Raw genomic sequence first — 72089 nt, 5'->3', positions numbered from 1 at the left:
GCACTAAGGGTCCAATTGAAATTTGTCTTTGATGCAAACTCTTCCTTTGTGTCAGAGAAACCGTTTTGCTGAGCCTTTTAAAATCATTCACATATAACCACTGTTCTTGGGGAAGCCTTGACTAGAAAAACATCCAAATGCCCATAGTCTGGAATAAGATTTACACATACTCTATTCTTTCTTTCTTTTTCTCTTCTTTCTTTCTTTCTTTCTTTCTTTCTTTCTTTCTTTCTTTCTTTCTTTCTTTCTTTCTTTCTCTTTCTTTCTAAACAAAGTATTGGTTGTCTTCTTAGCTGGAAGTAGACACTGCTAGGATTATTATGATGTTCAATAATGTTTTTTGCTTCCTCTTAAAGGCCCAGAGATGGGGGGTTGGGACTCTATGTTCTAGGAGAAGAGGGTCTAAGAAAGTAACTATAGATCAGGGTACCAGTTGCGGCAGCTGTCAGGGGAAAGAAGAAAGAGAGACCAAAGGGGTTCTTTGGAAGATAGGCTATAAACTCTGACAGTGATCATTTAAAAGGATTTCCCATCCTGTATTATAAATCCCCTCTTATGCCCTACAGAGCTTCGTTAATTCTGTCAAACATGATGTCTTTGGGTTTGGGGAAGAGAGGGATAGTGGCAGTGGCCTGGAAAAGAATAATGAAATAATTGGTGGGGCATGGCTTTGGAGCAGTGGTCCCTGGTAAGATGTGACAAACAGAAGCCAGAATAGCTTTAGGCAGCACAAGGGACACTCAGAAATGTCTGAGAACAGCCTGGACTTCCTTCAGTCAGGCAGGCGGAGGACTCAGCTGGTGGTTGTTTGATTAGCCAAAGAAAGAAGGAACCTTGAAAAACTGGAGAATCTAGGGGCCTTGGGGTTACCAAGAGATGTCTTTTCTCAAAAAAAGTTGAAGGTAAGACTACAACTGGTATATGTTGCAATGTCTCTCCTGAGGAGCAAAGGGTTGCCAGTGAGGGTTCCACAGCCTTTCTGTCTTTACTCCTAGACCTAATAAAAAAACATCCTAGACCAAAAGGTCTCAGAGGTCCACGGATGCCTCAGGAAAGCCACAAGTTTAGTCAGAAGACACGAGAAGGAGGGACAAGAATTAGATGGAAAAACAGAAGAGTTCCAGAGCGGTGAGAGAATTCCTCAGGGTACTCTCCATGGCTTGAATTTATTTATTTGTATGTATATGGTTACAAGAAGCGGAGTACAGCATTAGGAATAGAGACAGTGGAAATGTAATGGCTCTGTGCGATGTCAGAGGGATAGTGGATAGAGGGAGGGGGGTTCACACAGTGTGAAGGATATAAATGATAAACGTCTAAGTTTTGCTTTGCCTTGTGCACCTGAAACTAATAAAATTAAAATAAAATAAAATAAAATAAAACGTAGCCCCCCCCCCAAAAAAAAAAAAAAAAGAACAGAGGTGATAATGGCAGGAACCTGTAACATGGCACTGGCACTGACCAAGTGTGACAGATGAATGAACCAATCAGAATGGCCAGAGCGGTGAGCCAGCAGGAAGGTGTGCCTGCTGGCCGAATGTCAGCCTGAGTCCTACAGCCTGAGACAACAGTGGTCTCCAGTCTTCCCTATATACTGGACCAGATACCATCATTCTAATCAGAGACTCTGCCTGATAATGAAAAGCATCCTGCCTGTGATGAAGAATTTTTCTGAAGGTGGACTTGTGCATGGCTGTTAAGGAATTCGACTATTTGAGAGGTCTCCTTCCCCCATATGCCCTTTTCCCTCTCCCCCCTTCTTTTCGAGGCTCAAGCCTGAGCTATTTTTCCTCTCCTCCTACTTTTTCAGTATGTTCTGCAGCATGCACTCAGCGTTTTGGAATTCTGTGGGTGGCAAGGGTTTTCTCCTCCATTTCATGTGCTCAGTGATGTGGAAAGAGAAGAAGTATGAACTCTGACACTTTCTTTTTGTGAACATTTTGATGACAGGACAAGTGATAGTCACAAATCTGAAAGCAGGTGGCAGAGGAGATCTAGAAGACACCTTATTTATTACCAGCAGCAGCTCCCCTCTCAGGTCATTCCCAAATGCTGGCATGGGCCCAACAGTTCAATTTGGAGAGACTCCTATTTTATTCAAGCCCCAAATGGAATAAGCTATGCAATGGTTCATTGCAGAAATACCCATTCTCTCCCTTCTCTAAGCCTTAGGTCTGTCCCTCTTGCACCCTAGTCATCTTTGCTATTTCTCTCTTTCATTAAATTCCTTTGAAGTGGGGGATTATTTTTCTGTCTTTGAAAGTTCCTTCTGGCAAGTGGATTTCAGAACCACAAGTGCTTTAAACTTTTCCCTCCTCTTTTGAATTAATACTGTACTCCACCTTTTTTTTTTCTTTCCATTTTTGGGGACCAACTACTGTGTTGTTTTATATTACATTTTCATTTCAGAACTGTTTGAAAATGGAACTCATGCCATGCACATGAATATTTTGCCTCCTCTTAGCTGATTTAATCAGCATGGATACCATTATTCATGCAATTGCATGAATAATTTATTTCACTGTTGTAAAAGTTTAATAAAAGTTTTCTTGTCTTTATCAAATTCCGTTACTCTTTGTTCATTTTATAGCAGCAACATAATCAGAATATAAAGCAGTTCATATCAAAAAGCAATGAATGGTATTGACTGCATTAAAATTAGTGTATATTTTATTGCCATTTTACCTATGATTATATAACATTTTATACATAAAGAAAATATAGTAGCTTCATAGATCTAAGCATGAGCAGCGTTAATCTATCAGTGCCATTTATAGATTATAAAAATTTGGAATCATATAATTACAAACTGAAATGCCCAGACTCATTGGTACTTTGCAATAGAACACATGTTTTTTGTCCATGCCTATGTGTGTGTGTGTGATCTTCTAACCCACTGTGTAATTCTACATTGTTGATGAATTCCTAATCCAGGACGACTGTTATTTCTTAAATAGAAGCACTAGAAACAAATATTTGTTCACAGTAAACACAGTTAATTTTTCTGTTAAACCTCCAAATTAGCTACTTTCACAAGATGAAATTACTCTATAGATTAAAAGTATCTTAATATTTACATGTGTTTCTCAATGCTACTGTGAAAAGACCATATAAACAAGAGCCTTCAACATTTATATCTGCATGTTAGTAAAGTCATATTATTGTCAAATTATGGATGCTGAAATTGCAAGCGTGCTCTTTTCATGTAGTCAGGTGCTGAATTCTTTTTATTTATTTATTTTTCAATTACAGTTGACATACAATATTATATTACTTTCAGGTATACAACATAGTGGTTAAACATTTATATACTTTATAAAGGGATGACCCTAATAAGTCTAGCACCGATCTGACACCCTATATAGTTATTACAATATTATTGACTATATTCCCTGTGCTATACTTTACAACTCCATGAGTATTTTTATAACTGGTAATTTGTGCTTCCTAATCCCTCTCACCTTTTTCACCCGTTCTCCCAACTCCCCTCCCTTCTGGTGACCACAATATTTTTTTCTGTATCTATGAGTTTATTTCTGTTTTGTCTGTTCATTTATTTTGTTTTTTATGATCCACATATAAGTGAAACATGGTATTCGTCTTTCTCTGTCAGACTTATTTCACTTAGCATAGTACCCTCTAGCTCCATCCATGTTGTCATGAATGGCAAGATTTCATTCTTTTATAGCCAAGTAATATTCTATCGTATATATGTAACATATTTTCTTTATCCGTTAATTTATCAATGGACACCTAAGTTGCTTCCATATCTTGGCTATTATAAACAATGCTGCAATGAATATAGGGGTGCATATATCTTTTCAAATTCATGCTCTGGATTCTTTTGGATAAATACAAGAAGTAGAAATCCTGGGTCATATGGAAGTTCTATTTTTAATTTTTTAAGTAACCTCCATACTGTTTTCCATAGTGGTTGTACCAATTTACAATTCCACCAACAGTGCATGAGGGTTCCCCTTTCTCCACATCTGCACCAACACCTGAAAGTTAGAAATTAATTCACGCTGGCTATGAAGAATCCAAGAAGGCATCTATCCAGTAAAAGATGAAAGTATTTATGACACAACTACAGAGGAAAAGGGTTCGTCACAGTCCAGAAAATGTTCATTTGCTGACACAGATCTACAATCTCTTATCTTACATTCTCAGAGCCAGGTTGCGTCTTAGAAATCAGAATTTCGGGGACTTTAGAGAGGTAATGTACTACGTATACTATGTGTCATGTAACATCACCCAGGGAGCCTAGAATAGCACCCTACAATGAAATGGTTAATGTTTCTTCACTCAAATTTATAAATGCCCATTCTGTGTGGGTTAATGTCTATAAATACTTTTGTGTCCAGTCAGATCAGCTTTCATTGGCAAATGAGTTCAGATCAGATCAGGTTTCACTGGAAATTCAGCACTTTGGTTTCTTGAGATTGCAGGTTTTTGTCTACATATCAATCAACATCTAGGAGTGCCTGCTTGGTCTGGGTCCTGTGCTAGATGCTGTGCCTACAGTCAGATATGACAAAGTCCCTTCTTCCAAGGAGCATGCAACTCTAATTGATGAAACACTGAAGCATACCAATATTTACATTCTGCACTGGATGCGAAAGAGAAAAAGAGAACATCTATAGGACACGGGGGAATCGGTGAAAACTCTTAAAGTTGTCATCTCTAATCTTATAAGAAATATTTCTCATGAATGAACATATACAAATATCTTAAACACTTCCAGAATCGTCCTTCTAGAGTTGCTTTTGGAACCAAGCCATACACGCAGCATATAATTCTAAACCTCAAAAGACCCTATGGGTAAAATTGAACTTTTACCAGAGTATTCCACAATAAGAAATAATTTTTGGATTTCAATAATTTAAAATCACAATGTTTTATGTCTTGGTCATGTTACATATAGGTTGTCCATGTGTCTTCTTTTTTTCTGGGATACAGACTGAGGATCAGTGCTTACTTGGGACACTGCTACTCTTAAAAAGTAGGAGGAAGGGAGCAATGGCAAAACGATGCAACGGCTTGCAGTGCATCTGCTCAGAACTGGCACATGACATTGCTATTCAGATTTCATTAGCCAAAGCAAGGCACGTGGTAAAACCTGATATCAGGGAGGCATAATCTTCCCTCCTGGATGGCCCATCTTGTGTCCAATAAGGAACAGGCAGCACATTTTGACATTAATATAATCTACTACATTCGGCTTCCTCATTCTGTGGTTCAGGTCCTTCACTGAGATACTAGCACAGTCTCTCTCGATGGAACAAGTGGTAAAACCAATTCCCTCAACTAGTGAGAAGGCTGTTCCTATCAAATGAGAAACGTGTCTCATGTAGAGAAAATGGGATTTTGGCATAACAGAGGTTGATGAATACATTACAGAGTAAAAGAATTAGGAGCTTAAGAGGATTTATTGGTAAAAACAAAACAATTGGGCCCTTGGCCATGGACAGAAAGGTCTATCACCATAGGTAACAGGTCAACAACAAAAACAAAACAAAAACAAAGAAAGAGACTATTCAAGCATTTCTGAAATCATATTTTAAACTGTTTCAATAATTTCGCTAAAAATTAAAATAGTTCTGTAAATAATTATTTCAAATATCTTATTTAAGAAATGAAATGTGCTACTGGATTGGATGAATGCACTGTGATCATTTACCAAGATTAAAGTTGGAAAACTGATAAACATATTTGAATAACCTAGAAACATTTGTTTTCAATCAGGTGTCCACTGGATAAAGAACAAAAAATAAAATGCAAGGATGTAAGATAGAGGATTAAGTATCTATTTACAAGATCAGCACATAATTTGAAGTAATGGCATTTTATCTGTAGAATATACAACGGTCCCTAAAAGAAATAGGAGTAGTTTTATAAAAGATAAGAAAATTAGGAAATATATTGTATGTGCTCTCTCATGCTCCCTCTCTCATTTCGTCTTCCTATGATTATAGAATTATAAGAAACTGGAGAGGTCCCAGAAAAGAGGCAGAAAAAATGATTAATGTCATCAAAATGTGTGTGTACATAAAATATTACATTATATATATATATATATATATATGTGTGTGTGTGTGTGTGTGTGTGTGTGTGTGTGTGTGTATGGCAAAAAAATGTATACACATTTTAAGAGATGTTATCTATGTATTACTTTTCAAAGTTGAATTAAGTAGCAACGTGTAGTATGACATTCGCTCAAAAGATGGCGTTAATCAAATGAATGCTACATCATTCATTGTATCACAATTTTAATACAGTTTTTTCCTGTCTTAAAATGTGTATACATTTTTTAGCACCCTCTGTAAAAATAGTAAATAAAAGTGTGAGGCTATATAAAAATATTATATTCATGTATTTATGCTTCAGGACAAAATCAAAAGAAATGGAATTTAGTTGAATTAAAAGATTTAAGATCTTGAAGAACCACTAGTCATATTTATATGCATTTGGTTATAGTAATTTCCTATAATAATCATTTGAATATTACCTGAAATTAAATAATTTATAATTCAATTTATATGATTGTGATTAAGTTACATATTTCTGATTATTAATACACAATGAATAATATCATTTCTGCTCTTGTTTGCAAACATCAAAAATAATTCTGACAAATTAAAGCAGAAAAAGAATGTATTATAAGGACATATAAAATCATGAGACCACTGCTTCCTCTCTAAAAGAAAGAACAAGGAAGATTAAGCCATAATTATAAAATTATGGTTTGGATTTTTTCCACTAGAGAGATGTAGATAAAAAGAAATATAAAAGAATTAAATTGCAGAAATGGAAGAACGCTTCCTAGGCGACAAGAAACCCAAATCCATGGGCACAGAAGGAGGAGGAACAAACCCACTATAGATATAGGGAAGGGTTTGTATCCCTTCTCTGGATTAAGTCCCTGCATCACTTATTGCTCTATGACTCTTGGCATTTATCATACACTATTTCATATGATGCATTTGAGTACATTTTACCTCCAAAATTTAAGAACCTGGAGGGCAGATTTTGTGAGACAATGACTCATAGCTGTTTTTCATTGCCTACAGGGCCCAGCATGGTAGATTTAACATGGCAATGGCTCAATAAATATCTATTAGGAGAAACAGATAAGCAATTTCAGAGGGTGTAGTGAAAATTGTTTATATAAGGGTTGAAACTCCTTTACTTTATTGGTACTAAAATAGTCTTTTACAAGCTTCACTAGGCAAGCACTGTTCTTGGTTATCTAGGATTTAGTATGCCGTGCAGCATATCCATCCCGATGATAATTTTTAAAATCCTATAGACTTTATTTAAATCTCATTTCAGTTTGTGAGACTTTAATTTTAAAAAGTTAAATAAGCAGCCATTCAACAGAAAGAGATTACCGAGATACCGCTTAATAAACAAATAAAATGTGTCTTATTTTGCTTTAATGAAAAAAATCTTATTACCTAAATATAGCTTGTATTAAGTTGTAAAAACTTATGAGCTGGTTATCTAGAAATAACTTTAATGAATATCAGGCAAATTTTTGCACTTCCCTCCGACATACATGAATTAGAGCTATAGAAAGTCATATGTCTTTAAGCTAAAAACACTTTTTTAAAAAAAATTGCTGGGAAAATGGATGTGGGATGGCAGCCTTGCAGTAGGTTAGATAACAATAACTACAGTAATAGATAAACCACCAAATCTCAGTGGTGGAACACAAGTTTATTTCTCACTCATCTAACAGTCCAATGTGGATATTTCTAGTCTAGTCTAGGGTTTTAGTCTCCTTCTATCTTGCACCTCTTCAACTTAAGGGGTTATCTAGATATCAAAAAGAGAACAACAAAAAAAACCAACTACAATTATATGTATATATATATGTATATATATATATATATATGTATATATGTGTATATATATTATATATGTGTGTATATATATACATATATATATACACATATAATATATATATATACAAGAAGCAGAGTACAGCATTAGGAATAGAAACAGTGGAAATGTAATGGCTGTATGCGATGTCAGGGGTAGTAATGGGGGCAGTGTTTATCACTGTGTGAGGGATATAAATGATAAATATCTAACTATTACACCTGAAACTAATAAAAAAAAAAGAGAGAACAAAAAAGACTATAAAGCCATCAAATCCAATCTTAATAGAAAATGAATGATCACTTCTTTTGTTTCCTTACCTAATAAGCAATAAACTAACAGCTGGACATTAACTACCAGAGCTCTAAAATTAAAGATTTGGGATAAATGGAAAATTATTAGTGGATATTACTGGCATCATAGTTCATGAGTTACTGTTTATTCATATGCATATAATTGCCTTTGCTTCTTTGCCTTGATGAAAACTTACAGCTCTACTAAGTAACCGATTTTATTTATCTTCTGTCATTTTCAAAAGCAGAACTAAGATTCTTTATTGAAATCAATTTTACATTGTGTTCTATGCAAATAGTTCCTTTCTGCTGAATTATAACTCTGACTTATTTGAATAATTCCATTTAAAACTCAGTTTTCAAAATGTAGTATATCCCATGAAAAAAGTAAATTAAGTTCACTGTGTCTTATAATGACTCACAGTCATTATTATAACACCATCATATATATAAATGAATAATGAAGTCCTATCATTTAAAGCAGGGGCGTCTGCAAACTTTATTTTAATAAAATGCCAGGTAGCAAATATTTTCTGACTTTGCTGATCATATTGTCTCTTTTGTAACTACTCAACTCTGTTGTTATAGAGAGAAAGCTCTCTACACAATACATAAATGAATGGGTGTGGCTGTGTTCCAAGAAGACTTTATTTATAGAAATGACAGTGAGCCAGGTATGGACCATGAACCATATAGGGGCAAACTCCTGATTTAAAGGAACAGAAAAATTGTGAAACAAAAACAGGCAGGAATGTAATAGGAACTGGTAGATATGAAAAAGAAAAAAACAGAAATCTTGAAATAAAAAATATGGTGATTGATATAGATCAATGGTCAAAAAAATAATTAATAATTTTTTTAAAAATTATGTAGTAAAGACCATTAAGATTCTTGTTGAATTTGGGTAGAAGATAAAATATTACATGCATTTTAGACCTTATTAGGAAAATAAGTATAATTAAGTGTGTTTAAAACATATTTAAGAATAACCATTAACATAAGAAGAATATATTTTAGAGTTTGCAACCCAGCAGAGGGGGAGAAAAGGTATAGAGTTAATAGGGCCACAAACAAACATCCTATTGTATCTAGACACATGATAGTATTGCATCTCTTTGCCCATTTGAATTCATATGTGACCAAATAACTTCTTTTGGTCAATGAAATGGAGGTGGAAGTGGCCTGTGTTACTTGTAGATGGCAATTTTAAAGTCAAGTAGGTGTTTGACATATTCTCTTTCCTCTGCCTCTCTTATAGAAGCATGTGTTAAGAAAGCCTGCCTCAGTTTGGGTTTCCGAGTGACTAAATAAGTCACTTCACAGTGATCATGTAGAATGTGTGAGAAATAACCTTGATTTGAAACCACCAAAATTTGGGGTCTGTTATTCCAGTACTCAAGCTTTTTCTGGCTGATAGGCTTTTGCAGTCAAATTGAAACCATGAAAGGGAAAAAATTAAAGGTAAAGAAAAAGGCTAGTAAACAGAAAACAATAAAATAGTAAGATTGAATATATTATAAATCACAACAAAGTTAAGTAGATTAAACTCATTTATTGAAAGAAAGATTTGGTAGTTTAAAAATTCCATGCTTCTTAAAAACACACTTTAAAACCACACACATACAAAGTGCTGTAGTTTATGTTTTCCAAGAAGCTGGGGATTAGACATGTAGGAAATTCGTTGGAGAAAATGCCTGTGGAAATGAAAGGGAAAGGTGAGGAAGGGGTGTGAGCCTTCTGTCTATGATGCAGATCTGGACCCTGTGAAGAACAGGGGAAAGGAAGGACCAAGTAGGAAGAGTCTTGGACTGCTGTGCAGTTCCAAGAAATTTTTTAACCTTCTAATCTGTAGTCCTTGAGTCAAAGTCACCTGGTTACCGAGTCCTACATGTCCCAGAAATGGGTCTGCATTAGCTTTTCCCGATATTCTCAGTCCTCAACTGGGAGTGGGCTATGGCAAGTGTGGCTTCATCCTGAATATGGTGGTGTGTCACGGAGCACCTGGTTAATTATGCTTTCTGATCAGGAGACCAAGACATGCATTTTCATGGCTACTGCAAACAGAAACTTACGTATAAAGTGATGGGAAATTTCTATCAAGCAAAACATAAACAAAAGAAAGCAGCATAAGATGTTGACATCAGATAAAATAGTTAAAGGCTAAAAGCATTTAAAGGTATAAAGAAAGAAACTAAAATAGTAATGAAAGGAACCCATGGGGGGTTTGCCCCGTGTCAACTTAGCTAAACTGGAACTAGGCTTCCCAGAATTTCCTTCCCTAGATATTTCCAGTTTAGGGTTGGCCTCAGTAGAAATTTGCATGAAATTTGGAGGGCAGAAGTTAAGTAGTAGCCACTTTTGTGCTCTTCAGCTCAGCAGTTGCAGCACCCAGGGCAGGCCCTGGGCCCAGGGCTCCTCTGACTCCTCCTGAATCACCTCCAGAAGCTTCTCAGACATCTACACCAGTGTACACAGTTCTGTGACAAAGGGCACCAGCTTCTCCTGCAGGTCACCTATGTCATCGAAGGGCAAGGCTTGAAGGCAATGAGATACAGACATGGGTTCCACTTGTCCTCTGGGTTTCTAGCCTGTCCTCACAGGTTCTGGTTTACCCTTGCTCTGCCCACTTCATGTCCATTTTCCTTCTTAGCTTTTGCCAGTTTTCTGCAGGCCCAGCACTAGACGAGAAGCAGCACCGACAGTGTAACCAGAGGCCACAATTACATTCCTTCAAAGCCCTGTACTAAATGCTTCTTTCCACATCACTCACAGTGGTTCTGATTCTCTGATCATGCCCTAACTGATAGACAAGAGTTATCAAAGATAATGGGACAATTAAGAAGACTGACAAGGAGAAACTCACAAAATCACAAGCACAGTAAGAGTTTAACACACCTTTATTAGAAACTGAGAGATCAAATAGAAAAAAATAGTACATTTGTAAAAGATTTGAAAAATAATATTAACAATATTGATCAAATATATAATATAAATATGTACATTTTATAGATGTATTAGATATATATATATATATATGTGCCCAGAAAATAGAAAATGAAATTTTCAGTACACAAGGAAGAATATTGGCCACAAAGTAGGTTTTAATAAACTAGAAAGAAATGATACTATATAGAATATGTTTTCAGATAATTAAATTGTTAGAAATTATCATTAAAAATATAGTAAAATATTTACGTGTGAATAGAAACTAAAAACACCTAAACAATCTTTGAATCAAAGAGGAAACAGCAATGGAAATTACAAAATATTTAGAGTAAGTTTTCTATATGCTATATATAAAAATGTGTGTGATAAACCTAAAGTACATTTACAGTAAGTGTGTAAACTAAACTTACCGTAGACTACATGCATTGAAAACAAATAAAATAAAAAGAGTTAAAAAATATACAGTGTTCAACTCAAGAAACTAAAAATGTATAGTAAAGCAAACCTAAAGAAAGTAAAAGAAAGGAAAGAATAAAAATAAGAGAAAACAATAATAAAATGGAAAGCTAAGAAGCAATAGAGTGGATTAAGACAACCAGCTAGAACCTCTAGAAATATACTCAAGGAATAAAGAGAGTTGATATGAAAGAACAATATTAGAAATTAAAAGAGGACTAACTACAGATACCAGAAAGATTCTAAAAAGTCATAGGATATACTACAGAAAAAAAAATTTGCAAATAAAATTTACAACTTTGATGAAATAATAATTTTTAGAAAAATATAAATCACTAAGAAAAACTCAAGATAAAATGGAAAGCCACAATAAGGAAATGAACCTTTAAAAATTGGATTATTAATAGTTAAATTATTGTTAGATTCCACAAAAGATCTGAAGCCCAGATAATTTTCAAGTTAACCTTGACTCCAAGAAAAAAATATTGTTGTTTTATATGAACTGTTGCAGAAAAACAGTAAAAACAAAACAACAATCAATACAAGGCAAGGAATGTATAAGAAAAGTATAGACCAATCTCACTTATAAATATAGATGTAAAAATACTAAATAAAATACAAACAAACGTAATTAAGCTGTCCATTAAAAAGCATATATATATATATATATATATCTCATGATCAAAATCAGGATTTTCATGTCATGTTTGATATTTTTAAAATTTATATTAATAGCTATATTAGACAAATGGATATTTAATCTCTATATGATTAGTTTCCTAATTTTTCTAGCGTATAACCCTAACAAAGTTTTATTTCATGTATGCTTTATAAAAAACTTAAAATCCCATTAGTTTAACATCAAAGACATTTGTTGTTCTTCCACTGTTGAAAACATTTTTATAGTGTTACCCAGAATAACTCCTGTCAGTTCTGAAGTATTCAGTAAATGTAAATCAAATGAAATGTAATGCTACAGACTTAGCCCTTATGTTAACAACAATGTGAAGTGTATCAGTGACAACCTGGGAGCTCGGTTCCATGCCAGAATTAAGTACAAACAAAGAGAATTCTCACAGGAGTTTACTCTGTTGTGTAAACTAAGGTCTTGAATGGTGTCCTCAGGCCCAGGCCCATTTCATCATAGGTGCACCTATTAGTTACATTTTCTCTCCTAACCCTGCTCCTTAATTATTTGGCAAAGACAATTTTTCCAGGCCAGTTGTAAGAATCTTTTTTTTTTTTTTTTTTGAATTAGCAAGGGAATTGTAGTGTTGACAGCACAGGGAGTCTAAATTACTAGCACTGTTACATTCCCATTTCTAGTACCATGTGGTTAAAATATGCTAAAGGGAAAAACAACATATGGATTATTTCTTTCCCTAGAAATTTCGATTTAGTAGTGACATACTTAGCAGCAGTATGAAATAGAGAAATAATGTTTGAAAAAACCCAAGAGAAGTTGTTCTATTAAATTACACTGACACATACCAGAGTAAAAGGGGTTTCATTAAGTGCCCCCCACTATCATCATCATAGGAAGCAACACAGTGTCAGAGAAACTGGAGCATGAAACGTGGGAATCCTTTGCAGTGGAGTGATTCCTAGCACTCAGTGACATTTACAAAGGAAGAGGTAAGTGAAAGGAACCATCAACCATAAAATTTCTAAACTTTCACTGTGCTTCAATTACAACTTGAGTCAATGGAGAGACTACATTCAGTTGAATGATTATAACAACAAATCATGTTCTATCCAATTCAGAATATGCTTTTGTTGCATTTTTACTACCTATATAATTATTATAGCACTTGTATGCTTTTGATGTTAATACAAGGTTTTGGATTAGGATAGAGAGACAGAAATTTGCTATTTATGGTGTGTGTGTGTGTGTTCCTTCATCTGACATTCATGTGGCTATTTCTAGAGACAGGATTGCACAGTAGAAATCAAACACATTTTGGAAACAGAAGGACCTAGGTTGAACCCTGCTTCTTGTAACCTGGATAAGTTCCTTAGTAAATCTCAGTTTTCTCATCTGTAAAATAGAAATTATAATACCTACCAGACAGCAGTTAAAAGAATTAAGTATTGCTTAAATATGTAAAGTATAAGTAAGTAAAAACATAACAATAAATCATTGTTTTCTCTACTGATAAACTGATAATGGGCTGTCAGTTTTTCAAGATTCTTATAGACCTTTTAAATCTTTTTAGAAATACTATTATCTGAAAGCACTAAAGTAAGTCTACAATCAGGTATTAAATTTCTTGAAAGAAAATTCCTTAAAATATGATAAACTATTTTGTTCTCATTATACTTAACATTTGTGCTCATCATAATTAAAATTTATTGAAGCTATAAAATTGGTTTAAACACTGTTTATGTGAATTTTTATCTAGATGTACCTACATATATCAATAAGAACATATTATTGTACTTCACAAGGACCTCCTGAGTCTTGTGAAATATACAGCACATTTTTAATTGAAAATCTAGAATCCAGAAAACAATGGGTTCTGAGTCTAACTTTCTGAAAGCTTAATCAAAGATCCACATACAATAGATTAGAATGTAAGATCTTCACCAACAGACTCAAAGCCTTTGTTTTAGATGAACCCATTTCTTTTATTCATTCAATTATTCATTCATTCATTCATTCAATCAATCAGTAAAGAATTAGCAAGAGCCAACCAGATTTTAACTACTCCTCTATTTTGTCACTGAAAAAACAAGTAGCTCACAAGCCAGGGGACTTCCATTTTCATATCCTTCCACCATCCAATTGCCTTCCTCCATTAACCTTTTGAATTACCATTTCCTCCAAGAAGTCAAACTTCTGTACAAAACTAGCAAACTCTTCTTGTTACTCTTTTATCTAACCACACAAAATTTTGGAATCCCTGAAGTTAGTCCTTCATAGACACATACTTTCTTGAACATATGGATTAGTTGTGTCATTACCAGAATAACTTTACCAACTAATTCAATATTGTCTGGGTATCTGTGTCATTTGCATGGATACCAATGGTATTTTTAATAAAGAAAGAGTACTTATTAACTTGTTAATTCTAAGATAAACAATGCATCCACATGAAAGGTACTTAGTTGTTTTTGTGATAATAAATACTAACTCCTTAATTATATTTATTTTTCTTTGAAGGGAATAGTAATTATAGGAATGTAGACTGGCTATTGACTGGACATAGGGGTCACTGTGCTAAAAGACCTCCAGGACAGCAAGAACTGTCAAGCAAGGCAGTGTCAGGAGAGGAGGGAAATGTCACCGTGAGCACTGGGAGATGGGTGTGCAGGGGCTCAGTGGGGATACGGAATGAAGTAGAAGAAAGTTTAGACAGGGAGATACCTTCTCCGGTGCCGCCATACCACTTGAACTTATGTTAACGAAAATTCCAGGGAAGTAAAAGTGATACCAATTTGAGATGGCCATGAAGGAGCAAAAGAAAACTCACCTAACGGGTCAACTATAGGTTTTGTTACCATTCAGCAGCCAAAAATGCTTGCAAATCCTTCTTTGGTTGGTTCTCACCACCAGCAGGTCTCCATCTGCATACTCTAAAGATTTTACTGATTATCTTTCTAATCACCTTACTAGTTCACATATTAATCTATGAGCACTTACCAACTCATTATTTCAATGGGTTCTTCTTATATATCACATCATTTTCCAAACTTCTTAATGAAGTGAAATAGTTATGCAAAAGTACATATATCATAAACATACTACCACTTGATGAATTTTCACAAAATGAACATACCTGCGTAACCAGCACCCAAACTAAGAAACAGAATGTTGCCAGCGCCCCAGAAAACTTCCTGTACATGAGGGTAACTCTTATCCTGACCTCGAACAGCACAGATTAGTTTTGTCAGTTTTTGTATTTTATATAAATGCAATCATGCAGTATGTATTCTTTTGTGTTTTGGGCTTATTTCACTTGATATAGTGTTCGTGAGGTTCAATCACACTCATGCAAATAGCAGTAGGTCTTTCATTTTCATTGCTGTATGTCCTGCTTTTGTGTGAATATACACCACAGTTTGTTTTTCTGTTCTCATGTTAGGGGCGTTTGAGTATTTTTAAATTGGGGGCTACTATGATAGTATTACTGTAAACATTCTAGTGCCTGTAAAATTATAATGAATTACCACATAAAATAATGTTTCTTGGGAAATAATGTATGCATACTTTCTATTTAATAAGTGCTTATATGTTATTTGCTACATACTACCCTGTATCCTCACTACTTTATAAGTGTCTATTTATTTTATAACCCTCTTGTCCATCCAGTGAGGTAGACTATTATTATTCCAATTTAACTTGTGAGGAAATGGAGGCACAAGATAATACAGCTAGTGAATGTGAGAAGTAGAATTTGAATCGAGGCAGCCTGGCACTAAAGTCTAAGATTGACTTTTAAAAATATCTCTCATAGGCATTAGTCGATATTGAATAATTATCAGTTTCCTTCATTTCTTGGCACCCAGGCAAATAATAGTGGTTGCTGTCATGGGGGTTTAAAGCTATGGTTCCCAGAGTGTATGCCTTGAGTGAAACTCTTGGATATTTCTCAGTTAAGGGAACCCTGTATTTTTCTTTCCTTGGATCCTGTATGTTGGCCTAACATTTTCCCTTTCCACAGAAATTATCTGAGCTTCTGAGGAGGTTCTCTCTGCTCTGCCCACTAAGAAACAGAACACAGTTTCACAATCTCTCTCTGCATTGCCATAGGTTTTGGGAAATTCTATGCCAACAGAATCCAGAAATATATACATGCTCCCTTCTTAAGCTAGCCCATCCACAACTGTTTTCCCTTTTCAGGGCACGATGAGAAACACAGAAGTATATTCTCTCAGCATGCTTCATTTTTTAACTCACACCACAAATTGGCTTAACACTTTCTATGGGCCCAGAAAGTGCTAGGTATTATGGTCAATATAAAATTGAATAAGAAACAATCAGTGAATTTAAGAAGCATACAGTCTAGTAGAAGAAATGAATAGGGTTCATTTTTTAAACTACAGCGTATAAAACTTATGTGAAGAAGGGGTGCTATTAAGAAGATTTAATACCTATCAAGGCATGAGCACTGACCAATCAGAATGTATGTTGTGTGCAGACAATGCCATAGCTATGCCAGTTGTGTAGCATTTGAATAGCACCCTGGCATGTTCAACAGATGAGATGAGATAGAAGACTGTAGCCAGAGCATAGAAACGCTTTAAATGCCAAGTGACGTGCCTTGACTTTATTTTCTAAGCACCACAGAGCCACAGAGCAATTCTGAGCATGGTTATGATACAATAGGGCTATGTTTAGGGACTTGTTTTCTTGGTCTTTTAGCCTACTGGAGACCCAAAGCCACAGAATAAAGAGGATTGTTCTCCTCTCTTCTTGTGACTCTATTTCTCAACAACAACTGACCCAAGCACTGGCTTATAATTTTTTTCACTCACTAAAGTTTGCTCAAAGTCCACGAAGACCAGATCTGGTTAATTGTGTTTGGACATTTGCAATATTGCAGAGTTGTCATCCCTCAAGAAGCAGACAGCCAGCTGAGCTTTTGACTTGTGTGTGCCAAAGAACAACTGAAATAAAAAGCTCACAAGGGGATGCACAATATGACTGGAATTTCCCTCTGCCAGCTGGCTGCTCCGACACTTGTGCTTCTTTTCATAATGTTTCCAACTTTTGAGACTACTAAGTAAGCCAAGGAAGCAAAGGTTAAGCTGGGGGCTGGGCAAATCTCAGTGGAGTGAAACAAATGAAGGCATGTGGAAAGATGTCTCAAAGAGACACTACTTCTGAATTAATCTCCAAAAGCACGTGCCCTTTAGCACTATTATTTTTTTCTTGAATTTGTCCTTTTGGGAAATGGTTTGCTAATTTCTCCCCTATGGACTGAGCACCGATTGATCCACCAAGGATTAGTTGGCTAACCTTATCAGCGTGGCTTATAAAACAGGTTAGAAAACTCTCTAGGCTCACTCCTTGCAGGGAAGATGGCATGGCGGAAAGGAGTACGTGCGCTGGTCTGAGACTGCTTGGGTGTGAGTTTTGGCTCCACAATACATGTGCTGGAAGGCCTTGGGAAAGTTTCTCAGTGTAATTTTTGGCATCTGTAAAATGAAGATGATAATGTTTACCTCATATGGGTACTGAAGTTTAAATGCATTTCAATGTAATAGAAAAGAAGCAAAGACATAGTAATCGCACAGAAAATTGGAGTTGTTTCTATTATTATTACTCTTTCTATAAGTATGACTATTATTATTTTTGCCCTGTGTTTTCCTATATCTCTTTCTATTCTTCAATAAGAAAGAGTAGATACCCCTTTGTTAATGAAGCCTAAGTATCTATAAGCCACAAACTACTAGATACATGTATCTCTCCAAAGCATAAATTGCTGAAAAATACTAAAACTTTTAGAAATGTAATAGAAAGTCAGAGAGTGTTGTGTGTGTGTATATATATATATATATATATATATATATATATATATATATATATATATATATATATTTTATCTGAGATAACAGATATCCATTAAGACCTCTCTAATTTTCTGGACATGCAAGGCTGTTCTGAGTGTAAACAACTAACACTTCTCCAGGCAAAGATATGTTAAGATCACTAAAATACCTGCTAGTTTACTGAAGAAAAATATTGAACCAATGTTAGTGACACTTTCTAAAATAGTAAATGTGAGGGTACCACACGGAGCTGGACAAGTAACCCTTTCCTCTTCACGCTCCTCGAGGTGTCCTGGTAAATATGCACCTTGCCTTCCCAGAGGGAGCAGCTGTGGTTGGGGATGCTCCTCACCAATAGGTATAAATACCTATGGTAACAGGGAAAGTTGCGCAGATGGTAAGGAATGAGAAAAACCATCTACCCAGAAATATTGTGACTTGAGTTACACTATTAATTTTTAGAGTGATTATAGCACTATTCCCTTGCTTTTTGCCTCATGCTGGTCATCTGTAAGATGGGAATTTTAAGTGTTCCTTACAGTGACCCTGACAGATTTTAAAAAATCAGAAAATAAAACCGTAACGTGCTTTGAGTTCCACAAAGCAATAAGGACTGATACTAGAGAGCATATCATGCACCTCGACAGATGGCACTCTGTTAATTTCAGTAAGATGTCTGCACAACCAGCAACTAATTGTTGTGTTATTTTATAAGGAATCAGGTCAGCAGGAAGTACCAAGCTGAAAAAAAAAAAAAAAAAAGCACAACAAAACACAACAACTAGCATGTGTACGATGATTAATTCTTTGAATTATTTATTCTCATCATTGATTGCTTAATTGAGTAACATAAATACAAAAATCCAAAGTGCCCTCCAGAACTCAAGATATTAGGACAACAGAAAGTCTCTTTAGGTTGGAAGGATCTGTCTGAAATATAAAAAGCGGTCTATTTTAAAGGGGAACCTGGGTAGGAGCCCCCAATGAAGTTTTTATAACTTCTTACCCATATTTGTTTAAATATATACATATATATACATAAATACAATGCAAGGAAACTAAGATTCTCAAGCTAATCTGTACGAGAGTTGGGAAGGGATCTCAAGGGATGTCAAACAATTGCGTAGAGAAAGAGCCCTGAAAGCCGAGCATGCTGGGAATTTTAGTTTTTTATGTACAACTTCCAGATGGGCAGAAAGTCAGAAATTGAGGTTAAAGAAGAAGACTCCATCATAAGCCTATAAAATTGTCAATTACAACATATGCCAATAATTGTTCTAAGAGATGGACTCTTAGCCTGTCTAACAGTGGGAAAATGGTGGTGCTAAAAATCTACTGATGTATTATTTGCATAGAAAAGTTTGAGTAGAGACAAAGCACCCAAAACCCACAACAAATTGAAAATGGTGTAATTGAAGCAAAAGGGAAAAGAACATAATTCTTTCTTTCTCAATTCTTTCTTTCTCTCTCTCTCTCTCATATAAATAGATATGTAAATATAACTAGATATAAATAGCTATTTATATCTAATAGATATTAGATATATAAATAACTATATATAAATATATATAAATAGCTACTCATAGCTATTTATATATCTTAAAGTTACTTTAACTACTTTAGAATGATGTTTGTCATCCTTTACAAGATGCAAGAAAATATTTTCTCTGTGAAATAGGAGCAGAAATTTATAAAAAGAATGAAATAAAAGAAAGTGTGATAAAATTATGAAATACAAGTGATAAACAAAAGATATACAAAAAAACTAAAATTGCAATTGTAATTCAGAAATTCTACTCACAGACATGTACCTAACCTCAGAGAGACTCTTTCTTAATAGGTGTACCAGTAGTTATGTGTGTGAATGTTTATCATATAGTAATTTTTAATAGAAAAAATGTAACCATCTACCCAGAAATATTGTGACAAACTAACATATATCAGTGAAATCATGGATAAGTAAATACATTTTGAATATTTAAAATATTTAATAGTTGAATTAAATCCACAACAAAAGCAATAAAACCTAGAATTTGTACTATGCAAAATCAAATCAGAGATCTTCAGGACAAACTTGAGAAGTTTTCTCAGAAAGCAGGAAAAAATGATGAAAAGTTGAAAATCTTAAGAAGGTGGTCTTCATGGAAGAAAAAGAACCCAAAAGTTATAGGTAATCTCAAGAAAATGAAAAAAAAAAAGAAACTATTGGAGTAAATATGATCATGAAAGGTATCCCAGAGGATGGAAAAATTCAACTTCACATGAATAACACCACTAAAAGACTTCACTATTATTTACCATACTTAGGGCAAATATTCAATGAAAACAAATGAAATAGAACCACAATGAGTTATGTTCTAGGAAAAAGAAAACTTTAAATTCAATGATTAAGAAAGCTTATTTTAAGCATTCAAGAAGTAAAAGAATTAATGACTTCTAATGAAATTGAACCATATGCTATTTATAAGACTATATTTTCCACAAACAAAATTATGAAAATCAATGCAGCAACATCTCTTTAGGGAAAAATTGTGAGGGTAAAATTTCAAGAACTGTGTTCCCAGAGAATATGACCTTCATGTATGAAGGAAACAGAAAGGTACTCTCAGGTTTGCAAGAACTCGGAAAAGAACTATCCATGTGTGAGTCATGAAAAGTTAAAGTTGTACTCAGGTTGACCAGGAGATGGATACTAATGAAGACCTTCAGCAAAGGAAGTATTAGTATACAACAAACCAGTTCAATAGAAAGGTCATCTCAAGAACTATTGCTAATATTGTTACAAAACAGAAGGCAGACACATTAAGTAAAACATTAATTTAATGATAAGTATCTGGGTATAACTGTAGATTATAGCAAGGGAAACACAGAAGTGAGGTACAGACAAAGTAAAGAAGGAAACTGAGCTAAGTTCCTCATTTTGTATGAAGGGTGTCAAAATCCATCTTTTCTTTTACAAACTGATAATTAAAAATATGAATTTAACTACAATTTTGATAAACCCAAAGGTAATCTCTATACAATTAAATACTAAAAAGTGCAAAAGCTTATGACATAATATTATACTAAGAAAACATGAGAATTTACAATTCAAGATAGAAATGATTAAACATATTAGTTATAATAATTTGATTAATTGAAAATTGCCTAATAGAAAGCTAAAACAATTCAGATCCAGCATAAAAACACTGAACCTCATGATACTTACAAGAGAGACTCTAAAAAAAAACGGATACGGACAAGTTAAAAATAAAAGAACAGGCAAATATACATCAAACATTCACAAAAGAAAACAGGAAATACTAATTTCAGAAAGAGCAAAAGAATGATGACTAAAGGGTCACTACATACTAATAAAGATACACATCACAAGGAAAACAATAACCGTTCAACTTTGTAAGTTGATGAGATAATATAATATATAAATATCATATAAATATAAATTTAAATGTAGGAAAGATAAAGAAAGAAGAAAACCTAAACATGAATAAAAAGATTAAATTACTCAATTTCAAACACTTTTGTTTTAATGGCTATATTTTTCACATACCAAATTAGTGAAACTTAATTCTAAAGCCCAGAATTGTTGAATGTGAAATTAGAAATTGAATAGTTTAGTGGTTACCAGAGGATGGGGAGAGGAGGATAGTAGATGAGGGTAAAAGGGGTCAAATATATGGTGATAGAAGGAGAACTGACTCTGGGTGGTGAGCACACAATGTGATATATAGATGATGTATTACAGAATTGTATACCTGAAACCCTGTAACTTTACTAACAATTGTCACCGCAGTAACCTTTCATTAAAAAAAAAAAAAAAAGAAATTGAAACGACTTTTCTGGAAAGCAAGTTTGATGATGCATATCAAGAATTTATACCCTTATATTGAATAACTCTACTTTTAGCCATTCATCTTATGGAAATAATTAGGGAACGTTTAAACATAGGGACATTCATTACCACACTCTACCTGTATTAGTTGAATTTAGTGTTAATCAATTAATATAGGTCACAAAATATCCAACATCAGTTGTCAAGGGAGTCATGAGTAATTTGTTACTATTAATAGTAAGAATACCCAAATTAGACATTATTTAATAAATTAGAGCGCAGTCAATGTTACCTCTGTAATGTTACTCTGATAACAATACACTGTATGAGTGGGAAGGAAAGGAACGGAGCAATGGCAAATGCCCAGGGACATCTGCATAAGCCAGAGCCGGTGTTACCTATGTGTACATAGGTAACATAGAACTCATTGGCAATGTTACATCTCTGTGTGTTATAGAGAAGGAAAAAACAACATTATAAAATTGATTTAGGTGCACCCAGTTAAGATATGTGATACAGACATGATAAATTTTGTTTTGGAAAAAGTTTGATGAGACGGGCAAATGTTCACTATACGGTGGGGGCAGAAGGCAGGGTGGGGTACACCGTGCACCATGATCCCTATTTTATGGAAGAACTGGAAAGAAGTTGACCTGTGTTGGAAATGGTGGTCTCTGGAGACATTTGTTTCTTTTTATACTTTCCTGAATTTTCCAAATATTAAGTAGTAAAAAGATACTAATTTTATGACCAAAGAAGTTATTAACCAAAAAATATTATAAATTTATAAAGAAGTACAGACTGTTTACAAAACAATCATGTAATCCTGTAATCCTCTTTCCTTCCTGATCTCTATACCAATTAAAACATATCATAAATATTTACAGACGGGGATTTATGCCTTTCTGATCAACCTCATAGAATCAATTCTATTACCTATATACTAAAAAGAAAGCCTCTGACAAAAGAAAGTAACGTGATCTTTAGCATGTCTTCATTTAACTTGCCAAAATCAATTTTGTGGCTCTTTAAACATTACAAACATTTAATTAAAAACTAAATAGAATCGTGACATACCATTTCATCCTTCATGAAAATGTACCCTGTTCTTTGAGGAAAGAGTAATAAAGGCCAAATGGGTATACTGTAGGTAACAGTCTTCATTCTTATTTACAGGGAACTAAGTTAATGCCCTCTCTAGGGAGAAAAATAAAAACGCATTCAGCGACCTTCATGCAACTTCATGCACTAACCAATTGGGAGCATATTTTAAAATGCCCTAAAAAAAAGTACTTCAGGGTTGTGGGGTTAACACAATAGAAAACGCTGCCAAACTTCCTGTTGTCATTGTTGTTTTCTTAACCCAGGAATCTTCCTATGAGAACACAAGTTTCACTTTGGGGTGGTGGGGAGAAAGAGTTCTTCTGCCCTCTCTCTACCCATGCATCTTATCCCAGAACTGCCTTTCTGATAACTCGTGATTCTGAAGGACGCATAAAATATTGTAATAAGTGCATTTTGTGTTTTCATTTATTTCTTGGGAGAATAGCAGTCATTATTGATGTATGTTCTTGACATATCATTGGATTCACTTTCCCAGCCATTTTGAATTACTACCTAAAATAGTCTTTGAGGAATGTTAAGAAAAAAAAAAAGAAAAAGCCATTCTCAACTAACTTGCCAAAGCACATTTATTTTCCATGAGTTATACTATTCCAGTTCTGCTTTCTCAAACACTGAATAACTACCTTAGAATTCTTAATTTTTAAATATCATTTTGTAACACAAAAAATGTACCAGAAATATTTTTGCTTTTGACTTTTGGGGAGAGAAATATGACTGCTATTTTCCATTGCTTGAAAGAAAACATATAAATAAAAATTGTTTTATTTTGTTTTATTTTTGTAAGTTTTGAAGTTAATGGTACCATTTTGTTTATTTGTAAATAAAAAGGAGCCTAAAACAGGGTTTGTCAACCTGTGTACTATTGACATTTTGAGCTGAATAGTTCCTTGTAGTGGGAGGGGGAGAGGGTTCTGTCCTGTACACTGCAGCATGTATACAGCAGCATTCCTGGACTCCACTCACTAGATGCCAGTAGCACACCAATCCCCCCAGTATGACAACCATAAATGTCTCTAGACATTGCCAGAAAACACCTGGAGGGGAGGGGCAAAATCTCCCCTGGTTGAGAACTCTGCTCTAAATTATATCACTCACAGAAAGCCACATGAGTATTACCTATCTATTTTATCTACTACAAAGTCTTCAAAAAGTGAAAATTCCTATCTTTCAAATGTTGGGACTACTTGTTACTCTACTATTTTACTAATCTGTAAATACTCTACTTAGACTGAACTACTAACCAACTAAGATTTTTCATATCCTTCAAAGAAAAACAGCTGACAGAATTTAGACGTTAGAGGTAACTGTCACACTGAAAATTCATTTCACGTCTCTTTATATTATTTCCTTGTTTTTTCTTGGTCGTGAAAATCATCTAAATTATTTTATCACAATGAATATTCAAACTTTTGTTTCAAAAGTAAAGAGATTTTCAATAAGAAGCAGATAATTTAATATAATTTGTAACCTCTTTTTATTCAAAAACTTTGTAATTAATGCAGCAATAAAGAAGTGAGTTTCTGCATCAGTTATATATCATTTAAAAAGATTTTCTATGATTTTAATTGTAACATACTTATTGGGAAATTTTCAGAAAAAAAAGGAAAGTATGTAAATCACCATAATCTTACTATATAATCATATTTAGATGCTGATCGGACTAGATTTTATTCTACTCATATACAGCAAATATATTGTATATTATACCCTTATACATATACATAGTATATTATACCCAGGATATATATATATATAGAGAGAGAGAGACCCAGTATATACCCAGGATATATAGTATATACCCAGTATATACCATACATTCTGCCCTCTCTGTACCCATGCATCTTGTCCCAGAACTACCTTTCTGATAACTCATGATTCTGAAGGATGCATAAAATATTGTAATAAGTGTATGCTGTGTTTTCATTTATTTCTTGGGAGAATAGTAGTCATTATTAATGTATATTCTTGACATATCACTGGTATGTACCCATTATATACCCAGTATATATATATATAAGACCAGGTCTTAGATAATACAATATAATACAATATAATACCCGGTATATATATATACCGGGTATTATATTGTATTATATTGTATTATCTAAGACCTGGTCTTATATTATAGTGAAATAAGACCAGGTATTGTATTGTATTGTATTGTATTGTATTGTATTGTATTATTTTATTTTATATTATATTATATTATATTATATTATATTATATTATATTTATTATATTATATTTATTATATTATATAAGACCCGGTCTTATATTATAGTAAAATGAGACTGGGTCTTATATTAATTTTTGCTCCAAAAGATGCATTAGAGCTGATTGTCTGGCTAGGTCTTATTTTTGGGGAAAAACGGTATATTATATACATTATATATTATATATTATATTTTATATATATTTCATATATATTCTCTTATTCCACATATTATATTATATTATTATATTATACCCTGATCTCTATTTATATTCCACCCTATGTGAATTAAAGATAGTGTTTCCTGGACAATAGGGCAAAATTTGCTATGATAATTAGCCTTCCCAAACAACTACTTTTTTTATACCAGTAAAGTACACAATGTTGGGTTATCTATTTCAGCAATAATATCCAAATGTTACAATTTTCCTTTCTATTTTTCTAACCCACAGGCTTCAGCAATCATAATAGAAGTGGGTACTCAAATAAAATTAGAGCTTGTCTTTTTTTTTTTTTTTTTTTCATTCTATTGTATATGTCACCTAGCTATAGGTCCTGCCATTTTTCTGAGAATTCTGGGGGAAGGAAGAGAGGGTCTTAACATTTCCTTGGTCATCTCTTATTTTCCTTTGTTCCATATGGATTCATTGAAACAAAACAAGGTCATTAATGTGTTTAGAAAATGTCACTGAACATTTGCCCTTGAACAACAGAAATCCTCTCTCCATATCCCTTCCACCCCTATATTCAGGAAATCTTCAGGAACTGTTTTATCTTTTGCAGTTCCTAACTTATACCAAGTCCCTGGTTCTCTGTATCCTTTCTCTTCTTTCAAGAGCAAGGGACATTCTGCTCTGTTTTCTACAGTGCTTTTTGTCCACTGATTTGGTTGCCTGTGTCTCCTCTAAGTCAATGGAGAGCCCTAAGAGAGTTGAAGAACCAAGTTCTTGATTATTGTAGGAATTCCAGTCAGAAAGGCCTTGGTAACTACTTAGTCTAACTTCAATCCAAAAAGGAAATTGAGGACACCATCAGACTATTCTAATTTTATATCTAATGACCATAGTTCAAAGCATGCATCAAAGTAGTGAAAAGAGCACTTGTGAGTAATTAGGAGACCTGGGGACCTGGGGCCATGAAATCAACCATAACTAACTGGGTAACAGTGGACTCATCTCAATCATTGTATCTCCTTTCCATTGTCTATAATATGGGAATAGAACCTATGCTAATAAGAACACTGAAGACTCACATAACGGTCTGCAAATCACCTTCAAACAAATTGGCTCCTTCCATTCTCAAAACACTACAGCAAGATATGTACAGCATCTATAATTATTATTATCCTCATTTATAGGCCCAGAGGAATTAGTGTCCTGATTGCGTCCCATCAAAGTAGCAAAGCTCAAAAATGTCTTTGAATCCAAAAACTACACCAAGCTGTCTTATCATCTGGTGGGAAAGTGATGAGGATTTAATTATATTACATATGTGAAATTTCTTTCCAAAATAAAAAAAAAATTAAAAAGTGAACAAAAATTCAACACTTATCTAAGTATTTATTTTCAGACAGGTTTGGAGAGATGCCACCTACATGAGAATGCTTAGTTAGAGTTCAGGTAGTTTCCACAAATATTCTCTCCAAATGACACCATACATTATAAAATAAAACTTTACTTACTAGGATTAAAACATTACCAACAGTAGTTTTGACTTCCATCATGATTCTTTAATTTTTCTGGACTTGCTTTTTAGATTTTTTTTTTTTAATTTTATTTTATTAAATTTATTGGAGTGACAATTGTTAGTAAAATTACACAGATTTCAGGTGTACAATTCTGTATTACATCATCTATAAATCCCATTGTGTGTTCATCACCCAGAGTCAGTTCTCCTTCCATCACCATATATTCGATTCCCCTTACCCTCATCTCCCACCCCCCACCCCCCGCCCCCGTTACCCTCTGGCAACCACTAAACTATTGTCTGTGTCTATGAGTTTCTGTTTCTCATTTGTTTGTCTTGTTCTTTTGTTGTTTTTGGTTTATATACCACATATCAGTGAAATCACATGGTTCTCTGCTTTTTAGATTTATCCTGCTCCTTATCAACTGGCAGCTGATCCAATGTTTGGTGATCCAATCATTTATTCAGCCTAGTCCCTTACATGTGCGCGCCTGCGCGCCCCCACCCCCCCACTTTATTCCTCCACGGCTTCTGTTAATGATTTTTTTCCCCTGCCTTTCAATATTTACAGTGCAGACTACAAGTCCAGGAGATTCATTTCCCTCTAATCCAAAAAGAACTGATTCTAAGAGAACCCCTAGAGCATTTCACAATGGCCCCACTATATTCCTTCACTGGCATAGAAAATTAACAATGAATTATATCTGAAAAATCTGGAACCCCAAAAGCTCAGAAATATTAATTCTTCAAATATTCCACTTTCCAGATTTCTAATTCCTTTTATAGCTTTCCACCGAATTTTCTGTCCATAATTTTCATTCATTTCACAATTTTCATTCAAATGAAGCTCACAATTGAACGCAGTTGTCTATTGAGTTTTCCTGTGTGCTGAGTCAAACCATTTCAAATGACACAATTACTTCATCAAAAACAAACAGGCATTTCACAAACATCCTCCCCATACCCAATCTGTACTAGAATTTGCCAGATCTCAAGAACAAAAAAGATAGTCTACTACATTGTAAAGAAAATAAAATAATTTCACTATATATTCCATTATATATTGCTTTCTTAAAACCACTACATATATTCCTCATTAATGTTTGCATTTCAGCAAACTGGGGTCCCAAACCCCACTTGATCTTATCCTAAATATTTGCAGTTGTGGTTTCCCAATATACCAGTGGTGCCAAAAAATATGTATATACATGATTTGTATTCATCTTTTGTCATTGGTATATATTATTGCAATTTTAATATAATTTTTTTTTTCCTTTCTTAAAATGTGTATACATTTTTTGGCACCCTCTGTATATTAATACCCTATATTTATTTTTTAACAATTTTCATACTAAAACTTCTCTGCAATATTGAAATATTTCATCAAAACAATATTCACACTTGGTTTAAAAATATTAAATAACAATCCTCCTTTCACTCAGTAGAATCACACCCCCCCCACAAAGGAAAATTCTTTCATCCCTGTCTGTTTTTAGAAAACTAAACAATACACTTATGTTTTAAAAATATGAAATTTAAATAATGAAATAACTAATATAGTTACATACTTGTTTTTTTTTATCTATCTCTATGTGCTTCATCCTTAGCTATGGGAAATAAGGTTTTAGTTCCTTTCCTGTAGTCCTATCCTCAATCCTCTGTAATTTGGTAATTATTATTTTAAGATTTTTTTATTGTAATTTGGAAACATCTACTTACACTTCAGTTTCTTGTCCAATAAGTGTTAGTCAATTTCTTGACACTTCTCTAGGTGAAATAGGACTGTAAATGTCTCTACTCATCTTCCACTTCTGCTCCTTTCTCTCATCTTGTCTTCTGTTAGCTAGCTACTTTGTCAAGGTTGTAAAGTGGACGGCTAATTATGTGCATAGCAATGTTTTTGTATTTAAGTCAGGTTGAGTTTTTGATCACTAGCAGCAGAAATCCCCCTAAGTTCACTGAACGCCTCCTACATGCTTACCTGCTAGCAAGGGAAGGAGATGCTATCATCTAGTTTGCGTCAATGACTCTATTTTAAAAGGATGCATGATTTTTTTAACCTGTAAGGTATAGTTAATTAAAATGTATCTCAAAAAACAAAACAAGATGAAGTTCTGCAATGATTTTAAGACAATATCTTACTCAGGAAAAGCCTTTTAAAATAAAACCATTGTAGAATATTATTTGAAAACAGGGGGACACATTGTTTATTTTCTAAAAGAGACTATTAAAATTGCAGGAGGTGAAGATCCAAGGTGGTAAAGTAGATAAATACTGTGTGTGCTTCCTTCCATGAACACATTAAAAACAACTAAATTATAGAACAATCAACCTGGACAACCATCAAAGGCAAGCTAAACAGAAGTTTTATAAGTAAGGATATAGAAAAGAAGCCACATCAAAACTGGTAGGAGGGGCAGAAACGTGAAACATGCTGGCACCAAACCTCCAAGTAGCGGTTAAGAACCAGGAGGGATATCTAGGCCACAAAGGTTCCCCCCAGGAGAGCGAGGGACACCAATCCCAAACCAGTCTCCCCAGCCCAGAGTACTGGTACAGGGAAGAAGAGTCACCACAACATCTGGCTGTGAAAAAAACAGTAAGGATTCCAAACATCTGGGTGGGATGGAAGGTTGCGGGAAACCAAGATATCCAAGGGCCCATGCACAGACTCACTCGCTTGCAGGCACTCACCTTGGACTCCCGCAGAGGGATGGTGACTTGAGGGGGGGCGATGACAGAGGCATACAGGAACAGACTGACGTGTGTGTCTTCAAAGCAATGGCTGGAGGACAGACACCAGTTTCCCTGTGTAGAGTCCTTCTCCCATGCAGCCAGCAGCCAGGTGCCATCTTTGTTTTGTTGAGCCCACCCCCACAAGCCAAATCTGAATCTAATTGGTCTGATGAGCTCCACTGCTCCAAACTGCTGACTCACTGGGACTCCACCCCACTCAACTTACCCAACACCTGAGGCACTTTCTAAGAAAGCAGCCAGGCCTGCCTGCATTGCAGTCTTTCTTGAAAAACTATCAGAGTCCATGGGTCACAGGTGTGGGTGATGACTGGCCTTGGTGTGCTCTGAGACTTTTCCTGAGTAGCTCCAAGCGCAGCACTGCTACCAAACCAGAGACTACATTAACCTGTTGACGACAACTCTTCCTACTCTAGTGACTCCCCAAGACCTTGCTTCACCCAACTCGTGTACCTCACAAGGCTTTATCAGTGACTGAAACATAAGGGAGCTGGCAGGTGGCATAAGGGAGCTTGGCATTTTGTGGAGCTACCCCAATTCCCACAAGGGTGGCAGACAACTTCAAATTGCAGTGTGGCCTCTCCCACACACCTCCAGGGTTAGCACAGGCAGCGATCAACCATAGATCAACCTGTAGCTCCTACCAGGTAGTCCCTGGCTGGTCACAGGGAGTGGGTGACCTGGGCTTGCACCAAAGTCCATTGCAAGAGGCCCCAGAATCTACATATTTGGAGGTTGGCTCAGACCACAGCAGAGCATCACCCAATTATCCCACAAGCAGCACACACAAAAGGCGGTCTCAACAGGAATCAGAGCCTACTGGGGAGCATCTCACTCAATAGGGTAAGTACCCTGCACAGCAGCATATGAGCTGTGGACGTGGCCAAACCCCACAGCCTATCAGCCTGAGGGTCAGTTCTACTTACTGACATGCCAATAGCAATCAAGGCTCATACAAACCACAAAAGAAACACTTCTGGAGCACCCAGAGCAGGTGACCAGTAGGCCACCTACTATATAAGGCCACCCAGCCAAAACCAGGAGATATAGTAGATCTGCCTACTACACAGGAACAAACAGAGAGACAACCAAAATGAGAAAACAAAGAAATACGTCCCAAATAAAAGAACAAGAGAAAACTCTAGACAAAGAACTAAACGCAATGGAGGCAAGCAACCTAACAGGACAGAGTTCAAAACAATGGTTATAAGGATGCTCAAGGAACTTAGTGAGAACTTCAACAGAGAGATAGCAAGCATTAAAAAGGACACATAAGCCATACAAAGAACCAGTCAGAAGTGAAGAATACAATAACTGAAATGAAGAATGCACTGGAAGGAATCACCAGCAGACTAGATGAAGCAGAGGATCGAATAGGTGATTTGGAAGACAAAGTAGCATAGAACACCCAATCAGAACAGCAAAAAGAAAAAAGAATCCAAAAAAATGAGGATAGTTTAAGAGACCTCTGGGAAACATCAAGCATAACAACATTCGCATCATAGGGGTGCCAAAAAGCGAAGAGAGAAAGCAAGGGATTGAGAACCTATTTGAAGAAATAATGATTGAAAACTTTCCTAACGTGGTAAAGGAAATAGACATACAAGTCCAGGAAGCACAGAGAGTCCCAAACAGGATGAACTTAAAACAGACCCACACCCAGACACATTATAATTAGAATGGCAAAGGTTAAATACAAAGAGAGAATACTAAAAGCAGCAAGAGAAAGGCAACTAGTAATTTATAAGGGAGCGCCTATAAGATTGTCAGCTGATTTCTCAACAGAAATTTTGCAGGCCAGAGGGATTGGCAAAATATTCAATGTGATGAAAAGCAATGACCAAGGGTAACTCCACCCAGCAAGACTGTCATTTAAAATGGAAGGACAGATAGAGATCTTTCCAGACAAGAAAAAGCTAAAGCACTTCATCACCACCAAACAAAGCAGTACTACAAGGAATGTTAAAGGGACTTCTTTAAGATGAAAAAAAATAAATAAAAATTATGAATAATAAAATGGCAATAGCTCCATATCTATCAACAATTACTTTCAATGTAAATGGATCAAATGTTTATATCAAAAAACATACAAGGGCTGAATGGATAAGAAAACAAAACCCTTATAATATGCTGCCTACAGGAGACTCACTTCAGATTGAAAGACACACACACACACACACACACACACACACACACGGATAGTAAAGGGATGGGGAAAAAAAAACCTGTGGTAGCAATACTTATACCAAACAAAATAAACTTTAAAACAAAGGCTATAACAAGAGACAAAGAAGGACCTAGTAATCCCACCTTTGGGTATTTATCTGAAGAAACTCAAAATGCTATTTCGAAGGGACATGTTTATCCACACGTTTATTGAGCATTGTTTACAATGGCCAAGATGTGGAGGCAGCCTGAGTGTCTGCTGCTGGATGAATGGATAGAGGAGGTGATACATATATACAATGGAATATTGCTTGATCATGAAATGGAATGGGTCCCTGTCATCTGCAGCGGCATGGATGGACCTGGGGGGTATTGTGCAGAGTGGAGTGTCAGACAGAGAAAGACAGATGCAATGTGATTTCACTTATATATGAAATCTAAAGAACAAAATAAACAAACAAAACAAATTCATAGATACAGAAAACATTTTGATGTTGTCAGATGGAAAAGGGTTGGGGATGTGGGTTAAAAAAGGGGAAAGGAGTAAGAAGTACGAATTGGTTGTTAAAAAGTAGTTATAGGGATGCAGGGAATAGCAAAAAGAATATAGTCAATAATATTGCAATAAGTACGTATGGCATCAGATGGGTACTAGACTTGGAGTGATAGATGGGAGGGGTTGGGGGGCAGGGCGAAAAAGGTGAAGGGATTGAGAAGTACAAATTGGTAGTTACAAAACAGTCATGGGGATATAAAGTAAAGCATAGGGAATATAGTCAATAGTATGGTAATAGCTAGGTATAATGCCAGGTGGGTACTAGACTAGTCAGAGGGATCACTTCTTAAATTATATAAGTGTCTAACCCTTATGCTGTATACCTTTAAATTAATGTAAACCAATATTGAATATCAACTGTAGTTGAAAAAATCAAAATGGGGGGAAGGTATAGGGGCATAAGAAGTCCAAATTTCCAGGTACAAAACAAATAAGGCCTGGGAATGTAATATACAGCATAAGGAATATAGTCAATAATGTTGTGAGAGCGTGGTACAGTGTCAGATGGTTGCAGGGCTTATCATGGTGATCACTTCTTCAGGTATATAAATGTTATAATATTATGTGTTAACTATATTTTTAATAAAAATCTTACAGAAAAAAATTAAGAAATTGAAGGAAATAGGTGTATAGTAATCCCAGTAAAAAGATTATTGTATTTGAACATATTCTAGGGGTTATTATCTTAAGCATAAAAGCTTCTGTTGGGTAACATGGGCAGTGACCGCAATTTGAGCATGATTTAAAATATGTATTTCAGTTTAAATTTAATTCAAATATTCTATTTTTAACACGTTGCGTATGGCGGGGTTTAAATCCCTCATACCCCTCTGTTCCGGCAGGTTTTTAAAAGAAACTACGTTAAAATGCACTCTTCTCTTTAAAGCGTAAATGCTTCTATGTCATTTATTATTTTTCTATGGAATTTTTTAGGATTTACTCAACTATGATGTTAGTAATCCCTCCTGGTGTGATACTGCTTAAAGCAGCTTCCTTTGTTATTAATGAAACACAAATAATTCAATAAAATGTGCAAAGTAAAAAGAGTCAACAGTAAAAACGAGAATTCTCGTTATCCGTCCTTAACGCAGGGCTCAGGAAAAAAACCGAAGATTCTCGTGATCCGTACGCAACGTGCTAAATGAATCCCTGATTTTACAGAAAGCACCAGAAATGTATGTTTCCTATAACTTTAACTTTAAAAAATAAGTGTAATAACTTCTCCCCATCTTGTACCTCTATACACTCTGCCTCTCTGAAAAACATTTTGAGATACCTGGTGAATCAGATTCCTCTTCTTCTGTGAAGGAAAACCACAACAATCTCCTTCACGTTGTCCTCACCACACAATCTGCTTAAGTTATGCTCAGCTCATCATACCCATGGTTTCAGTAAGGCTCAAAATATGTTACTCATGCATTTAGACTGGCTCATTTCAGAAAGTATTTTAGATAGTTTAAGTAAAATGTATACATACAAATATAAGCTAGTAATGTATAGGTGATAATATAAACCAAGACAAGGTAAATATTATGTTTATAAAAAAATCATAATGAAGCAGGCCACAATACTTTCCTAAATTGAGCTGTAAATTTAGTTCAAAGCTTCTTGATAGTTGAAAAAAAAAAAAGGAGAAGTTACAACGATGTCAGTTCGGGGAAATAAAATTTCTCCTATTACTAAACTCTAAAAGAAAGTTTCCTTGGTACTCTGGCCCAAGATAAAACTAGGAGAGAAGTCTAGTATGCCCATCACCACTCTTTTCTGGAATTTTCTCTCTGTTCCTCCATATGTATATGAAAGACTCCTGCCGTAAATACGTCCTACAGTAAGGAAACTCATAGGTCAGGTTCAAGAAATCAGAAAAATATGTTTTGTTAAAGGAAAGATAAAAATATGATGTTATGGTTCACAAAAGGAAATTTCTCTCGTCTGTGTCAGAAATAAAAAGGAAAATGAGCGAATTATTTTTCTATTCTCTTTATAGGTATTATTTCATTGTTCCTAAACATCATTTTCAAATGAGTGAATTGAACTCAGTGAATTGGATAGAAGTCACATGGAAATCTATTTGTCCAAGATACATGGAAATTCAGAGGCATATCAATGATCAGAATCCAGATGTGAATCCAGTTATTTGTTATACTCACTGATGAAGAAATCTTAAGATGACAGTACCTTCAATGTAAAAATACAGAGAAAATAATATGTCATTAGTCATATTACCACAGATCATGTGATGCAACTTACAAAAGATCGTATGTCTATGTATTTTAAAAAACTAGCTTTACAAATGCTAAACTACCCCCAAAATCACAGTTTCTCTAGTAAACATTAAAATATGTGTTAAAACTAATAGCTATCTAAAAGAAAAATGGCTCTCCTTTTCCATATTAGACAAGTGATAAAGAAATCATTGATAAGAAACTTTGAAAATGTCACATAGTGAATGAAATATCACCGCAGTGGAGTCGCCAAAATTACACAATTGGTAAAATATTAATTCCCAAAAAATAAATGGGTGTGGACTTGTCAATTATCAGGAAATTACAAAATACTGGTTTTGATTTAAATGTATAATACTTGATAAGTTATGCATATTGGATTCATATTAATTAATTCATCTACAATTTTCACTCAGCAAATAAAATCTGTGCTGTTAATTAGTTGAAAATAACAACTCTAGTTCAATTAAATTTAGCAAATTTCACATCTAGTGTTACCATATGTACATTTGTTTGAAGTAGTAATTAAACTTCTGTACTAGACTGCATATTTTGGAACAAAGTAAACAAATTACACTATGACACAGATAAATATCTTTAAAAATATACATTTTCTTTCCTCTTGAAAATTAAGCCCAAATACCTTAAGCGAATTCCTGATAAATGGCTGCAAAATTACTTGATTATATAGGTATAAATTTGACCCAGCCATTAACAACTTCCATGTAAAACTATGCACATTGATAATCATAGGATAAATTAATTAAATTTCTCTCCTAACCTCCATTTAAAAGAGAGAAATTAAGGAAAAAAAAAAAAAACTGGAAATACTGCTTTGCTCTAGAATAAAGAGGTAGGAGTTTCATTCACATCTAGTTTGAGGAAAAACTATTTCATATTGAAAAAAATGTGCAGTCAGAGGAAATACTGATAGACTGCTAGTGATCAGTATGTTGCTATTAATACTTGCTTGTAGAAAAGTAGAGGAGAGTAACACACTTATGGCTGCTGTGCACTTGGCACAACATCTTACAAAAAAAATAAATTTTTGACAAATGTTATCTTGGTTGAATCTCACAGACCCTCCATGAAGCAGGCAGAGTCCAGGATATTATCCTTTCATAAAAGAGTTCATCATTAAGAGATTTGCTCAAGGTCAATCCAGAATCTTTAGACAAAACTTAGTTTTGGGGGTCCATGCTACCCCCTGAAGCTAATTTGATACGGTGTTGTGAGTTTAATTATAAAATCAAGATGGTAATACAAGCGATTTTTTACTTGTTTAACCTCTCTCTCTCTCTCTCTCTCTCTCTCTCTCTTCCCCCCCCCCCCGCCTTCTTCTCCATATTCATTTGGTTCATTGTACAGATCATCCTTTAAAAAACTTTTGGTCACCAAAATAATTTATGCAGAAGGAACATGTCACGTGTACAAAAATGTTTAAATGCAGTTTATTGCCAGAAGAAACAAAATGAATGTGATAACTATTTGAAGTACAAGTGCGATTTGATTGTAACATACGCGTATGCAAATATGTTACCAAGAACTTTTCATCATGTGTAGTCTTTCAGTAAAATCTTACATGACCAAGAACAAATGAATAATACTATTCATATCAAATAAACTATCGAATGCTTATTATTTGCAAGATGCTGTGATTAAGAACCAGAGTAGTTTATAGCTAGTGGTTTTCTCAAGTCCTCCCTCAGCTATTTCATCCATCCACCACTGAAGTTAGTGTGTGACTTTACTACAGAAATAAAGTTCGCAGTAAAGATGGCTTGCATACCAAACTCCTATATTTTCATTCTTGAACGCAATTTTCTTTCAGAAGGAAAAGAACGTTGGCAGTGCCATGAACGCCTGTGTTTTGGAGCAGGATACAAACCTCTGTTTCAGATACACGGGGTTCTGGCTTAAGAATACAAATGCTCAGGACGGCGGATGTACCAATCTAAGCGCTGCCTGGTTAGACACTTTAAAGCAATGTTCCAAAAGGAAGGGCCTTAACTTGAACAGTTAACAGTGCTACAACATGTTTGCGCAGGGTTTTTTTATATGTGAACTTTTACCAGAAAAGGAGTTTAAATTCAGGTAGAGATTTAGATGACATACAAAAGTAGTGCGTCTAGTGTTCCCATTTTTGTCCACACACCATGTTATAATATAGTAATTTAAACACCGAAATTCTCTCGATAGACTCTCACTTTGTGACACAGCTCGGGCCGGACAGCCTAGCTCTGGGAGCCGGGATCCGGGTCCTACCACTGTGCGGTCTCTTCCCACTGGATCAGGGCGGGTGCGTTGCCGGAGTCGCCTTCTATTGGCTACGCTTTCGGGGACTGGCCGGCCTTTGCGGAACTTGATTGGACAGAACTGGCCTTGTAGGCGGAGGCCATTGGCGGCTGTCGGAGCCAGGGGGCGGAGCGGGTTCCCCAGGAGTCTTCACCGAGCGCGCACCGCGGCGGAGCCGGGCGCCCGGCGCCGGATCGGAGCTCGGCGGGTGGCCGGAGAGAGAGCACGGGAGGGTACCGGCGCGCGGGGGTCGCGAAGGGGCAGTACGGTGCCGAGGCTGGTGCCTGGCCGTGCCTCCCGAGGGCAGTCCCGGTTTTCCTCCGGCGGTGGCTGCTCGGAGACAGCATCTGTCAACGCTCGGTCTTCCTCTCTCCTCCTCCTTCGGCCCGGCCGCGATCCGCCAGCGGCGGCGGCGGGGAACGCGGGACCCGGCGTGGCGAGCCCATCAGCTGTCAAGCGAGCGACGAAGCGGCCCGAAGGCGGCGAGAGACACACAAAGAACGCGGTGAGCGGCGGCGGCGGCGGCGGCGGCGAATGGGGGCGGCAAATTCGGGACAGCAACTCCCGGCGGTCCCCGCTGGTGCCGCCACCGCCGGGTCTGGGTCCGAGGCCACGGAGACAATGCGGCCCGGCTCAGAGTGCTGGCGCCCGCGCTCCCCCGGCTCCTCCTTGACGGTCCCCCGGCTCATCCAGGCCCCTCCCGGCCCGTCCCCGCCCGGGAAAGGGGCGCCCCCTCGCTCCCGCGACCGGAGAAGGAAGTGGGTCCGCGGCCGCCGAGCCCGGCAACTTGCGAGCCGGGAAAAGTTTGCGGCGCCTCCGCGGGGCGGCGCGGCCCGCCCCTGGCGTCCGCGGTCGCCGCCGGTGACTTTCTGGACTCGTCGTTGAGCCCTGGCCGCGGCGCGGACAGCGGGGACTGCCGGGAGGGCCGGAGTCCGTCCGGGGGCTCCCGTGCCCGCGGCTGCGGGTGAGTTGGCTTTGGGCGCGATAGGCTCAAAGTGGTTTGGGGCACCTGAGCTTGGGGAGAAAGCTTGCGCAGCGCCTTTAATACTTTTTAGAAGCGGCAGGGAGGAAAAAAAGGCTTAAGAGGCGCTGACATGCCACTGACTCGTGAACCGTATCCGTGGGAACACTTCGAGAGCTGGGGCTACCGAGGGCCTGTGCGGGAGGGCTGGGGAGGTGGAAAAATTAGAAGGTCGCGCACCAGCCCTGTCTGTAACTTGTCCAAGTGACCTTGGACAAGTGACATAACCGCTTAGGTCTCCTTATGAGTGATACATGAGGCTAGAGCTACATGGTTTCCCTTTTTAAAAATACATCTCAGAGATTTTCCTGGGCCTCAACGTGGTACATGAGTTGGGAAGCGGTAGGCCAGGATATATTTACATGCTCCTGGAGTCACCTTTCAGTCTATACTGAGAAGTAACTTTTAAGTCTGATGTTTTCAAATAGTAATATTTCAAGGGTTTGTTTTGTTTTGTTTTTCAGTGAAAAATAAATTACCCATACTTAGTTTTAAAAAAGCTTCTTAAGACTGTCGTCTTTGCTGCACCATTTGAAATTCTAGGGTCTGGGTCTGGGATAGATAATCAACCTTGAGGTTGAAGTGGCAGGTGCCCCCAGCGATCTCTTCATCCCTTCTGGACTCAGTTTAGGAGGAGAACAGGGCTATTACTATACATAGGAGAGAGTAAACAGCGAAGGTGTTTTGTCATCGTCGTCGTTGTTGTTTTTCTGTGTTGCTTCTTTCTACTGAAAACTTTTATGAGGCCGGTGGAGGAGGGGGCTCTAACTTCTGACAAAGAAGGAAAAGAAAATGTCACTTACAACTAAAGTAAATCTTAAACTAATGTAAATCTTCCATACAGGAACAGTAACGCATAATTCAAGTACGTCTTGATCTAATTTTAATGAAGGATTGAAAATAGCTGCTGTGTTCAGTATCACTGACGCCAAGATGGCTCACTTACATAACCTTCTTTGTTGGGATGTGTTAGTGGCATGTATAATTTTGATAAATTATTAATGTTAAAGGTTTGGTCTGGTAATGGTATTGAAATATTGTTATCACAGGTTGTGTTGCAATACAATGTAGTGTCAACTTTTGATATGATAACCTGTGTTTTTGATTTCATAAAAAGTGAAATCAAACATTTTTCCTAACCCATATTTTCTCAACTATTAAACGTATACTTGTCAGTAATGAATACAAGAGAAATTATTTTGTTATCTCAATGATAAATTCCCCCTGTTTTCTCAACATTCATGAGAGTGCCTTCTAGATGTCACGTGTTCCACTGGGCATTTTCTCTTCTCATGGAATTTATAAAAACAAAAGTTGATTTTTTTTTTTAAAAGTAAGTACATAAATATAGATACTCAAGAAATATTTGCCGGATAAAATAACTAATGCTCAGACAATAATTATAAATTATTTTTTGCCCAAACTTAAAGAGAATTATGATCATGCTTTAGGAAAAAGAAAGAGGGTATCAGAGAAAAAAACTGGCAGAAAACCATGAGCTTGATTCCGGTATCTAGCCTGAAAGTTTATAGCTTGAAATAGGGATACAGATTTGGAAAGAGACAAGGACAACTGATAGGGTTTCTGGGAGAAATATAGCAATTTTGATTTAACATAATACCTTTTATGACCTAGCTCTCTTTGAAGAACACAAACCTTTGAAAAGGTATGTTTCTAAATAATCAGTAGCTGTAGCTGTTTGCATTGTGATTGAATGTCTAATTAAATGGACTAATCATAATCATAATATTTCACTTGAGTGCTGATTTATAAACTCATTTTTAAAATAGCATGAAATAAACCATCCAATGCAGTTGCATGAAGGAAAGTGTATCTTTGAAATCAACTAATTCTGCAGTGAGAAAATTATCCCCAATCTTGTACAAATATAAAATAAGCACTGGAAATAGCATCTTGCCAAGAAAGTCTTCACTCTAGACAAGTGCTATGTGTGTGGAGAGAGCCTATGTGGACTGCATCATTCATGAGATATTTTGTTTTTCCTGAGGGACCCGTGTAATAGGGGACATCAGGAGAATAAGTCCCAAACACTTGTAAGCCTGGAAACTTCGGGAAAGACTAGTGGCCTTATTTAAAAGTGACCCTTCAACATAGGACCTAGTATTGATATTTGAACAAACAAGCTGTCTTTGTAAAATGTGTGTTCTCTTCAGAGCGGGTTTGCTGGTTGGACAGCCGTGTTGTGGGTTAGAGCAGTGTATCTGAGAGTGGGATCCTCAGACCACCTATCTCAGAATCTTCAGTAGTACTTGCAAAACTTCAGATTCTTAGGCACCTTCCTAACTTAAAGAATCAGAATTTATGTGAACAGAACCAAGAATCTATATTCTTAATAAGTGCCTCTCAAAGTTACAGTTTTTAGTGTTCGTTTTTTTGCCAATGTTTAATGGCAACTGTTGCTTTCTTCTAGGAGCATTAAAAAAGCATGCCCAGATGCTCACTGCTCTGATCATTTCCCCTCCAGCACCAGACATGTTGGCTTCATCTCTTAGTAGGGCTCTGTGACCAGGGATCAACTGCTTCTGCAGGCAAGCCAAGACACCACCTATAAGCAGAGTGAAGGCTGCTTTGGGGCACAGGCCCAAGAGACCCCTCCTCCTATGGGATACTCCCACCACCTCCCTGCAGCCTGGATGTGATTTGTGGGAGTGGCAATCCCAGCCACCTCTTCTCAACTAGGCAGATAATGTTTTGAGCAAATAATTGGGAATTGACCCCAAGGAAGAGGAGGCCTGAGAGAAGCAGAGCAAGAATGCTGAATGGAAAGCTGTCCCCTAAACACCATTCCCACTCACATTTGAAGGTTTCAATCCTAAATCTGATAACTTGGCACGCAAGTATGTGGCTGAACCCAAGCCCCTTGCCCTCTAAGGTCAAAACTTCATCTACAAACCCATATAATGGGTCGTATAACCTCTGTATCCGTAAAATCCCTGACATATAAGTGAGGATTTTCATGTTTATTGGGGGGGAAATGGGGGAAGAGTTTAGTAGAAAGGTTCAAAGCATAGGCTGAGGGATCAGCCACACCTGATTTAAATCCTAGCTTTGCCATTTACTACCCAGGTGAACTTGAGCTGCATCCTTCACCTTCTAACCTTCTGTTTCCTTACTTGAAAAATGAGGATAATAGTACCTACTTTATAGGAGTTGTTTTGGGTATTGTGTAAGTGTATAACTTCTGTAAGATACAAATTAGTGACCGATAATATCTGTCACTCAGTATATACTCCATATATATGGCTTTTAGTTTATTATAGTAACTTTTAAAAATTTCTTTTTTAGCCCTGGAGAGTTGCTGTAGAAGAGGGACAAGAGAGGAAGACAACCTACGAGGAGATAAGTAGCTCTGGACACAAGGGAAGGTCACACCACTAACTAGTCATTGTTGAGCAGAAGGAAAGGGGCAGGAGAAGGGTACAGACCGCAGTGCCGGCTAATTCCCTGGGTTTCCTCATGTACTGCCCTGGCTCAGCTGCCGTCTGCTCTAACCTCCAACCTTTTTGTACCCTTATTTATCACTTTATATTGACTATGTGGTATGCTTCAAAATTTTCATCCTGGTTTGGGATTTTAGTGTCAGTGATCCTCAGCCTTACAGGTGCTTAGGGTGGCAGCTGGCTCTCCTCTTGGGATCTAGGTTTTGGAAGTATTGAAGGGAAGGTACTTCTATCTCTGAGCCCATAGGAATAGACCCAGAATTCAACTCCAGATTTGCCTTTTCAGAGAACTGTATGCCATTAAGACGTGCGGACAGGATCAGAGAGACTCCTGCCCTCTGACTTTTAAAAATACCTTTATTTTCTAGAGCTCTTACACTTTCAAAGTGCTTTCTGTCAAGTGAGCTGACATGTCCCTTACAATATCCCTGTAAAATATTATTACAATTACTAACCAGCCTCCTATGAGGCACCTCAAATCTTTCTCTTTCCCCACTTCCATTCTCTGTAGCAAACCTATTGCTACACTAGTCTTTGCTATCTTCAAAATCAAAATCCTTTAATTCTCTGTTTGTTTCCCAAATTGAACCTCCTCTTCCTGGCTTCTACAATAGTCTTGAAACCAGGATCTCATCCTACTCTAAAAAGCTTTCTCTTCATAGTTGCTGGAACATGGCCCACTCCTCATCACAGTGCTTTAGTCCATATTGCTTCCCTTGTTAATGATACCTCCTCTCACACCACCCAGATTCTACCCATTCTTCAGTTTCCAACTCCTCCTTGGAGCCTTCCAAGATCCCTTTAACACCTTGAAGATTTCTTCTTCCTCTGAATTCCAGCGGTAACCACAACTATTTGGTCAATTATAACCTGTTCTTAAAGTCCTAATGGAGAGAGAATATATGATAAATTTGTTATAGAGAAGAAAGCACTGGACTAAATAAGTTTCAAATAGTTGATTTCTAAGGAGCTGTAGCAGCCGAATCAGGTTGCTCTACCTTTGTAGTTCTACATTTCTTGACCTGTAAATGTCAAGAGAGGTTTGGGCCACATGATGTTGATGGTCCCTTCTCAATTTGAGGTTCTGGGACTTAGCCTACCTTACGTGGGATGGAATTAAGGCTCTTACTGAGTCCTTGGATGAAATGCCAGGAATGTGCACTCAGCGCCTTCGGGACTTGGTCTGTCCCACAGCCCGCTAATGCTAAACTTGGCAGTTTTTGAATGCCATGTACCTTTATTGGTAAGTTTTTTTAACCACAAGCATTCAGGGAAGGTTAGTGGGGGGTGTACTGAGTAGTAGGGTGATGTATTAGGCACAATAATGGGTTGTCTTTGCGAATGACTTCCTATAATGGAATAAATAGGATTAGTTATTGGATAAACTTTAGTCTTAGCATTTATTATGTACTTTGCATTTCATCTTCATTGGATGGTGCTATATAATAAATAGTTATATTTTCTTTTTAATCATTTCATAACTTACAATATTTAAATAGTCAAAACTCGAGAATAGACGCTAGATGACTTTCTATAGTAATCTGGTTGGTGACATGTTGTAAGTCTACATGTGTATGTATGTACGTATATCACATGCATATTACATTTGAATTAAGAAGGGTACCCCTAAGTTATGAGGTGCTATTACACATTGACCAGACTTAAGAAGAATATCTCTTTAAAGTGTGTTGACATTTAATTGACCTTTCAAAGTTCATTCTGTTAATCATACTCAAAGTGGTAATGCTATGGTTGACTGCTCTGGTGTTTTTACATTCAGTCATGCCTAGCATATAAATTCTTCAGCATAATTGCCACTTATTTAGTAAAAGTTTCCTTTCTTCTCTGAAAATGTGAGTTATGTTTTATTTTTGTATCTTTAAAAAAAAAAGAAAAACACAACTGTGTTTCAGGCCAGTGTTAGGAGATTTGAATTGAAATGTTTTCCTGTCATTAGTTGAATGGGGTGTGGCTTCTTAATATAGGAGTAGTGGAAATTTCTTGACTAATTGAAATGTACTTTTCTTCTGGCAGAACTTAGGACTTTTAGAGGTATAATGCTAAAGTTTAGAGAAGCTTAACACTTCAACACTACATATTTTTTACGTAAGAAACTTTTGAAAATCTTTCAATTCCTTTTGTGTAGATTAAAACTATCAGTGCTAATACTTTTTATTAAACAAGGATTCAAAGGATCTGTTTTCATAGCAAACTATATTCCTTGAATTGCTATGAGTAGAATTTTATCTTATTATAAATGATGTATTTATTTTTTAAAAAGTCAGATATATTTATTTTTCATAGCTTAACATTTTATTACAATTACCTAGAGAACATTTGCTGAAGTGTTTTAAAATTCTGAGTATTAAATTGATGAAATCAGTCTATGGAAATAATTTTTAATATGATTAGCCGTCTTACAGGTTTCTGAGTTGGTATTTCAAATGATCATTGAAAGTAGCTACGCTTTTTGCTAAATATTGATAGAAAAATAAAAACTTGTAATTACCAATTTTTGGTAATTTATCTTTAAAACTCCAGACATGTTTTTAAATACTTTTGTCTTTGAAGGAATTTTTAAATAGGGAAGATGAAGTTAAACCAGAGTGTTTATTTTCATGAGGTAATTTTATACTGTTAAATATGTAGCTCTATATTTGAGATGCATTTTGTTCCCTGTTTATGATAAGTTTTGATGTCACTGTATCATTTCTTTATTCACACATTACAAGTATAGTAGATAATATCATTTCATGAAGCTAACCTTAATTTTCTTTTCATCATCTTTCCTTCTGTATTATCCTATCTTTTTTTCCTGCCTTTTTCTGTTCCCAGTTTTACAACTTCCAGCTGTCCTTTTCATCTCATTACAGCCCTGCTTCCAAAGGAAAACGAGTCCTTTCCGTTTAGTCCAAACATTTGACTTCGAACTCTATCCTTTTTCAGAATATACAATGAAGCCTCTTAAATAATATCTAAATAATACATAAAGAATGCAAATGACTGCAATACTAAATTGTCAGAATTAGGATATCCCAGACTAAGGGTGAACTCTCACACTTGGATTTCGTGAACTGTGGTTTCAACAGATAGAATTACTTTTTCCTCGATGATTAAGTCTCTCAGGACCAGGCTAGAATATGGTTAATACAGAATTACAGAATGTTAAGCTAAAGCCTGGTTCCTTGGGTAATCGCTCTTGGTAATTTGACTGGACTGATGACACATCTTGACAAAATTAGTGTATTTCCTCTTCTGTTTGAAGTCCGTTTTGCCATCATAAATTGCTTTCTGTCATTTAAATCCAGAAATACATATATACAAATAACTTATTTTCATTTTACTTAACAAATTCTTATACTTTCATGTACCAAACACTGTTCTAACTACTTTTCAAGTATTAGTTTATTTAATCCTCTTAACTCTATACGTAGTTATTATTATATAGTTACAGTTGTTATCGTTTTACAATTGAGAAAACTAAGGCACAGACTTTTATTTTAGGGTAGGGCCTTAAGTGAGGGGAGAGCGGTAAGTGTAGGTAGAGTAGATAACACAGTAGTGCTAAGAATGAACAAAAAGATACACAAGAGTTTGGGGAAGATGAGTCTATGTGGAAAGGATCAGGAACTCCACTGGGCCCAGTCTTGAAGAGCAGCATATCTTCCTTCCTTAATTTTAAGCCTTAGTCTGTAGACACCAAAGCCTCGGAAGTTAGCATTGCCTTAGGTTTCAGCTACCTGGTCGGTGTGGTCAGGTGGGCCATACCAGCTCTTTATGATTCTCATAGGGCTGCCTGAACCTTTATGCCTTACTTGCTAGCATTTCTCCGAATTCAAGCTTCTTTCCCATTTAGCTTTGCTCTCAGCTGGAAGTTTGGGCATTGCAAATACCAGGGGAGAATTTTTTTCCCCAGTCTTAACCTTAGCTCACTTCATTCTCACTTCTTGCCCTACTTTGCATATTATTTTGAAAATAATATTCAATGGTGTTTTTGTATGTCTGTTGTATGAAGTTTAGAGACTAATATTAAGCAATGAGATTACAGGACAAAGCTATCTTTTCTGTTTGAATTGGACATGGACGATGAGAAAACAGCTAAAAGGAGAAAAAGTGGAGAAAGGAGAGAGACATCATGGAAAAGAAGAGATATATTGAGGGGAAAAAAGATGGTGAAATACATGAAGAAAGAAATTACTGATTTGCTTCACACCCACACCTCCTCCCCTACTTAACTGTAACAGAGGCAGTCTCACTCTCTGCCTGACATGGGGTTCACCGGGGAGTTATGCACTGTGGGAGTGGAAAATTTCTCCCTTTCGCATTTCGAGACTTGGGTGTGCTGCTTTGAGATGCCACTGGTATCTAAGTAATATTTGTTTATACTGATATTTTTCTCTGTAGCCTTTGTGGATGGAGCTTAGAATACAAACAATACTGTCAGCAGAACTCCAGGTACTCCATTGCTGTGTTTATTTTACTAGTTAAAAAACTGCCAGAGCCTTAGGACTTCTGAGTACATTTTAAAAATACCACAGGCAATTTTAAGAAGCACTTTTGATAGAAAGAAAAAAATAAGAAGAAAAGTTAGTACTTTCAGACTCTGGAATGCCAACCAATGTGGTAGGTTTCCTTTTTTTTTTTTTAATTAATGTTTTCAGAGACGCTAGGGTAGTTTCATCAGTTATTTTTTAAGATGGATTTCAAGTACTCTTCTTGTTGATAAATCCTCTCTTCTAAATAGATAGTTTAGTTAAAATAAAAGTGTGACATTTTTGTTTCATAGAAGACTAAGGTTAACTCTTTAGGGAGTTTAGGATTTTGGAGATGGTGCTTCAATCACTTCTAATGCCTTCTTCATCAGATCACTGATCTAAATGTATTTTCTACTGATTGATGATTATATTGGGAATCATTGAAATTGTGACACTTCCAGAACATCCAAAATATATGTTTGATTTTACCCTTATACATTATGATAATTCATTTTATGGCCTCCTGAAATTTCTCTCTTTATCCTGCTCTCTGGCTCTAAAGAAGTAGAAAGGTACATTATTCAGTATCATTTATGAAAAACATTTTGTTTAAATAACAAAATGTTGCGTTAATCAAATGATAAAAGTACTGATTTGAAGAAATTAATTTATTTTTAAATAGTTATTCATTTTCCGGGTAGAGGGGCCTGGTCTTAACAGGTTTGATTAGATCTCCATCTGTAATACAAAGTAAAGTAAAGATCTTTTCTCTTGATCATTGCACGGTGGTGTTCAAACATTTCAAGAATCACTAATAAATTACCCTGAGGGAATAAAAAGGGGAAAAGGGAGTTTTCTTTCTCATTTGTTCCTTTTTTTTAAATCCGTTTTCCTCCCACTTGTCTACCCTTTTCTATAATCATGGAAATTATTATTTTCCACCACTGTTCATCAAATGTTTCCTATTTGTACATCCTAGATTACTACCACTGCAAGTTTTTATTAGAATTAGACAAAAATGGAACCTGGGCCTTTAGAAATGATTGGAAATCATCCCATGCTTTCTCAGATTCTTTCCTCCCTAGAAGCAATAGGAGCAAAAGAGCAGTTGGTAGTTTGTCACTGTTGCTTCAGTGGTTGCCCTGTTTGGTTGACCTAAGCTTTTTCACCTCCATTTTTAATGCTTAAATCTACAAATGAAATTAGGGCCAGTCACACTGTATTTCCATCATCGCCTATCCCTAACAGTTCAAATTTAGCACAAACCTGCTGTCAAGTACCTATTATTTAGGCGAATATAATAGGATGACATCATAACATGAGTTTTTTAATAACTATTCTTTGAATGGAAGTATGATTTTAGTCTTATGACTTCACAGTCATTATGTTGAAAATCTAGAACAGTCTAACATGAGCAACTAAGCTGCCTATAGCCCCATAACAGTGAAAGTCAAACATTAACTCGCAGTCAAACTCTGCTGAAAGTGTCTTTGATTTTGAGATGCAGTGACTTATTTCAGGTTAACTTGCCCATTCTGTTTATGGAATGGTGTGGAGATCTTACAACCTGATTTCAAGGTTGGACTCTGAATTAGAGTTTTTTATCCCTGTTTTCTGTGTGCTATGCCACTGTTTGCCACAAATATAAGGTATATGCCCCTCTTCTTTTGCTGCTTATGACCCAATTCCCATACCCGACAGTATTGGAAGTAATTAAGTTATTCTACTGAAAGCTTCATAAGTCACCTACTAACTACTGTGTCTGTAAATATACTCTCAAACTATCTCCTAGTCTGGCTATTTTTAAAAATGTGTGGGTGTGGGAAGTGATGGTGAATGAAGTCAGAGTAATTGGTACTTCTTTGTATTAAGAAAAATAACACTAGTTAAAGGAAGACTGATTCTATGATTTGTGTATGTTTAATTTTTTAAAAATTTCTTTCGATCCTCTCCCACTCCAGTTCCAGCCCTACCTCATAAATTCAAGCAGTGAAGGAATTAGAGTCATAGGATTTTATAGCTGGAAGTTTTTTGGAGAGAATCTAGTTAACCCTTATTACAGATGAGGAAATTGATGTCCACTGAGGTCAAATGAGATCATGTAGCAAGTGTAAAAGCCCGAATGAAATTAGTAGTTTATTTCCTTTAGTAAACCCTGTTCTGATTAATCTGCCCCTATCATGTCCACAGTCCGGAGGTAATAACAAGGAAAAGTAACTAATATGTGTCTGGTGCTTCCCATACACATCTCAGTCGTTCCTCAGAAGAGCTCTGTGAGGTATAGGTGTCATAGTTGCCATTCACCAAGAAAGTAGGCTCAGCGTCGGAGACCTGCCCGTGCAGTCATCTAGCAAAAGAGTCCAGTCAGTGCTCCCTGTCTTTCCACCTTGGCGGAAACGTCAGGTGGTCTCAAGACAGTCTTCATAAACCACAGGCTAGAGAATCACATCTTCATATTATAGCTCTGGCTCTAAACATGGACCAATTATTAACTTTTGTCTGTTTCATCACGTTTAAAGGGGAAAAGGACCCTACTTTTTAAAAAGCTGTGAGCTCATAAATTTTTCAAAGGAAAGATACTGGATAATTGTAAATAAGGTGTCCTTTAAGATTCACCTTTTCAACATTTAAAAAAATTCCACTGGCATATATTGAGTACCTACTATGTGTAAGGCATTTTATGCTCTAGTAGACACAATAGTGATTGAGACAGAATCATGGCCATCAGAGCTTATGCAGTTTTCTCTCTTTTCAAAGACTTATCTAGATAGAGAACTGTTCTTGAGAAACATCTAGTATTGTTTATATTACTCGAGATACGAGATATTAATTCTTGTATCTGAAATGGGTAATTTTTTCCTAAATATTTGTATTAAAGTAGTCACATTAAAGAAAACTTATACAGAAAACTAGAAAGAAAAAATCATATGTGTATATTCTGAATGTTTAACTTGGTAATATATCATACATATAGCTTTTTCTTGGTTTTTCTTTAACTTGATGGGATAGCTAGTGTTCTATACCATTCATCGCTTTGTAAACGTGTTTGTTTTAATGATTACATAATTTCACAAGGAGTCAGTTTCTAAGTATGTCAATAAACTGGCTATTTTTCTATGACAATTACTGATGTTACTTTATACAAAATGATTAATAAAAGACTAAACTAACCTTGGCTACTACTAAGAAATACTTTCTAAAAGTATGTTTTAAAGATGAACTAAGTGGCAAATTACTTTTAAATCTTTCTTTAAGAGCATCAGAATCATTTAACTCGCTTAAAATATCCATAGAAATATCAACTATGTACAGTTAACCTAATTTGGAGGTGATTATTTTTTTTAACTGTGAAATTTATAAACAGAAAGTATTTTTTTTTTTTTAATGCAGTTTCTATTATAGATGCGTTCCTCTGAAATAATTTCTCATTACTCGGAAGGTATAGTATTAATCATGTTTAGTTTTTACTGTTTGAGGGAACTTAATCTAATTGCTTTGATATATTAAAAACAAACAAACAAACAAGGACTGTTTGAATTCTGAATTCTGCCATATGATTATTATAGTGAAAGTCATCTTAAATTCAACTAATGTCCCTTCAGAAATAGGACCTTATATTTCAACAGAACTGGAAGGGTATCCCAAGTCAAAGCTGCTCTTTCTGAGGAGTCAAATCAAGCAGGAACCCCACATGGGGAAGAACTGAGCCAGCAGGTGGTCTGAGGGATACAGTCTGGGAACTGCTGACAGTGCTGAGCATGAAGGAAGGGGGGGAGAAGGGCTGGGAGGAGGGACATGGAAAGTCCCTCATTAGCCTGCAGGCTGGGATGCCCTGACCCTTTGGAATCCCCCTCCCTAGTGAGAATGCCAGTCAAAGTAGGAGAGGAGGGGCTCTGAACAGATGGCGGAGTAGGGTGGTAACACCACAAAATTCTTATAAGCTTGGAGAGCTCTTGTCTGGGGAACCCTGGTATTGATTATAATTCAGTATTATTTTAAAGGAGAGTTTGGCAAATGAATAAATATACAATGAATGAATGAGTGAATGAATGAATTGCTTTACCACCAGAAGATCTGAATATTTGTTTCTACTCTTAAATTTTTTACTTAGCAATTTTAATGCCCAATTTACAACAAAAACAGAATTTTATTGATTTATCATTAACTATCTCATATATACTCAAACCCACACTCCCCCCAATTCCACAAATGATTCAGAAGAGCTTATAATAAACAAAACCTCAGAAGAGTAAAGTGAGTGATAGATGTGATTCCAGCTCTCAAAACCTACTGTCCTCACCTGTGTGAGGTGATGATAGTATGTGCTTCATCACCATAGCAGGGATAAAACGAGAGCTTGCACAGACATTGCTTGGCATGCAACAAAAATGTTGTCTTAAAGTTAAGGCTGTAAACTTGAGTACACACAGTTTACCTTAATTCTCAACTTATTTCACACCATTTTATTAGAGAATGTTAATTGAACAAAATATATTAATTTCTAGAGTAGAAGCAATTTTATTCTTTATAACTCTTGAAGCTCTATAAAAAAAAAGGTAATGCTTTTTTTTTTTCTAGAATTTGAGTTTCTTAATCTTCCACGTGTGCACAATCATGGGAAAATGTTCCCAGTAAATTCCTACTGCCTTCAGCCAGTTTCAAGAGGCGAGGACTAGGTAGGTATTTCTATTAATCACAAAAAAAGAGAAAGAAAAAGAAAAAAAAGTAAGGGAAAGTTCATCATCACTGTCATTAGGAAGAAATACAATGAGCACTAGAAGTCTTTAATTAGGCTAAAAATGGTGGGAACTACTAAGTGTAAAGTATAAATGAAGAAGGTGAATATTAATTTTAAAGAGCAGAATTTTGTTTGTACATTTATTTTACTTCTGTTTCAGACCCGTTCTGTGTATGCTTTCTACAAAAGGAAGCAAAGACCACTTGTGTTTCTTGTCTTTAGTTGAGTTTTCTGTAGGAAGGGATAGGGGCCAAATGCCAGTACAGCTGATACAGTTTGCCTGGGACCATGGCTACCCAGAGAGGTGGCGAATGAAAGGACGCAGAACCAAACCTGGACACTGGGCCCTGTGCTGACATGAAACACGCCTGTTCCTGGGGCGCCACTGCGAACACTCAGAGGCCTGGGGGTGGGGTGGAGGTTAGATGGACACAGAGGAGGAGAAAGGTGGAACTAAAGAGAGAAGCATCATCCTTTAGTGGGGTAGGATCACCTATGTGCACCTTTGCATTTCCGTGGCCAAAGGAGAGTCCTGGTATAAATAAATCAACAAATAAAGTAATGATAGCTTCCAACATCTGCTGATCAGTGCCTAAAATCTCACCATTCAAGGATAGGCTAATTAGTTTAAATACCCAGTTATCTTAAAATCCAGAGAACTGGGTATATGAATGGAGGGAGTGGGAATAGCCTGAGTGGCTGTAATATTTTAAGATGTTCTGAATTATGCACAGTTTAGGAAAATGCATGAGTGTAGAGTCAATAAGATGGTTCAAGACTGAATGGTTTATGGTAGCTAATACAATTTTTTAAGCCTTATCTGGGACCAATCCCAGATAAACTGTCCACCACCAGGAGTTAATCCTTCAAACAGTTAAAACAAAACTAATACGGGAAGATTATAAAAGTTGACCAGGGTAGAGACATCCAGAGCTGCGCTTTGGGTGGGGAGACTTTTAGGGACCTGGTCTAACAATGTCTAACAGCCAGGATTCCTATGGTTTTGAACTAAGTACATAGTTTTCTATGGGCACTTTCAGGGTTATAAAAGACGAACCAGGATTTAATGTATTAGACACAATTAAATCTTATTCTGCCATATTTGTTTTTGATTCATGATTTTTTTAATGGATTTACTGGTCACATTTCTCAAGTAGTGGCAAGATTTTTCAATCTTAAGCAAATTTATTTAGTTCTGTCTTTCTAGATTAATGGTTCTCTGCCAGGAAGGGACAGTAAAATCATTTGGTAGCTTTTGCAAAATACACATACTCAGCACCCTCTCCATCTGAGTAAGAATTGCAGAGTGGAAGTCACAAGAGGCAGTCTAGGTATGTGGGGTTAGAAGAAACTTCCCAGGTCATTGTTCCCACACTCTCATGTTGAGAATTGCTGTTCCAAATGGAACCAATACTGCTCAATTACTAGAAAACAAGCAAGAAGTTTAACATTGAGTCTCACTTAAACTGGCAAAATTGTTCAGCATCTCATTGAGATAAATCTGTTTTACCTTTCACATAGATGTCATCTATCTGATGCTTCTCTAAAAACGGAAGCCCATATATATAGAAGCACTATATTGATGCTTATTAGATGTCCTTCCATTTAGAAACCCTTGTAACTAAGATCTTACGGTCTTTCATACTTTGTTTGGATAATTTTTTTATTTATTCATAGAGCTCTGAGCAAAAGGCTGGATTTTCAAAGTTGCGCTAAGGTGTAATATCTCATGTTCACTGACCTGTTCTTTGAGGTTGTTTGCTTAGTATGTACTAATCACTTAGGGTTTTTCTTTTTTTCATTTAAAGTTATTGTTTAAAACTACTAAGATTCCAAGGCAAGTAGGGGATCTGTCACTTTGAGAAAAATTTATGGGAGTAAAAATATTTTCTTTTTGTAAACAGTTACTGCTATGCAATGTCTTCACAGGGTGTAAGGCTTGTTATTTATCTGTTTTAATTAAAGTGGACCCTGCCTGTCTATTTGTGACTAACTTAAAAGAAGTGGGTGTCTTGGTGAGAAGTTCACAAGGTTGGTAGCTGGAGCTGAGTTGGGTGAACTGACTCAAGCCCCAGTCAGCAGCGGTGTACAAATGCCAAGTAGGAAGAATTTCTGGAATGTAGAATCGCACAGCACTGATAAAGTTTGCTTTGTTCCCCTATGTGACTTGACCCATTGAGAAAATGTGGTTCCCTAGGAAGTTTTAATAGTTCAAAGTCCTTAGTTAATAAAAGAAAAAGGCCACCACATAATTCAGCTTGTTTTCACCTGCTGCCTGAAAGATTAACTTTCTTAACCTTAATAGGATAGAGTTACCCTTTGCTTTGAAAAAGTAATTTAGGGAGCTCTGCACATTTGTTAGTTTCAGTAAACATGACACTGTTTGTGTGGATTTTGTTTTTGTTTTGGGTTTGGTGTTGCAAAGTACTAAGACTTCTGCAACTTAAGAACCGTATGGTTACTTCATCTAAAAACAAATCTCAGGGAAAGGCACACCCTCTTTTCTGTATCTGCTTAATCTTTCACCGGACTAGGAAGGGTTTTGAATTACTTCAGGAAAGTAGTGACTGATAGAGCTTAACCTTCAGTTTTCCTCATTTATTTTCATAAGAGAATGGGAGCGGAATTCAAAACATTCAAATTTGGAGTTAATGTGCGTCACTCTGTTGCGAGTGATAGGTTCTGTGTTTTTCCAGTGGGAAACCTAGATCTACAAACTGATATGTGCCTGTTATAGACCTTGTTATTCCATTCTATTTTTCTCCTGATTGTTGCTTACTCTTAGAAAAACCAGCTGACTATACAAGTTGTCTCTAGGAGCAGCAGATTTCAGAGCAAAAGTGATACATAAAAGCAGCACGTAAGTCTTTTTTATGTGTGTGTTGGAATTTATAATGTTTGACATAGACCTTTTCTATTTTCATTGAGAGTCTAAGTTCACTTAAGTGTAGTATTTAATGTTAAATGTGCACTCTGTGTTGTTAACATAATTTAATTTACATGTTTGGTCACTTAAAGAAGGATTTTAATTACATAATGCATGTTGGAATCGTTCTAAGTAACCCTGCCATTGCCTATTTGTTCCTGTAGCTAACAGTAATGGAGGAAATCCATTTGCATACGTTGTCTTATTATATCGTAAAATTTTGTAGGAACTTGGTAGATGAATACTAGATATACATTAAGCATTTTGTGTTGAATTTGAGACATTTTCTAGAATATATCTGTGTTTGAATGAGACTTTAGTAATGTACAGAATGGCTGCCTGTACATCTTAGAAACACCTGCTAGGGACCCTTTTTCAGGTTAACCAGACAGAAAGAAGGTCTCTGCTGCTGACAGTGAGCGACTGTAAACATCCTCGACTGGAAGCTGTGAAGCCGCAGATGGGCTTTCAGTCGGATGTTTGCAGCTGCCTACTGCCTCGAACTTCAAGGAGCTACTTTAGGAGCAACTGTCTCGTTAGCTCAAACTGAATACCTTGCTTTCTCTTTCATACATTTTTACAAAGCGTGAGTGAAAATGGTATAAATCAAATGACTTTTAAACTATCTTTGTTCATTTTTAGAGGACTTCAGCAGGGCAGGAGGTGAGGTGCTGTGTGTGTGTATAGAATTTGCAATATCAAAAAAAGAAAAAAGAAAAGCAAAGTATTCTTGAGAGAGTGAGGAAATGTATTATAGTATTTTTGTTCTGAAAAAAGACAAAGTATCCTAAGGCAGTATTTCACAAATCACTCTAAAAAGTTATTTGTTTTGTCTTACTGTTTATATTTCTCTGTCATTTCAAAATAGGTGTTTTTTGTAAGAGCCATTTACTAACATTTCTATTAATGAAATTAAATTATTTGGAAAGAAAAAAAGTAAAGGCCAGAATGAAGAGTTAATTCACTTTATTTGGATTAAACCTCTTATATTTCTTTATAGGTTCAGTCTTTAAGTAATAAATGAGTTTTCAATTTAATGAAGTACCTAAAATAAACTAGATTAGCTCAACTAACTCTTATATGAAAAACCTATTTGTTCTTGCCTTAGCTGATGAGCATAGTATTTCAGGCATTTGTTCATAGTGTCTTCATTCAGTTGAACTGTTAACTTTGCTTTATGTAATAGAATATAACTCTTAAAAACAATACATGTATCAAATGCTATCCTAAATATATGAGGGCAACCGAAGATTTTTAAAAGAACCCCATTGTGGATATCTGTAAAGGACGTAATTTCTACATTGTCTTTTTCGTCAATCTGTGTTTGACTTATGGCACACTTGTTTAATATGAGACACTAAAATAGTAGAAATGAGGCACTTGAAAAGGAGACGAAGGTGGCAACTTTTGTCCTCTAACACACAGTATCTTCTAAACATGCAGTATGGTCATTAATGTAGAGATTATAGTTTCTGTTCCCTCAATATCTATGGATGATGTTGGTAAGAGGTGCTATTGAAATAGTGTGACCATCTACTATTTAAAATTTGACCAAACTACAGTTGAACATTGTAATTAGCTGGGATGGAGACAGAGGCATAGAAATGCCTTTCAATTTCCCTCATACATAAAGCCATCAAGTAAAAAGACAATTAGTCTTGCGGGGCCATGAGAGGTTTGTAGACTGCTACTGCAATGGGTGGGAGGAGTGAGGGCTTTCCATCAGCCAGGCCCTGGGGTCTGGAATTAAGAATGTGGCCTGGTTTTTAATAGGTAAACTTAAAACACTTAAGAGCAAATAACTCAGCTGTATCCCACAGTAAATGACCATAGGTTTAGAGAAATGGATAAACTTTTTCTAGTTCCTTGACCTTTACTTTCTTTAAGTTTTTTTCCTGTGTTATTTCACGTGCCCTCCCTTTCTTCGCTGCCCTCTAAATTTTCCATTTCCCACATCTATTTGATTGTTTCCTTCATTATTAGAATAATTTAATTTGTAAAAACTGTAACATTCTTAAATATTCTTCAACCAACAAATACAAACCTCCAGAAAACATTCTGCGTGTTTTTGAAATTAATACCTATTATTTATTCTGTCCTGTGCCCCATATTTCCATAGTAACAATCTAAAATGTAATTTAAGATGATATCAAAAGTGTGCTATTTATATCTGGAATAAGATCTGGATATAATTTATTTCACAAAAATAACCAACTTTCAAATTTTACAGTATTACATTTCTATACCCAAAGTTACTGTGCACTTAAGATAATATTTAGCATAAATTAGAAACTATTGCTAATTGCGTTCATGTAGTTTTTCTTTATATAATTTTGAACTTTTACGTGCATACAGCTTAACAATATATCATATATGATCTAGAACATAAAATTCTTGAAATGGACCGCAGGTTGGTTACTGAGAATAAAACACTGTCAAAATGTGTGCTAAATAAACGTAAACTGAGTGTTGCTGTAAAGTTTGTAATGTTAAAAAAAAAGCACCACACTGAATAATCATCATTACTATCGTTTGTTGACTTTTTATTTATGATTTGCCATAATAAAAATTGGCACGTCTTTAAAAGGGAGATTTTTGAAGAAGTGCAAGAGGTTCTAAAAGTGGCAGTGGTGACTCATTCAAATATTTATTTTTCCTGACCTTAAAACTCTGATTTGAACCTGCACTCCATTTTGCAGTTGATGCTATCTATAAATATTACACATGTGTCAAACTTTTCCTCTCCTAGAGAACAACTAAAACCAGGGGCCAGGATCTTGGAGGCAAAAGGAGCCACAGGAGTTCTGCCTGGGAATGAGGAGGGTAAACCTGTGAAACATGGGTCCGCCCAAAGATTGCTCTCAGAATTGCCTTGTTTTCATTCACTAAAATTATAGCTAAGTTTCACCATTACGGGGGAAAAAGCTATCTGGAGTTGTGCCAGCTTCTGGTGGCTTAAAAATAATGATACAAAGAGGCGGGTTGTTTCTCTGTATCAGAAGAGTAACCGGAAGTTAATTATTTCTCTTAATTTTTGAAGTTACTGAAATGGTACTGAAATTCTTCATGAGCCATCTTAGCAATCTCACTAAAATAACGGACACTTTCTTGGTTTGGTACTATATCAGAAGTATTCTAAAGAGATATGGAAGATATGCTTGATAAGTGTGTGCTATAGTTGTGTGCGTGAACTAAGCTGTTAAATCATTTAAAAGATTGGGTTTTTATGGTTATTGTTTTGTCTCTTCATTTTTATTCCTTTAATGGCAAAAAGCCAGTAAATAAAATGGAAAAAAACAAAAAACATCTCATCCTGTGAATGTGCTTATTACTAGAAATAATAGTCAATGGACTAAATATTCTTTAACAGGCTTCTTCAGTTGTTATGCACGAACAAGTATATCTCACTAACACATACTTTTTAAATCACCAGTGTGAATGTGGTGGGCAAGTTAATGTTGCCAAGTGATACTTAATCTGCCTCTCCTAATTTGTATATCTAATTATTATATAAATTTAATGATGCACTGCTTTGAGAGTAGAGGCTTTTTTAATGCAAATTAAAACAAAGTAGATTGGGGATCCATTTAGCACAAACACTAAATGTGAATTGACTGTCCCCAAGGCTTCACTGCCCCACCTGGTTCAAGAAATTAATGAATGAACTCCTGTAGGTACCTTAACAACTCTGAGTAAAATCAGCCTCTCTCTGCAGCTCTCATTTCAAAAATGACACCATGAGATCTTAGGATATAAGATCCTTACTGGAAAGTGTGTTGGAAAACATAAAGTGTTATACAATGTGATAATGTATTAGAAGCCTGTTATTCTTACTGTGCTTCCTTGCAGAGATTGAACTACCATTTCTGAATTTTGGGTTTAGTATTTATTAGCTAGAGTTTCTTGAAAAAATGTTTAGACCAGTGAAGGAAAATGTATGTAAAAGCTAAAGAAATGCATGCAGTTAAGTCTGTAAATAAATGTCTTAATGCCACAAAAGAGTAGCACTTACAGTCAAGATTCCCACAGGAAAAATACATTTATTTACAGGGTATGTGATGTTAATGAATAGAAACATTGCTGTCCTGTTTAAATGAAGATTTGTTTTCACTGAGTGGATGCTGAAATGAGTCAGAGAATTGGTAAAAGTTGCAAATTCAGATATTCAAATTAGAGTATTCATGTTTTGCACATGATCTAAGTGCATATTAAGGAAGTTATTTTGCTAAATTTCTTACTCTTGAATTATATTAGATTAAAATTATCTTTGGAATTATGATCTTTCAACTATGGACATCTGGAAAAATTAATTTTGAAACGTTTATTGTATTTCAAATACTTTCAGTGGCTTTTTTGGCTCCAGCCACACCAACTTCAATTCTTCAAACAACCTTGCTCTATTCCTTTGCATCCAAAAGCCCTTGCCTTAGCTCTTCCCTCTGTGTAAGTTAAATACTCCTGTTTTACCCACCTCTCCCCCCAAACACATCCATCATGCAGACTCATACTTTTAGTTGTCGTACTTAGTGGCATTTCCTGGGGAGCCTTCCCTTACTCCCTTCTCTTCATGCTATGGGCCCCTTCTTTGTCCCGAGACAAGATTCACAAGAAGCGGCCCACCATATGAAATTCTGGGGGTGAGAGCATTCCAGGCAGAGGGAACAGCAAATACAAATGAGAAGAAGTGGGCTCAGGCAAAAAGTATGAAGTATTCTGGTTCACAGTGAGCAAGACAGGGTCCGAGAGGTTAGCGAGGGACAGGTCATATAGAGCCCTGTCGGTCAGTGACAAGTTTCAATTTTACTGATAGACATTGGGTTAGTACGTGTTACCATGAACTATTCTTTGAATTTTGCACTTAGTGTAATTAAATGATAGGACCTCAATCATATTGACTGACCCTGTCACTATGTAACTTTCCTTTAAACGATGAATAACAGCTCATTTCAATAACTATTGAATGCCTGCTTCTGTAAATAATAGTGAATGTTAGGGACTGAAGGATACAAAGTTGAAAAAGACTTGATCCCTGCAGCTGCTAATAAGGGTGGGATAATATAATGCCGTGTGGACCAGAGACCCAGGATTGCCTGAATCCCACCTAAGACCAGCCACACTTCCCTGAAAAAGTCTCTCACAGAAAATACATGCTAAGAAAAGGAAAAGAAAACAATGACATCACTAAGTAGAGCATCTCCTCCAACCTCAATATAAAATGCTAACGAACCAGGCTGAACCAAGGAATCACTTCTTTCACACTCCTTTAGCCTAGAACCCCGGATTGAGCAGCTCTACTTATGAGAGAACTTGAAGAAGAGAGAGTATCTGAGAAGATGAGCATACCTTATCACTTACTCTTGGGAGGAAAAACATCCACGAGAAAGTTTATCCAAATGGGATAAAGACTATGCCCAGGTCTTCATGAGCATAGTCACTTAGCTGAGCCCAGTGGCCAAGAAAATGTCAGCAGACCTGCCCCACAGCAGACCTGCCTCTCTTCTTTGGGTATGTGTCTGGGTGTGTGTGTGGGGGGGGGGGGGCACGGACGGGGAGTTGGGGAGGAAAAGAGAAGGGCAAGAAAGGATGCCAAACTATTTTATTTAAATACATGTAAAATAAGTAATAGTGGTGCATGATGTCCTAAATAATGATAGCAATAATGAAATATTGCCTGACATTTCTTGAGTATTTGCCAGACTGTTCTAGATGCTTTGTATTAACTCACAATTTAATCCTCACAACAGCCCTGTGAGGGAGGTGCCATCATACTTTTACAGATGAGGAAAGTGAGGCACAGAAAGGCTAAATGACCGGCCCAAGGTCACTCAGTGGAAGAGAACCTAAGGTAAAGAATGAAAACTACTGAAAATCACATAAGAAGGAAGAGCCAATTTAAGCTGGAAGGATTGTGAAGGCATTTGCGTTATGCTTTCCTCTAGCTGAGGACATGAAGAAGCACAGGGTGTGTTTGGAGAGTGCAGGGAGGGTGCCTGCCTGGACAGGTGCCTGGTGGCCCCTCAGGTCACAGGGAACCTGGAAGCCATGCAGTCAGAAACTACACTGGAATATTGTGGAGGTTTCAAAAATGTGGTGCAAAAATAGCTCTTTAAGCTTATGGCAAGCTCCACTTTTAAATAGTGTTGAATTATAGGGTAAAATTATGCAGAAACCTTTTGTTTCCCTTGAAAGCTAGAAAACAAGGGACGCTCTTGCTGCATCTGTAAATAGGCTGCTGTTTTCTTTCTTTTTGTAGTTGTAAAGAATCATTCATGCCAGTGTAGTTAATGAGCTTCTGCAGCTGTTAAATGAAATTATATATTCTGTTCAACTAGGGCCGTCTAATGCTGCCATTGTCTCCTAGCCGTCTTGGTGTCTTCTCCAGCACCAGGACACTTCTAAATCACAATGGCTGGAGTTGTTCTTAGTCTAGGATATTCTGAGGTCTGAGGCAGACAGGCCTGCAGAAGGAGAGGCTATTTTGGCAAAGGTAGCCATAATAGGATGTTATTTTTCTATATCACAGCTGTCCTCTTCAGCAAGGACTGAGGAATGCCAGAGAGGAACTATTCACAATTTTCTAAAAAGGTTTTTCAAGCAAAATTGTTATCCACTGAGTTATCCACATTCAGTCTTCCAAGTAGGGCACTTAATCAACTCCATAGGCAGATGTGGCTGAGTGCATTGATTCCAACATGGTTCATGTCTTCCTTCATGATGTTTCTTTGTTCCACACCTGTCAGAACTGGAGCTTCCTGGTCAGGTCTTTTGGTATATAAGCTTGAAGACTTTTCAATCTTCCAATCCATTATTGCTCTAAATTCAGACTTTTGCCTCTAGACTTCCTCAGCTGTTTCTCTGAGATGATCACTTTCCTCTTGTGCACTCCATAAAACTCAACTCCCCCTGGACCACCAGGAGGTCACTCCTCATTCTGGTGCCACCAGGATCCACTCTGGGTCTGTGATATGCGGCTGCCATATCAGTGGGGTTCTGTTGCCTGCTGTGGTGGTGGGACCAGTTACGGCCACATACTTTTTGGTAGAAAGAAAGTAACTCCAGGCTGGGGTTAACTGCACAAGTCTCTTTTACTGCACAGGAGTTATGAAACTGGGCTTCTTCATAAGTGCCCCTCTTTCCAAATACCTAATTCTCTTTCCTCCTCCATTGAAAAAAGAAATGTAGATTTTTCACAAACATTTTCACAATATATTTAATGTAGGAAAAGTAAAAAATTTGCTAGGCAGTATTTGACTATCTACTACATTAAAAAAATCGGTTTCTGGGTTATTATACCATAAATAACTAATAGAGTTAATCCTGGTTAAGTATTAATTTAACCAAGTAAATTATATTTAAGTCAATCATGAGAGAACCAGTGAGTAAGCACAGGAAACAAAGATATTAGTATGAGTAGATATATGAAGACCTATATGCAACTACGTATTCTTAACACTTTCCATGTCTTTGTATTCCCACTCCCATATGGACCTTCTGTAGGTGGCCAGTGTTTGTTATTGATAAATTTGAGCTGTTTGCATAGTAGGTGTTATGTGAATCTAATTGTGTTATTGTGATGATTAGTTACAGCTCTGCATTTAATACTATAGCAATATATGCATACTCTTATAATCTCTTCACCTTTGCATCTCTGAACTTTTGAAGAGGAAGTTAAATCAATGAAAAGTGATGAGAATATCCTCGAGAGTGAAAACATTGCTTAATAAAAAGAGAAAACCACGAGAGCTTTCCATGGCGTGTTCTCCATTTATATTACTAAGGAGATGTGAAAAATATAGTCTGGGGACTACCTTATATTCTATAACTGGAGCATAACTGTCTGCTGACACATAGGCCACTTAGGAAATACTGCTGAATAACACATTTTCCAATAATCTCATGTCATCTCAGCCAAATTAATCTCTGCACTAACAAGAGTCCTTTCTGGGCTGTACAGATCTGCTCAGAGATCTGTAATAAATGGTATATATTCAAGGACTGCGGCAGCAATAGTATATATGCAGTTTGGCTAGAAACAGTCCCTCTCTTAGCATGGAGGGTGTTTAAGATGAAGACTGCCCTGGCCCTGAACAGCACAGTAGGAACGCTGGCCTGCTGACTAAACAAATGTGATTGCCAGAGTGAATTATGAAATCCCAACTGGCCTCACTTGCTAGAGAATTTCACTCCTTTTTCTCCTACACAGCTTCCTACTTTTTGTTAGATGAACAGTTTTCAGCTCTTGCAAATCATTGCTGTATTTTGCGAGTCATTACTACAGCAGTTTCCCACTGTTTGTATTTTAAAACTAACGCTTGGATGAGTCTCGTTGAAGCAGAACAAATAAATATGTGTGCGCATCTGTGCAAATATTTATCTAAAATTGCATTAGTAAAAGTCCCAGTGAACTTTTGGTCTCACCGCTGTGCCTTGTATCACTTCAGAGACAATCACATCATCAGGCTACTGTGACTTTACTAAACATGGGTGACTTCATTCCAGCGTTTCCTTTAGAAGACTATTTGGGAGACTCCCTTCCAATAGCGGAAGTGGCTTGATGAGGGCCAGTGTTCTCATTCCAGATCCTTCACATCTCTGAAAAGCTGCATCCTTTGTAGAAAATAGATCTGTGTGTGTGCCAAAGTGTAACCCTGATGTTCACCAGGGGAGGGGGGAGGTCACATATTCCTTGTCTGTTTCAGCAGCAATTCTCCCATTTGGCAGGAGTTGGAGAGGAAGTATTTAACAATGGGATTTTAGAAAATTCAATGTAGTAAAGAATGTTTTTATATTTGAATGGATCTAAGGAAGTTTTCTTTTTCTCACCCCTGATAAGTGGAGGGTATTTGAGGGTAATGGTATCTGTGGATTTGTTGGGAGGATTTGGCTCTTTTATTGGACTTTGTGGAATAATTATTTTTCTATTTTATCATTTCCTTGAAAGGTAATCCTCAGAAGATAAAGCTGTAGTCTCTTAACTTCGTACTGATCTTAAATATTTTCCTTAAGGGGAATTAGTGAGGAAGTAACAGTCTCTCAGGAAGGTTTAAAGCTGTGATTTTATTCAACAGCCAGAGCTCTTTTAATGTCTCCATGCCAGAAACTATGAAGTTATTTTCTTTCACACTCTCACCATAAGACCTGGTATTTTTTAAAAGCCTGAAGCACAAATAGCTTTATGTTAAAAATAAAAATTAGAGAAAAAGTAGAGGAAAAGGTGTTCTTGTCATATCCCCTCTTTGCTTCCAACCACGTGAGGTCTCCAAGGGAGCTGCTGAAGACACAAGTTTCCTAGATCTAGTGCACCTCTCAGACAGGGTCAAATGGTTGGTTAGCAGTTGCAGTAGAAAGTTAGAGGCCATCTGCTGAGGAATTAAGATAGATCCTTTTCCTCTAAGACCTTGTACCGTGTTTCCCCAAAAATAAGACCTAGCTGGACCATCAGCTCTAATGCATCTTTTGGAGCAAAAATTAATATAAAACCCGGTCTTATAAAATATAAGACCGGGTATAATATAATATAATATAATGTAATAGTGGGTCTTATATTAATTTTTGCTCCAAAAGACGCATTGGAGCTGATGGTCTGGCTAGGTCTTATTTTCGGGGAAACGCGGTAGATTTATAGGTCTAGAATACAAGAATGGTTGAGGTCTTCATTATTCATTGACCCATACCACCATAACACAGAGCAATAGTTACCCAAAAGTGTTTTAATGTCTGCTAAAAGAAGAGCAAAATAATAGCACCAATGTACTTTTTAATTTATAATCCATTTTATTTAGCCTTTGTTAATGTCTAGTCTTTAAAACAGTAACTTTAAGATTCACTTGGTACAGGATCGTCATCACCTCGTAAATTCTTCCTCTTGGCAAGGACATTAAATCACTTCAGTCTACATCTCTATCAAATGACAACCCCAATTGGCCATCCAGACAATGTCTGGATGTCTCCTGAGCCCAAGACCTCATTACCAGCGTCACATTTTGCACATATGAAATTAATCCATTCACTTGATAGGTGTCTGTTGAACCCTTCCTATACAGAGACATGGCAAGAATAGCACAGCCTCTTATTTCAAGGAGTTAGCAGTTTCAAAGAAGATAAAGACATGAAACCATTGATTGCAGGAGAGAACCTATGGTAGAGTCCTGTGAGAATTTTAGGAGACGGGGGCATACAGAGAAGATCTGTTTCACCTAGTGTGAGAATCGGGGAAATAATACAAAACCTTTTTTAAACATTGTGAAGGACAAGCGGATCCTGGGCAAGTAGATGAGTGGAGCAGATACACCAGAGAGAGCGAGAGCATGTCCAAGGGACGGAGGAGCTGTGAGCACAGCCTGCTCAGGTGCTCAGGCAGAGCGACTGGTGGTTATGCTGCCTCGTCAGTGTGAGAGGCGGTGGACAGATGTGCGGAATGAGACATGTAAAAATGAGAGGAGGAAGATGCCTGAAAAGGAGTGGGGAGAGGAGGAGAATGAGGCTAGACTTGTGAAGAGAATAGAGAATTCCAGGAGGAAGAAGTCAACAGTATCCACAGCTTCAGAGAGGCGAAAGAATTGGCCTTGAGCAAAAGGAGAGCCATCTTTCCTGTGGAGAAGAAAGGATGAGTGAATATGAGAACAGACTTGAGCTCAGATGCAGTAATGTGGGGGGAGAATGTACCCTGTGAAACAGGAAGTGGGGTAGGTCAGTCTCACCCGAGAGGGATGGAATAGGGACGAGGTGGAGGTTCAGAAAGCCTGCTGTAAGCATAGAAAGGAAAGCTGACTGGAAGCTATTATGTGCTTCACTGAGGGCCAGCTGAGATTAGAGGCCGTTAATTTGGAGAGGCGTGTATCCACTTGTTGGTGTGACTGTTTCCAGCCTGAAATTAAAAATCCAAATATAGGCAAGAATAAGGTACACTGGAAACCCCACCTGGGAAGGAAACGTGCCACTGTGTTGATGTGTAGTGCGCCCTCACAGTAAAGAGTAATATGATGTTATATGCAACTTTGGGGTATTTTTGGTAAATTATATGCTTATCAAAAAGCAGCTGTTCCCTCCCACCTCTCCCCCCATCGAGACTCCACAGTCTGGTTGTACCATGACTTCAGTGTACTCAGAGCCCACAGAACTGGCTTGACTCAATAGAGTTTGGAGTGGAACACGTCAGTTTTCTGACTTCTCATGCTTATTTCCCTCTTTTCTCAAGCACTACAGCTTGACCTCTATACTTCAGTGATTAACTATATACAGTAGTAGCTGACTTACTTGGCCCCGTTCAGGAATGGGCTGATGATCTCATAACCTTTCCCAGAGGGGTGAATTAGATCCCATTTAAAACTAAAACAACTAAATAAAAAAGAGTTTCTAAGATGTATTTCTACTACATGGTGTCTATAAGGAGAGTAATGGACCTTATTTATGGCAGGTTCTTGATGACTTTGGATCATGATTATAAACATGAACTACTGGACTGTGCCTATTGAGTGTTTTCAAGCCTCTGATTTTTTTTATTTTCAGTTTTGGTTTTGGGCGTTTGGGTGTTTTGAGGGGTCATTTCCTTGATAGTTGGGCTGTCAAATCACGTATCTTACATTGTTTTCTGATTGCTATCCTTCCTCTGACTAGAATGTGCCTTAAAAGCAGAGATTTTTATGCCAGATACTTCTTGATCCCACAGAGCACCTAGAACAATGAAAATAGAAGCTCCATAAATACTTGGTTGATTTCTAAAGATAGCACAGTTCTCTTCATGTTGCTAAAACCAAATTAGCTTTTTTGGGCAGTCATCAGTGTTATTCAGGCTGGGCTTAACGTCAATTAAAACTCATTCCTTTTTCAAATGAATTGCTCTTTTGCCCCAATTGGTACTTTTTTTTGGCCCATTACTTGAATTTAAATAGACATTCACGTTTATCCCTAAGACTTCACAAGAGCTGCAGTTATATCACCTTTCCCCGTCGTAGGAAATTTCTTAGAAATGCTATTTAATTCTTAAGTTAGATTTGACCCACTAATCTGTCAAAGTCCTCTTGGATCCTTTTTCAGTTATCTAACATCATTACTAACTTCTTCTTGACTTCAGTGTCAAATTGAGAAAGCCTTTATCCTCTAGTTTAATTGAAGATATTGATAAAGATTAAAATAAAATCATTGCAGAGGAAATGTCCAAGCAAGGCTAGAGCCATAAAGCCTGGCCCCCAACACTCCCCTCCGAGTTATCTGTCTTATCATCAGTTGTTTGGGGGCACAGTTGTTCAGCAGTTATGAACCTTCCTGATTGTATTAGAATCCAGACTAAATTTCTCCAAGAGGACATGCTGAGAGATTTGGTCAAATACACTTTGCCTAACACATTTTCTCTGTCTGCTTGTCCAATAATCCTATCAAAAATGGACAAAATAAAAATCAACAACCATACGGTATAAATATGGTCTCCTGCCTGCCCTCTCTCCCAGATCCTGCTCAGAAAAGATAAAAGGTAATTTTGGATCAAAGACAGAATTTCAGATGTCGGTTTATCCATTTATTAAATATTTATGAAGCAGTTACTCTGAACTGGACCCTGAGCTAAGAATTTAGGATACAGCTGTGAACAAGTCAGACATCATCCCTGCCCTCCCCAGAAATGTCTTACTGCCTGGCTGCTCTCACAGAGGCTGAAGGGTGGGGCTCGAGTGTAAAGCAGCTGTTGTAAGTGACAGACCAGAGCTGGGAAATAACGTGCAGCCGTGGAAGCTCTTCAAGTTACTGAGATTGTAACATAAAAATATGATGTCAGGGTCTAGATAGATTGGGAAACTGGTTGAACTATGTAACCAATAAACCCTAAGTAGCTGAAATTTGGCACAGCTTGTTTTCTAAAACATTTGGTATTAATAGACTTTTCACGCCAGCAATTCAAGTACATACTAGTGATAGCTTTCACACACATTAGCATGCTATAAAATTGGCACTGTCATCTGAAGTAAATGTCTTTGAACTTAGAACTGCCACATAAGAATTTTGATTCTTTTGCCACAGGAATAAAAAAGACCTAGCAGAACAATGAATCAATTTTTTACTACATTGCCCAAGTCTAATGTTCTTCAGAGAGTTTTCAGAGAATTGCTTATGCAATGTCCGTCTCTCCCACTGTTTCTCCAGAGGGCTCATATTAATCATTTTCTGAAAGTCCTTCTTTGTTTAAGTATGTGCTACACCTGGGCTGACTCTTGTATGGACTTCCAAGTTAATCATACCCAGTGCACAGATCTCAAAAGGACCTTACATAACAGCCCAAGACCCCTATTGAACCCTAACTCAATTCCTTTTCCCTTTTCCCGTGAAGGTTATTCCTGAGTCTAAAGTGTCGTAGCCCCATTTAGAAAGCACTGCAGAAAAGCAGTATTCATTCTTCCTTCGGAGCTTGCTCCCTGCGGGAGCCTCCTTCTAGATGCCTTCTCTCCTATAAGGACCCCACAGGCCAGGGTGTTGGAGCACAAACCCAAAACTACATACAAGACCCCTCCAGTTGACCAAAAGGAAAGAAATGTTTCCTTTTCTCACTAGTGCTGTTTTCTTCCCCTCTTCCTTTATATATTTTCTTACTAGTCTTTTGATTTCCCAAACTTCTTTCAAATCCCTCTTTCTCTGTATAGTAGCTTCCTCTGCAAATGTGTATCACACTTAAGATGTAAAAACTTGCCTAAATGAAATATGTGATGCCAGATATGCACATGACTCACTCTCTTGCTTCATTTAGTTTCCTGGTCAAATGTCACTTTAGTAAGAAAGGCCTTACTTGACCCCCTACCTCTATCTCAAATAGCTTCCCCTCCCAGCCGACCACTTAGCCTGTTACCACACCTGTCAGATTATGTGTTATTTTCTTCATTGATTTTGTCTCTTCATGCTCACCATGAGATCAGAGACTCATCACTGTATCCCTATAGTCTAGAACAGTGCCTGGCACATAGTAAGCCCCCACGCTGTTTTGAACAAAGAAGAACCTATTAAATTTTGCCAGTTGAGAATCTTGAGGTTTATCTTAATGAGGGTGTTGCTTTTATTACCATTTGTTTTAAAACTTAGTATACTGAAGTTCAGAGCTTCCCTAAGGTCACACAAGGGGTAAGTGGAACCAACATCCAAACTCAGATCTGCTGACTCTGTTTATTCATAAGGCCCTATAAAATGTCTCAAAATAGAGATGAGTTAATTTTAGAAATATTTATTGGTATGTCTTTATAGAGAAAGCATAATGAACATAAAGGGCAGTGCATCATACTTTATTATAAGCTACTGCTTATTAGAATATGTTAATTCCTTATCAGAATGAATAAGGCCAGAATATCAGTTATAATCAATATAAAGGTTGCATATCAATATAATGCTCCAGTTTTTCTCTACAAACTTTTAGTGTGAAATGTTTAAGAAAAATAAATGGCTAATTCGATTTTACTTCTCATTTCTTTTGCCTAATTCTAAAGTGATTGCTCGTTCCTCAAGATTTAACTCTTGTCGCTTTATTTTCCTCCCTTTTGAAGAGAGTGGAAAGATGGTGGGGAAACACATCTTTCAAGTTTATAAATTATGCTCCTTTCAACCCCACAGATGTCTCTTGTTTCCCTGGAGACACTCAGGCACTGGGGGTTAAGCAACTAGATTTGGAGCCAGTCAGATTTTTGTTTAGGCATTTGAACTTTTTCTTGCTTCTCTTGCAAACTCCTCAGCCTTCAGTGCATTGGAAAGGAAATGTACAGTTCTCAGATGAATTTTCAGATATTAGAATTTCATCTTTTTTCAAAGATTTTCTTGATAGGGAGAAGATAGAGTGGACTGGGCTGAAAGATTTTATTTTGCAAAGGTAACAAGACAGCATATTCTTTTATCATAAAACTTTTATCATAAGTTTATTTTTTTCATCTGAAACATGCATTCAACTTTAATATACTGAAAAAATAAAGATCTGTGGCAAATTTATTCTATGTGTGTATACACAATTAGAAAGACTTAAAAATTAACTACTAACTGTGACAATGGCCCAAAATATTTTAATACTGATTTGCTTTTAAAACTTCAGCACATTTTCTTCTCTGTTCAATTCTACTGGGTTCTGTTTTCCATCAAAAGAAAATATTCTGTCGTGTTGATACACAATAGCAGCAAAAAACTGCACAAGGACACCACTTTCAGTGCTGCTAAAAAGCATTTTCAAAAGTTTTCTTAAAATATAAGGAGTCACCTTATATTTGGGTTATACTGAACATAATTAACCAACTGAGAACTTTTTGTATTTTTGCTAATATTTTTAAAGCACAATTATTGTGCTTTAAACATCATTTGAATTACCTAAAAACATTACATCATTTATCTAAGTTTCATCCTTGGAAGGCCAGGTGCTCTCATGTCCTTCTTTATCTTAAAACTTGTTTAAACATTGAGAAAATAGTAACCAAAAAGTCCCCAAAGAAAAAAGTCTCCCCAAAAATATTTATAATCTTACTCTTCACATCCAGTATTTTAGTTTTTGCCTATTACCTCACAGTGCCTGCCCAGTTTTGTGCGGATGCATTCAAGTGCTACACTGAAAGTCAGACTAAGCTTTTAAAAAAATATACTTCAATATCATATTAATCACTTAAGTGACTACATTATATTTATATACCACATTGTACCCAATTACTGTTTAAATTGTTTTAATTTTGATGGCTAATATGCCTCTATAGTTTTTGGTTCTGTCACTTATTTTCTTATGATAAATTAAGCATACCACGAAGTCAAAAGCAGATGTTTTTAGCTACACATGAGTATAACAGATATGCTACAGCCATGCCTGTAGTATATATGTGTTTAAGTGTTGCTAATTTAATAGTTGCAAAATGGTAACTCAGAAAATTCATTTACTTGAAATTTTTAATTCCAAAAAGTAGTGATCTCTATTTTATTATTTGAATTTATTCTTTTGGGAGTTATGTATTCATTGCTATGGAAACAGGCATTTCTCGACTTCATTATTGCATATTGAAACATTAATAGGCAAGAGATGATAACGACATTGTATGATCCCCAAATAATTAACCTGAAATTTTGTATAGTACCCCATGACATTGTAAGAGACAATAAAGTATCCAGATACGTTTGAGGCTTCCCGTGCTTTTCTAATATCATCATATATAAATATAAAGCTGTTAGGACCTGACTGTACTTCCGTTCATTCATACTCTTTCTCTTTAAGGTGTACATGTTTACGTAGAAGCGGAGAGAAATCTGAGTTCAGGTCTTAACTCTTGTGTGATTTTGAGCAAGTTTAAGTCTCAATTTCTTCATCTGAATGGGTTTATTCATGGCATTATGGTAATTAGTATTTAGCATAAAGCATGGAACATGAAAATCACTCAAAATCTTAGCTGTTATTATTAAGCCTGATCCATCGTATTAACCCAAAACTGTGATTATATGTGGCTTATATTTTCAGGTAATTCAATGAAATTAATTTTAAAAATTCATTTTCTTTAACTATTTGGGGAATTTGTAATATTCAGTATATATTACTGTTAACAATAATAGATGGCATTGCAGCTGCAAATATGTGGCTGTATTTCCTAAAGCAAATCTAAATGATAAAAGCATGCTGCCATCATCATGAAGTACATGCAATGCCTCTCCATATCATAATCAACTAGTACAGTAGGTAGTTAAATATAGTAAACATGAGTGTTGCCCATTGCAATTTTATAACCTAAAAGTAACACAGTGACATTTGCTCTATCACTCATAAGTTGACAATGGATAAATTGTGGGAGACTCCACTAAATAAGAAACAAACTATAACAATGGAAAATAAACTGAACTGACTAAAGCTGAAATGAAAGGAAGCATAGGAACTGAGGAGCTACAGTGGACCACAGGTTGAGCAGCAATCAAGAATTCAGGCATCGTCCTGCTATATAATAGGAGTGTGACCTGTAAAGTTAGGCAGGTCCAAGTCTGCACTTCTCCATCACTTACTAGCTCCATGACTCAGGATAACCTCATTGAATCTCAGAAGGGAAAAACAAAACAAAACAAAACAAACTTTCATTTAAGTACAATATTTGTTGCCCAGTGGGCGCTTAGTAAATACTGTGCTTCTTATCTCCATTATTCACAAAGGTAACATGAAATGCATACCATACATACTATATTTGAAAACTGGCAATAATTCCTTCAACATCATCATTTAGCAGAGTATACAAAAGAACTGGAGTTATTAAATTTGGACGTCCATTTAAGAGAAATGACTTTTCTAATATAAGCATTTAAAGCTATACATTTACCGCTATGCATATCTTAACTGCATCCCACAAATTTTGGTGGTGTGTTTTCATTTTCACTCAGTTCAAAATACTGTATTTTCTTTATGATTTATTTTATGATTTATGAATTATTTATACATATATTGGTTAATGTCCAAATATTTGAACATTTTGTAGATATATTTTTGTTATCCATTTTTAACTTTGTAGTTAAAGAACATATTCTGTATAAATTCAGTCTTTTAAACTATATTTAGACTTATTTTATGGTTCAACACATAGTCTATTTTGATTAATGTTCTGTATGTACTCGAAAATAATGTCTGTTTTGCTGTTGTTTGGTGGAGTGCTCTATAAATATCATTTAAATCCATTTGGTTCATAGTGTTGTACAACTCTGTTATCATTTTTCTGTCTGCTTGTTCTATTACTGAAAGAAGCATATTTAAGTAATCAACTTAATTTTATAATTGTCTTTCTCCTGTGAAGTCTAAGAATCTTTTGCTTCATGTTTTTGTTTTTTTTTAATTCTGCTATTGGACACATGTATAATTGTTATAAATCCCTCCTGTATTGACTCTTTTATCATTATGAAATGTCGTTGACTCTAGTAATACTTCTTGTGTTAAAGTCTATTTTATCTGATCCTAATATAGTCACTAAAGCTTATTTATGAATACTGTACATCTTTTTCAGCCTTCTACTTTCAACCTATTTGTGTTTTTATATTTAAAGTTTATCTCTTGCAGATAGCATATAGTTAAATCTAGCGTTTTTTGTACAGCTTGACCCGATAATGTCTGCCTTTTGATTAGTGTTTAATCCATTTACATTTAATGTAATTAGTGATACAATTGAATTTATGTCTCCCCCTTTGCTATTTGTTTTCTATTTATTTCATGTATTTCTTATTTTTCTTTCTGCTTTTGTGTTAAACATTTTCTAGTATACCATTTTAATTCTGTCAGCTTTTTATAGTTATATTTATTTGTATTCTTCTTCTAATGGTTACTGTAGTGATTACAACATGCTTCTTTAATTTATCATAATCAACTAAAAGTGTTATTGAATATACATATCTTGCAGCTCTATAGTCCCACTTACCTCCCCTCCATCCTTTGTGCTATTATTTCCATATATACTACATCAATATACTTTAAAACCCAAAATACAGTGTTATCAGTTTTGCTGTAAGCAGTTATATGCCTTCAAGAACTTAGGAGATGAAAAGTATAAAAATGATGTTAAAGTCCCTAGGTAGTTATTAAAATAAATT

At 36.3% G+C, this 72089-nt stretch overlaps 1 protein-coding gene across 1 annotated transcript; it reads left to right on the top strand.

Moving 5' to 3' along the window:
* Window positions 1-29360: 29360 nt before the first annotated feature.
* Window positions 29361-50558, top strand: LOC141571791 (uncharacterized). The gene is made up of 5 exons (XM_074333941.1): window positions 29361-29528; window positions 36462-36576; window positions 36850-36929; window positions 37019-37889; window positions 41253-50558. The coding sequence occupies exons 1-4, from the start codon at window positions 29361-29363 to the stop codon at window positions 37808-37810; spliced, it is 1155 nt and encodes a 384-aa protein (XP_074190042.1). The 3' UTR covers window positions 37811-37889; window positions 41253-50558.
* Window positions 50559-72089: the final 21531 nt, after the last annotated feature.

The sequence above is a fragment of the Rhinolophus sinicus genome, linkage group LG05 (assembly GCF_036562045.2).
Source record: "Rhinolophus sinicus isolate RSC01 linkage group LG05, ASM3656204v1, whole genome shotgun sequence".
Lineage (NCBI taxonomy): Eukaryota > Metazoa > Chordata > Mammalia > Chiroptera > Rhinolophidae > Rhinolophus > Rhinolophus sinicus.
The sequence above is the reverse complement of the archived record's forward strand: the minus strand, read 5'-3'. Positions and strand labels throughout refer to the sequence as shown.

Coding starts and splice junctions, on each gene's coding strand:
- LOC141571791 (XM_074333941.1), top strand. CDS start 29,361: ATGCTGGCACCAAACCTCCAAGTAGCGGTTAAGAACCAGGAGGGATAT. Junction 29,529..36,461: donor ATCTGGCTGTGAAAAAAACA/GTAAGGATTCCA, acceptor ATTTTCTTTCAG/AAGGAAAAGAACGTTGGCAG. Junction 36,930..37,018: donor TTCCCACTGGATCAGGGCGG/GTGCGTTGCCGG, acceptor CTGGCCTTGTAG/GCGGAGGCCATTGGCGGCTG.